Source organism: Pleurodeles waltl, chromosome 1_2 (genome assembly GCF_031143425.1).
Source record: "Pleurodeles waltl isolate 20211129_DDA chromosome 1_2, aPleWal1.hap1.20221129, whole genome shotgun sequence".
Taxonomy (NCBI): domain Eukaryota; kingdom Metazoa; phylum Chordata; class Amphibia; order Caudata; family Salamandridae; genus Pleurodeles; species Pleurodeles waltl.
Window position 1 is genome coordinate 296560823 of NC_090437.1, and position 72089 is coordinate 296632911.

Genomic DNA, 72089 nt, shown 5'->3' on the forward strand with positions numbered 1-72089 from the left:
CCTCTCCACTTGTCACCTTGTCCTGCCATGGGCCTCGTTGAAGCGGACTTCACCTGGTGTTCTTGGGTTCTTCAGCGGTGTCGACAACCAGGGATGGTTTGGGATAGGCTGAGTCTCCTGTATGGGATTAGACCGAAGGGACACAATGAGCCATACACTTTATGGTCATACCACCAGACATTAAACATACAGAGTAGTTGCAGATGACACTTACAACTGCAAGCGGACAGAGCCTGGCTTCTTGGTAACATCAGTTGAGAACTGTGCTGCTATGCAGGATGAATGAGTCATAGGCTGAGCCTGGAAACATGGTGCACATGTGGAAAATGTAAAGAGCTGCGATACACCTGTTCTCTGTTATGCGTCAGCACCAATCTAACATGTGTTCCGTCAATGGCTCCAACCACATGTGAGAGACGTGCTAATCCATAAAAGCCATGCTTCACAGTAGGCAAGTCCTCACATCTGGGAAACCTTATGTAGTTGTCAACGTGTCTCATCATTGCAGTTGGCACATCCCTTAATACCATACTGAACATGGTTTGGTACATACCACTGGCAGTAGCCAAGAAGTGCAATACTGCCATGAGTCTACATATAGGTGGTATACAGCATGAATTACTGTTCTATGGCATGAGATCTGGCTCCGAATGACGGCAGAATTCACAGATAGTTTAAAGGTCCAATTTATATCTCCTGATGACATCACATTCAACCATGGTCTTCAGGTCTGGATGTGGACGGTAGACTGGTGGATCTCGTAATCTCTCTCTCCCAGGGAACATACATGTGGACGTAAAACATACATAGTTAGACACACAGTGGCTCTAAAGACATGCCTGAGGTGTGTCACCAAAGACAGCATCTCAACAAATTACTGTCATAAGACACACTACGGCCATTGCACATCACAACATAATACTGCTTGAGGCCCAAATAAACATTCCTTTGTCATTCTACACGTGTCCATGATATGTTTCTCTTTTACGCGTAGTTCATGTCCTGAATTGAAAATATTTATGTATGTGTCTGCCGATTAAAACGCCATTGGCGGACAATGCTGCATGGCAGTCACATAGCATTTATGGCTAGAAATACAGTTCAAGCCAATTTCTCTGGGCTTTTTCACAGTCGAATGAGGCCCAAGCAATGTAGGGCGTATGTACACCCAGTTCCAAGTTGTGATGCATCAAATCATGTAAATTTTAACTGCATAGCCAAGACTCATAATGGTGGATGCCTGACCTCCTAAATGGACATTTGCCAATGTCCACCACCGAGGAAGTCGACCGCACAGTGGGCGGTTACAACTGCGGCATGCAAAGCCATAGGCTTACATTTTTTATTGTGATGGTCATGGGCCAATGGCAGAGTCCATCCGCAGTGGTGTATGCATATGCCACGTACATGTACGCCAAATTCTGGAAAAAACCTCACTTGCCTCTTTACACTGCTGCCATCTATGACTGCCTGCTTGTGTATTCCACGTCTGGGTCAGACTGACAGTTGGGCTGTTGTGAATTCCCTCTAGAAAGTGACACAAAGGGAGCTGGCGTGTAGTCTGCATATCCTCATGGGCCATCTGGTCTAGAATGGAGGGAGGAGTGGTCACTTACACCTGAAATGGCTGTGCCTGCCCTCACACAATGCAGTCTCTGACACCCTGGTCAGTATCTGGGACCAGGTCTGGGCAAGGCAGGATCTTTTGAACAACAGACACTTTCCTTTAAAGTTTGCCTACTTCAAAAGCAGGAAGGGGTATAAGTAGTGGACCCCAAATCCCAGACTTTTAGAATCTTTTTGGATCAAGAGGAACCTCTGCCAAGGAGAGGAGCTAAAGAGCTGGAGGAGGAGTAAGGCCCCTTTGCTGTGTTGCTTTGCTGGGTTGGTCTGCAGTTGCTGCTTCTGCCTCAAAATAGAGCAAAGGTTGAACTTTGCTGTGTATCCTGCTTGAGAAAGTTCTGCAAGGGTTTGGAGTAGAGCTTGCCTCCTGTTGAAAGTCTCAGGGACACCAAAGACTTCAGTTTCATCTGCCTACAGCACTGGGAACTGTGTGTTTTGTGCTGTTCAGGAAGAAAGACCACTGCGACGCCGCAAATGACGCCGCTGGCCTGCACTGTGACCTTCCAACTCCACATGGAGCTGCACTGTCTCATTTCGCACCGCAACCCTGGTCTCACCGACGCCACCATCTGCTTCTGCTACTGAGCCGCTGCTTGCACTGTGACCTGTGGGCCCCGTCTTCCGGCATTGTCTTGCTCACACCGCAACCTGGGCATCCCTGATGCCACCACTCATGCTGACACCGGCGCCGCTGCCTGCACCGTGGCCCGTGGCCCGTGGACATCGCTCCTGAGGTACACAAAGCCCCGTCCTGCACCGCAGCCCCGGTACAATGATGCCAGCACCACCTACTCTGGTGTCGTCACCAGACGTACTTCCCTGCACCGCGACCCATGGATGCCGCACGGAGCCCATTCCACGCCGCACTGCCGACTTGGGCCTACCGATAACAGGGATTCAGCAATGACGCCCCCGCTGCCTGCACCGTGACCTGGTGACACTGCACATCACACTGCCCCATTTCACACCACACCCCTGGTCTCACTGACACCGCTGAACACCGTCACCGAGCCGCTGCCTGCACCGTGACCTGTGGGCACCACAAGTCGTATCGTCCCACATCACAATGCAGCCTCAACGCCATCCATGCCAGTGCTCCTGACTTCATCAGCCCGTAGTTCGATCCGCAACGCGTGTGACTTCAAGGGCCCAACGACCCCCACACTGACCTCCGGAACCGATGCCTGTGACACCGCTCTCTGGATCTCATCATGAGGATCACAACGCCCTACAATTCCAGGGTACTGTTTGCGGGTCTTCCTGACACCGTAGCTGGGTCACAATTCCCCGGCTGGCCTGAACCATTGGATTTGTTGTTCACAATGTTACTGTATGTTGGATTTTTCTCGTTTTAGTCTTGCTTTACACGTATAAATATTGGCTATTTTTCTAAAACTGGTGTGGTGTCATTTTGTAGTGTAATGTGCGAATGCTTTACACATTGCTTCTGAGATAGGCCTGACTGCTAGTGCCAAGCTACCAAGGGGGTGAGCAGGAGTTATCTGAGCGGGTATCTCCCTTATCCTGACTAAGGTCCCTAGTTGGGCAGGGTGCAAGCCGACTGCTAGAAATAGGGTCTCTAACAGGCAGTGGTACATCTTTCTCTGTTCAAGCAGCCAAACTATGGAATTCATCACCCCCAAGTATAAGATCCACAGATAACTATCTTGTCTTCAGAAGACTACTAAAGAGTTGGCTCTTTGCTTCATAACCACCATATCCAAACAGTAATGGACTGCATATGCCTGTGTTGAGAAATATTTATAATCTGATTGTGTATATTCTAGATATGAATAGTTCCTTACAAAATATGTATAGTTACTATTTCATAATAATAAATTATACACAGCCTTTTTAACAAATACATATTTACTCATGGATATATATGTGCATGTGTGTGTATGTATATATGTGTGTGTGTATATATATATGTGTTTATTATTCTATGCTTAACATGTTTATAGGTAATTTCATAGTTCCTAGATAGGTTGTTATATTAGATACTTATGAATCCCTGCTTTCTTTTTTATATCACAATGAGCAAATGTTCTCTGAACAATTTAACAGCAAGCATTTTGCTATTGAAAAATTGAGGAAAGATAAATGAATGTTAGAAAAGTACAATTGATTAACATCAAATATTACAAATCTTGAAAGTGTGTGTTTACACAATACTACTTTTCTTCTCATATTATTATACCCATTATTATATTCCTTGGACATATATTCCCTTACTATGTATTTACATATCTATTTATTTATTACTCTAGTCCTACTGTCCTAGAGAAAAAATAAATCAATAAAATTAAATCTATAAATAAATCAATAAAATTCAAAATGTAAACAATTAAATAAAATAAAATAAATAAAAAATAATATATATATATAGATATAAATATAAATAAAATAATACATAAATAAAAAATAATAGAAATGTTACTCTCTCGTAAGCTTTACTCTGTCTCCCCATCCCAAACCCATTCTACTACTTTCATCTCCAAAATAACCCTTCCTAAGCTCTTCCCTCCTCTATCGCATCTAGCTCACCCCAAACCTCAGTTTACTATCATGGTCTCCCAAGCAACCCTACTAAATTCTCCCTCCTTTATCTCACTTTTGACTCATCCAAAACCCACCCTCCTACTATGATCTCCCTAACCCCTTTCCACAGACTCATGCCTCCTCCATCTCTCCTTTACTCATCCCAAGCCTCATCCTATTACTATAAACTCCCAATTAACACTTCTGGATTCTTCAATCCTCTATCCCTCCATTGCTCTAGTCGAGCCAACTAACAAATTCACATATCCTCTGCTTGAGTTCACTCATAATAATACTATTACTGTACTCATATTTCCCTATATTAATCCACCACTAATTCCTCTTGGGTTCCGGAGTAGCGTGCTACTCGCAGGAAAGCGTTTTGATGCCTCATCAGGGGTAGTAAGCGCTATATAAATACAATTACAATTGCAATGATATAACGGACAGGGAATGAGCAGGATGCTGGCTTTGGCCACGGTTATTTCACACAACTCCTGGTTGAAATATATACAATACAACATTTTAAACATGACATATCTCACCCCGCACAGATTGTGAATCATATACAGAGGAGAAACCTGGAGTTGTCCAAGATTCCGGTCACTGGATGCGGATTTTTGCCACATGATGTTGAGTTGCCGGTGTTGCAGGCCTTTTGGACTACAGCCCTGCTGAGGCTCTGCACAACCATTGAGCGTGCTATGCCACACATGGTAGAGGTTTGCCTGCTAAGTGGCTTTGCACGACCCCCAACACGTAAAATAGGCATGCAATTTCTAGATATAACCCTGGCACTGGACCGGTGTAGAATCGCACTGATGTGGAAATCACAGACAGGCCCAACTATTATGACATGGGAGCGGGATGTGGCTACCAGGGCCAGAGATGAGGAAATCATACTTCGCAGGGAAGATGCCAGGGGTGTCCAGACATGCCCAGTGGTCAAGATGTGGGCCTAGTTTCTGGGGAACTGGGAACACCTGGATGGGGACTCCAATTTAAGCCTGACAGACATAGAAGAGGGAGAAGGAGATGGGGACATGACTGCTAGGGCGCGCTGGAGCTGAGGGTATTCTACGGGCCCAAGACTGACCAGGAGGTGGGACAACTGAACACACTGACTGCTTCACACTGGCTCCGGCTGATGGGTACTTCGGCACAAATGCCTGAATCCTTACTATCCCCATAGAAACCTACTATATATAAAATTGTGCCGGACCCAAAGTAACTTGGCTGCCCCCCTTAATGAGAAGCACTAAATATGCCCCACACCCAGGGACTAATTAGTTGTTTGTTTGAATTGTTTATTTTTACTATCACATATCTGACTGTAACTTTCCTGGGGTCGATCCAACACTTGGAATGCATTTGAAATACTATGCACCTATCGTATATGCTTCCCTAGTCAGGCCCGGTTTACTCTATATTGTGTAACCTCTGGAAGTTGAACTTAGCTTGTGATATATACACCTACCCAAACTGCTGGACCCCTTGTACATATAATCAATGAATATCCTGAAATGTGAGCTGTAGAGATGGGAGTAACCCACCCCTTAATAACACTTATGTATACCTGGGCCCAAACAGAAAACAGAATTTGTATAGGAGTACCTCAGAGTTGTATGAAAAACTGTGAATGTTTTGAGATCCTATAACATTGTTTGCTACTTGCTACAAAAAATCAATAAAGATATGTATTTAAAAAAGAGCATTGTAGTGCAGCACTGTATGCAGGAGGTAGACAGCAGTTGCAGTCAGGACAATTGACCTCCATTGGCAAAAGATATTCCTTGTACTATGGTCAGGTTTTAGATATGTCCCAGACATGTTGGCAGATACTCTCTGGCTTAAGTTTCTGTGTATTTGAGGTATATGGCAGTGTGATGTCACTGCAACTCACAAAAGAGAGACACAACATGGGAAATTATATGCATTTGTCAGTGGTGTTTTGGCACAGTGTGACATGATGGTTAATATTAAACCATCTTCAAGCTGCAGTACAGCATACTACATCATAGATGGCTATTTTGCCGATCATCTCTTCATGAATTGCGATACATTCATAGGTGTCTTTGGTGATTATAATTCCCTGTGTGTAACTTTGAGGGTGTTTTTGGCAATGTCATTGGATATGCTGTTAACATGTAAATCGGTTGCTTAACCGAGGCACTTGGATGTGACCAGTTATCCATCATGCTCAATATGTCTAGTGTATGGCCCAGTCCAGTCACATTGTGTATGTGTTCTATGATGCATAGATTCATTTGTGTTACTGTTGACAAACCATGTATCAAGCATGCTTGAGATGTTCCACTTTTTTAGGCAGAGCAGGGTCTGTTGTCAGAGGGACGCTGTATTTGTTTCATGATTGTTGTACATGGACTGATCCCATTTGTATTTGTCATTTCAGCATCCTTGCAGACCAGCAGAGGAGACAAGGTGCCGCAAAGTGGGGAAGCAGCTGGCCACGGGACCTCAAGCCATGAGACATCTGACACTGAGGGACCCAGTGGCCTGGAGGGTGAGGGGAGTGCCACAGAGGAGACTAATTCAGTAACATCATCTGCAGAGTAAACCTCCTGTGGCCACTCCCTAGAGGTGGCAGACCCATGTGGACCAGCATCCACTCCATCCGTACCCAACACCCCCAGTTCCATGTCCACCCTCCCTGTTGCTCCCCACCAAGTTGGCAGTGCCCGCTCTCCCACGAGGGGAGCTGTCACCTAACCCCCAGCCCCAGTTGCCCCTGTTGCCCTCAGTGAGGAGGCTATTGACCTCCCAAGGAGTATCTGTGTGGACCAGACCGCTATTCTGAATGCCATCCAGATACAGAGCAGCCAAATACAACAAATGCTTGCGTACCTGGATGGCATTCGTAGTGCAATGTCTGGGCTACAGAGATCTTTTTAGGCTCTGGTCTCCTCCCTGACAGCAGTCTTCCACCTCCCTCAATCCTCCACCCCACCACCTTCCTTTTCCCACTCCCAAACCCATCCCCCAGACCCATTCAAAGCACACTCACACCCTGTATTCACACACCTCATCAGGCACAAGCCCCACACACAGACACAAGCAACACAAGGCACACAAACATGCAAGCACGCAACAGCCACTCACCACAGTTCCACCCACAAGCACATTCACCACACTTGCAGACATCACAGCAGCATCCAAAGGGACTGGCACTACACCACACATTCACCCATCCACCACCCCACCACCCACAGATGTGAGCACCCCACCCAGCATACCTGCAGACACCCACAAAACATCCACAGACACAACCATAAGTCCAGACACACCCACAGACTCTACCCCAACATCAAAGAACACATGCAGCACACACAGCACACACGCAGACAGCACAACATCCACAACCAATACTGCCACAGTCACACGTGCCAATCATGAGACATCAGTGTCACCCAAAAAATGCCAAACCCTGCTTTCACACACCCAACACTCACCAGACATACATGCAGACATTCCAGACACCCAGGCAACAACAGACACAACATCCACACACACAATCCACTCCGTCAACCTCCAAACACCTCCCCCCTCCCAAACCCCCTACCCATTTTCCCAAAGAGGATGTCCACTTTGCCCTTGCCCTTGCCCATGAAGGTCCCACCCCCCTACATAAGCCAAGAAGCCCCCACCCCCTTCCAAATCCCTCCCTTCTACCTCCAATACCTTACCTATTAAACTCACCCTTGATCAAGCCTTACCCCTTCCCAAACCTACTGTAACCGAACCACTAGCCAAGGGAAGCTCCCACCTCAAACTCACTGAGCCCAAGACCATTACTACCAAACCTTCTCAGGCCTGAATCAGAGACCCCCCCACCAAACCTAAAACTACCCCTCCCAAGCCTGAATCCAAGACCCCCCCTCACAAACGGAAACCACCATCCCCGACCCAAGCCCCACATGGCTGTCCCAAGAGGGGCCTGGCTTTCCCCAGATGCCCCTGTCCATGGAGGTACCTGCAGCAGTGTTTTTTTGAGCCAAGTTGCTTGACACAGTACTGTGTTTGGACTGTTATGACTTTGGACTGCCATGTGCCTTTACAGCATATTCTGCTTTTTTTTAAATAAATATTTTCAGATTCTCTGTTGACCCACTGGTCTTTCCCTCCTTTTGCAGAATTCTGATGTATCTGAGTAGCATCTGATGTGTAACATAAGTTGTGTTTATTCCAACTTGATTGCTGCTTCATATGGTTATTGAGATGTGACTTTGGTACCAATGCTGTTTCATACAAGACAAGGATGAGATGTTTTGGGTATTTAAATATGTGTCTTCACCTGTTTGACATTGCATTGGGTTTTGGTCCATGTGGTAAGTATTTCATCTTGCCTTGCCCAATATACACATCTTTTTCTTTATGTGTCTGCCAATGCAGGTATTTTGACAATTTGTTTCTGTGTGCCAACTTGTGGTTTGTTTGTCCACACATGGCTGATATTAATGGTGCTACCTACTTGTCCATTTTTGTGGACATGTGACCCATATTATATGTATCCCTTACACGTACCTGTTCAATATGTGTGTCCTATGGTTTTACTGGTGTCTGTACTTTCTGGTCTGGCACTTACACATAGACCACATAGACTAGTTCATTGATATAGCGTAGGTTGCCCCTGATACTCCTGAGGCCATGTTTTCTGTGGTGGTATCATTTGTTCATGCATCTGTGAGGTGAGGTGTGACCCAGTGTCGAAGGCTATATGGGATACCCCTGATGTCCCTATGGGTATCCTGCTGGAGTTGTTCACAATATGTGTACTGACTGTTTGTCAGACACATTACTCTTCATCCAAATTGACTGGCATTCTCTAACAATATGGGTGATGTATGCATCCATTTCATGGACTTCTGGGAGATTTATATTATGTAAACACACAAGTCTATACGTGTTTGTGAATGTAACGTCACACCAGTACTTTGTATTTGGCGGTCCTATGTAAGTATTTGTCTTACCGTCTGTTGCGTCCACAATAGTGTCTATTTTGGTGTGAATTCAACAGCAGTGGCATGATGTGTAGTAACGGCTCCATGTCGGCACGGGGTATGTGAAGCTGCCTACAGGTGTGTTTGTGCCTTTATGCCTTCCTTTTCCGCCTGACAATATGTGGTGGTTGAACCGCCACAAACACATCAGCGGAAGGCATCATCCTAATATGCCTGGAAGAAAACCTTGGCGGACCACCCTCAAACAGGCGCTTTTGCCATTGTTTGTACTGTCACGGTCTTGCTTTTCCTGGAGGTGACTATCTCCTATGCAAGTAATAGCATCATAATGTGGTAGTCTGAAAGTCAGGGCCACAGCAGTTAGAACTCAGTTGCGGCCATGGCGGTCAAGGGACCGCCAAACATGTAACAAGGCCCAAAGTAACTTTCATAAACAATATATTAATTATATTCCCGGATCAGAAATGATTGTAGTAGGAAAAGTATACAAACGGAAAATGTAGCTGACCATGGTCTGGACCATGGTTTAGCAGATGAAATAGTCTGAAAAGGAGGAAAATAAGAAATTCTGTAGAGGGTATCAGCAATGATCATAATGACATGGTAACCATTGGCTAGTAGTGCTGGGACTTAACTCATTAGATATCTGAGGAACAAAACATAATGACTGACCTGCTGAATGGGCTAATTGCTTATTTCACTTTGCCAGCTGGTTTCTCACTGAGTTATTTTTCTTTTTTTCGGACAGGATAAACTTTTCCAAATAGTGCTACTGCACCTTGCTCCTTTGGAATAGCACTACCAAATTCCCTTTTTGGAGGCAAAGAGAACTAGTAGATTTTACAAATATGTCAGGTAGTCAAGACCTAGATCCTTCTGGCTGATCTTCAAAAGGAGCCCAATAACTTAATAATGAACAATAGTAATATTGATTCTTCACTGTCCAATAATTATGAATATACATGACTAGGACTTGACTGTATAAAAAAGCTCATACATGTATGGTATTTCCATCCTTGAATCTAATAGTGACTTGTGTCTAGACCTGGAGTCTTTAGAAGATGAACCAACATATGGGAGCCATTGACAATCTCTTTCTCCCTTACAAAAAACATGAATCTCTTTTTTTGAAATCTTAGCTGGACAATCCTGGCACATGTGTAGATCAGCACCACAGTGTAAGCACAAACCAGCCTTAGATCTACAATCCTTCTCTGCCTCAGATAAAGCACACCTTGCAGATCTTATCAGCATAAGCTTGTCCAGCAATGAAGAGGCATCAGTAGTGTTAGCCTCAGTCTTTCTGGGAATGTGTGTCAGAGGCAAAGGAAGAAAGCCAGAAGTATGACTCTTTCTTCTCTAATTTGAACACTTCTGCAGACAAGGCTCAATAGGATGCACCAATGCTGTTAATTCAGAAAGGGATGTGAAACAAGAGAAACATACCAAATTATCCGGAATTTCCTCTTACAGGCCTTATTTGAATTTGGTGTTTTTTGTCAACCCAGGCTTTTTTCAGCAGCCAACTGGCTGAAACATATAACATAAGACAGCACATTATTGCCCTGCTGGATGCTCACAAGGCTCTTCTGCAGAAAATTCTCTAACAGGTCTTTCAAACAACCTCTTAAAAAGAGAATTGAGAATCCTTATTGTCATCCACACAGGTATTAGATTCATCCACCAAAGGAGTTGTCCAAGTCAAAGCTGCTTCTGATAGACTGCAGATTAGATAGACCACTTTAGAGCAATCAGAAACAAACGTGGGTTGAACACCAAAATAAACTAACCAGGTATCCAGAATTTCCTTTTGCTTGGTTAGGTCTTGTGAATTCCCCTCAGATAGAATCCAGACCCCGATGTACATGAGGGCCTGTTATTAAACAAGACCACATGGGCTTCCTGCTCAAGTAACCTGTAAAGGAAGAAGAGCCTTGTCTTCTGATAGGTGCTACAGGCAAGGCACAGCACATCTTAGAACCCATATACAATAGAACCATATCAGAGAGGACATGCTCTGAGATCCTTGGTTCGTTAGTGGACACACTAACTATGCAGATCAACAACTGCCTCCACTGAAGTGGTGAATCTGCAGCTCAGCAATGGCAAAGAACATGTTAACTTGGTGACACAATCAGCATGCCATTAACAATGCATTCTTTGCAATCTCCTCCAGGAACAGACAGTGTTATTTTTGATTGATGCCTCCACCTCATCACTAAGAGCCTGCATAGCTTGACAGCATTATGGAGAGTCTGCCAAGATTGTGTCTCACTGAAGAAGGACTAGTGTTGCATTGGTGTAAGTTAATGATACTTCAAAAGTGTCAGTGCAGATTTTTTAATCTGACTCACCAAGGTCATCTGGCGATGACTAAGAAGGCACATTGTGAGAGAAAGTGTGGTTTCTCAGCATGGTGGACTTTGGAGAATGCACTTTTGGTAAATGTCAACTGCACCAAATGACCGGTGGTGGTGATCACCCAGCTCCTGTGATTACCACTGAAGCATGCCTAGTCTCACTATCTAAAGTTTAATGCTAACTTTTGAACACTCAAAAATGGGTGATACTTATCAGTTATTGATGCATGCACAAATACACTGTTGCTGAAGTCATACAATCACCAGCTTTTGACAACATGCAACTGAAGTTAACTCATTACTACAAAGGAAGATGCAAAGGAACTCAAGATGGACAATGTTCCCTCTTTTCAGGGAGGTGAATTCCAATCCTACCTAAAGGTTGTGGGGATTTTACACCATAAAACCACCCCACAGGGGCCCCAAGACACTGGGGAAGTGGAGAGATTAATGGGGAAGTTCAGGAAGACTCTACTGATCAGTGTGTAATGAAACAATGACATTATATGAACAATTTATAACTTGTGCATCTACTGTAATACTCTGCACTGAACAACTCAATATGTCCCACTACCCCTCATGTTTGACCAACCACTCAAAGACAACATTCAGCAGTGTCTCAGTGGGTATCAGCTACCCAGTATATACTGGTCAGACATAAAGGAAGAGAAAATAACAATCAGTTAAGTTAGAAGCTTAGGGCTCGGCCCACACCTAGCCATGTTGGGAACCAGAGACTTATCTGGATAGACACCCTGGAGCACTATTCAGAATACCTTTTTAAAGAGGACTATGGATAGTCACACCATTAAGTGTATGATATCCACTCCAACATAGGCCAACAGATGAGCACTCACAGTGTATCCCTGTTTAAAAGATTGCAAGGTCACCTCCTGTCAGATGATACTTTATCATTGGATGAACACCAATCAGCATCTAGAGATGTATTACCCAAGTGGGAGTGGCAATACAGATCCCCAACACCCTAGTGACACCAGAAATGCTGGAAGCAGCTATATCAAAAGTATTTCCCGAAGTGAGTCAGTCATCCAGTAAAGAAGAGTCTTGATCTCCATGGTGAGGCCGATGATATACCTAAGGTTTCTGTTTTACATTTAAAACCAATTGTAACTGATAAAACACCACTGAAGGGAAAATTCGATGTCAGAACCCTGGTCAGAGAGCCAGAGGACAAGAAGGAGCTTCTGGGCCCAATCAAGGGGATTGAGCTCTTTTACTCCTGATGTGCTGGGGCCCAGCCTACTATGGATCCTGAGCAATTGAGCCAAGAACCCCTTAAGCAATTTACTCTCAGTGGTATCGCAGGTCGAGTAATCCAGTGCTTCTTGGTGTGAGGTAGATACAGGGGGTGAACACAGGCTCACAACTAGAGGTGGGCAGTGAGCTCCACTCCGCTGGCAGAGCTAACTGAGTTTTTGGCACTCCGTGTTCTGCTAGGGTTTGACCAAAAACTCCGCTAGCCCCACAAGTAGAGCGGAGCTCACCATGCGCGCACTGTAGCCCAGTTATGGGCCACACAGTTCAAGCACAGACAGTCTGCGCTTGAGCTGTGTGGCCCATAACTGGTCTGCATTGCGTACTCTCAGCCGGCATGGAGCTGCTGCCGGCACCAGCTCTGGATCCAGGCCTGCCTCTGCCAGCAGCCTGGGAGCAGGGGTCAGAGGGAGGCAGATAGCCAGGCCTCTGGGAACAAGGACCTCCTGGAGGACCAAGATAAGTCCTTGATTTGCTTTTCTTTTTGAGCACACTGGTGCACAAGAGGCTATAAATGACAACTTTCACCGCCTACGACCCTGTCCTGAATGCACCCGATCTCAGAAGCACTAAGCAGGGTTGGGCCTGGCTAACCAATCCTGACCCTGCATAGCGATTCCGAGATCAGCACATTCAGGACAGGGTGCTACTATGGTAGGAGGCAGTGGCACTCCGCCACTCATGAAACTCTGCCTCCACGGAATTCCAATGAGTTTTAAATCAACTCTGTGGAATTCCGCGGAGTGGAACTCCGTGAGCTCCGCTGAGGCGTACTCACAACTCAAAATATGTTCAATAGCTGCAATAAATGATTGTCCAGTCAAATACTTTTTATATACCAACACAAAGTAAAAAACAGCTTTACAAATAATACACAGAGTCCTCCAAGGTCAGGGCTTCAGTATTTCAATAGACGAGTTCCTGAGTCCCACTCCCCTCTTGCTAGTAGTAGTGGTATTCTCCATTTACTATATGCAACATTTAAATTAAACCCCACGAGTCTGTGTCGCAGGAGTCCCACTCAGACTCCAATTCAAATCAAGAGCATTCCAGCACCTGAGGCCTTCCGGAATGTCACTCAGTATTGCCCACACCAGCAGGACTGGTATAACCAGAAAATCTGTGAGCACCCCTCTTGCGGGTGCAGAGGCTGCTGCAGCTGTCTCTGGTGAGTATTGCACATGTGATCTTGCAGGGTCATTGATCTGGTGTTCTTGAGTTTCTCACATACCACATGTTGGGATAGCCCCTGGGTGTCCTCAACACTCCTCTGAGGCCAGTAAGTTTCGTTGGATCCTCCCCACGGGTACGATGGTGCAGATCATCAGTTGAGGCTTGGGCCTGCATGGGTTACCATGGTAGCCTCTTCCTCTCAACAATAGTCTCCCCCAACCCATACTCCTTTCCTTTTTCCCTGTAGCTCATCCTTATTCCCCACACAGGCTAAAGAATCAGCACGGCATGAATCTTCACGGTGGCCCCACCTGGAATACAGGATTGCTGACTTCACTCATCACATGGGTTATGGTCCGATCAGCACAGCAGCAATCTTCACAGCGGCCCCACCTCGCATATGGGCTCGCTGACCTCCCTATGCCCAAGCGACATGACCAGATAGTGCAAAAGCCGTCTCCTCACACTTCACTTCAGAGTTCCAATCTCTATGATTTCCCACTGGAATTCACTTCCTCCAGCGCTCGTCTCTTCCTCACAGGGCAGGCTGGTCTTGACAAGCATACAGGCACTGGTGCTCCTGGCTCCACCAGTAGGTGGTCTGTGATACCCTGGGTCATTTCCCCTCACCCATCTGAGAGACTCACAGGCCTTAGCCTTCAGCCCTGGTCACTGGCAGAAGTCTTGAAGAACTTGTCCTCCTCGCGCAACCTGACTGGCTGCTTGACAGTTGGCAATTTTAGGGGGCTTTAGCTCAGCTTCTTATAGTCCCTTTTCAGGCATCAAATGTGATTTAGGGTCAGAGAATTTGAAGTTTATTTTGTCAGTCTGCTTCCTTTCAATGTACTCTGTCCTCTATCCCACGGTTCTTCCAGAAAGCAGTCTGTCATAGAAAGAGACTCCAAATATGATTGCCCCACAATACAGGCCCAGGGAGTGACTAAAGATTCACACCTGGCTGTCAACTGCAGTGATATGTGTATCAAAATGTTACTCCAGGGTCTGAGCGCTACACTTTATGATTCTCCTATAGGCCCTATGGGATATACCCAGGACCCTTTCCAGTGACCTCTCTCTGAATCAAAGTGCACCCTTTGAAGAATACTGAAGAGCCTGGCTCTCTCTTTCTCCAGTGTTTCCCACCCAGCTCACAGGCATGTAGCAAGCCACGAATCTCTCTGGTTAATTCACCTACCTCCTCATGCTCATCAAGTCAGCCCTGAGTTTCCCAAAATGGAATCCAGAAACATATATATGTATCATTCCATTCACAGGCACTCATTCACCCAGTAGATGCATATAACACACATGCACTGCACATCACTGCATCTTCAATGTATTGTACCATTTACAGTCACACATACACCCGACACATGCACGTATTGCACAAGCACTACACAGCACTGCATACTAAGCTGAAGTAGGCCAAAAGTAAGTTAAACACACAGCAGAGGAACTTTACATGGGCGAGTCTGTAGGCCTCACTCCAGTTACACAGGTAAAAAGGCCTGTTCACTTTTATTGATCACTACATGGTATGCTGCCACCACCTTGCTCATGCTACTTAACTCCTGGCAAAGGCAGCAGCCTTTCACAACTATGAGGGTAGTACTTTGTGTGCCCCTCCTAGTCCATAAACACTGCAATCCACGAGACAGGCCTTTGTCATGGTGCACACGTGTGATCCGTGTTTATCCATGACAACAAAAATGTGCACCAGGGATCCAGACATCACTGCAGTTGATGACATTTAAGGCAGGGTTATAAGTCCATCACCATGTAAGGGACTTTTCCATCCCAATATTTAGGCCCTCATTTTGACCCTGGTGGTCTTTTGACCTCAGGGTTAATGTGGCGGTATCACCGCCAACAGGCTGGTGGTGTATACCGCCACATTATGAGTGTGGCGGGTTGGCTGCTGCCAACCCGCCACATCACCACTTATACCGCCATGGCGGTATGAACCACCGGGCGGGAGATGTTCATCTCCGACCAGGCGGTCCACACAAGACCGCCGGCGGCATTATGAGCCGGCCTACTACCATGGTTTCCGCAACGGTAGCACCGCCACAAAACCATGGTGGTAGGACTACCGGTGACAGGAATTTCCTTCATTTTCACCGGTAGACAGCTCCCCCCTTGCAATCACAGCGCCACGCGTCCCTCATCTCCCTCTCCGCATACATGCACACACACACCCACCCGCACCATGCAGACACCCATTCACCCCCACTTCCAGACACGCATCCACTCATCCACATCCATACACACATTCACTCACACATACTCACACGCATTCAGGCACGCATCCACACCAACATGCTCACACGCATACACACTGACATACAGACACACACACACTGCAGCATTCATACATGCATTCACTCACATGCATACACCACAACACTCACAGACACATTCACACATGCACATACACATTCATATACACACGCAGACACCACACACTCAACACCCCCCACCCTCCCACCCCACTCCCCTGTCAGACACCCGACTTACCTTGGCCGGCGAGGAACGGGAAGGGGCGCTGCTACCACCAGCAGCTCCCCGCCAGCAGGACACCGCCAGGCCATATTAATGGTCACATTACAGCTGGTGGCATCCTTCTTGCGGGACAGTGTGGGTGGTAGCACCGCCCAGGTGCCTCTGACCGCCAGTATGGATACTGCCGGATTTCCACTCAAAGTGTGGCAGAAATCCAGCAGTACCCATATTATGGCAGGGGGAAGACCACCAGCACTGGGGGTCTCCTGGTGCCGTGGCTTCGGCAGTCTGAACGAAAGACCGCCAAAGTCATAATGAGGGCCTTAATTTCCAATAGAAACTGGAAAACCCAAAATCTGCACTTTTACTGCTTCGATGCACTCTTGTGGTAAAATAGTATAGCCTCTACTTCCAAGCCATTTAAAATGCTCTTTTGACCATATGCAAGGTCCCTGGAACCTCTGTATTACCTATAACTAATTTCACTCCCCTTTTGAGAGAATAAGCTCACCTCGTGTGGCTGCAGCACACTGTCCACTGCACATTGCTGTTTAGTTGCCAGCACGGTTGCATCTGAACTATGAAAAGGGTCCCCTTCCATAGCAAGATACACCACTATAAAGTCATCCTCCTTCACTGAGAGCAGGATGTACCTTTACTTTCTGAAAACTCACGTATCAAGACAACAAAGATCACTACAAAGGCCTTTAGAATCAATGTCGTCCCATGAAGTCATGTACGCAGCACTCCGGTTCTTATTTTAACATTGTGAGTGTCTGAAAAGCATGCCAATCACTGCTGCATCTCCCATGCAGAAGGACAAGGACCACATCACAACCTGTTCAGCAAACATCCACAGGCCCAGAAGGGGTCCATGTGTTGCTTTTCCTGAAACAACACTGTATTCAGCACATACGTTATGAAAATCTGTTAGTTAATGTACAATCTGCAGAGAGTGGCAGCCAATGCTCTGTGTTTCCTAGTATGTGCCGCAGATAGTTCAACTATAAAAAAAAAAAAAACAGGTGCATGGACCCGTTCTGAGGCTGCATACATAAGTAGAACATGTTCTTGGTACAGCTCCAGGATCACCAAGTTCAACTTTCATTCCTTCTGCTTGCATATTTTAAAAAAACATTTGGAACGCACAAACAAGGCCTGACACTTAGCATAATCACCTGTTCAAACTACTGGGACTGTATTAAATGGAAACATATTGAGCTGTGCTCTTTCCAAGGTGGAAAACATACTATAACAGAAAAAAACAGCACAAAACACAAAGTTAAAGTGACTTGGACAACTCTCAGACATGCCTGGCCGTCCATGCACTGCTTAAATAAACTAAATTCAAATGCCTGGTAAAAATCAACGTTTAGCAGTTCTCACACTGACTTCCAGATATACAAATAATCCCACAGGCATACCAGTTTAAACTAACATTTATTCATTATGTGAACTGTACAGGCAAATATCCCAAGATATCCTTCAGATCCTGAAGTTTCTTTACTTCCTCAGCTGTATTTTAGTAAAGAAGCATAGTTTAATGTCACGATGGATCAATAACTAACAGTATGAATTCTTAAGCAGACATCTATAATCAGGAACAGCAGAAATAGGTATAGATCAGACTGTAAAGCGACAATTATTGAGCTAATTCCGAGCCTTTCTTAGGGCATATTTAAGAGCCGCTATCGCAACTGAAGCGTCACTAAAAGTGACGCTCAGGTGCCGCTAGGCCATGCACTGTATTTACAAGGTGGCATTAACCCACTTTTTGTGGCTTAACGCCACCTTGTAAATAAGGCCCTTTCACACACAGCCCTTTGTGTGGAAGGGGCATGCAGCGGGTGTAGCTGTGGGCGTGCCACAGCAACACCCATTACATTTTGTCGCTGCCTCAGATTTAAAAGATTTCGTAAACCTGAGGCAGAGCCAAAGTCTAAAGCCATCCCAGGGGTGGCATTAGCAAGGCGCAACGAAGAGGAATACTTTTATTCCTCCTCGTTTTTTGCTTTTTGGATGTGTGCTGCATTTTATGTATTATATTCTATTTAGCGCCAGTGCAGGGGACAATGCAGGGATTCGCCATATTCAATTAAATAAGGCGCATCCCTACATTATGAAAATGACGGAGAACAGCGCTGCCAATTTTGGGGCAGCGTCGTGCGGCGTCATTTTCCTATAAATAAGGCCTTAGTATCCTGAAACAAAGAACAGGGCGGTGTGATATTGGATTCCAATAACAGAGCATTGAGCACCTCACACTATATACTTCATGTTGTATGATGAAGTTCTTCTTCCAGTCCATCGTTGTCATTTGTCGGAAGAACAGAACAGAAAGAAGGTGTGCTAAATGCTCAGCATTGATCTTTTATCTGCTGCATACAAATCTTAATGAGGTACAAACACAGCCCCACCTATGAACATCCTGGACAAATGCTGGAACTGGACCGATGGATTGAGGAATTTGCATACTTCGAAAAGAGACAGACGGGAAGAGAAGGAAATAAGGGCCAGATGTAGGTAGGCTTTTGCACCTCGCAAACGGCGAAAAACGCCGTTTGCGAGGTGCAAAAGCCCTCAAGCGATGCAGAAACACATTTTGCGAGTCGGAACCGACTCGCAAAATGTGTTTCCGACTCGCAAATAGGAAGGGGTGTTCCCTTCCTATTTGCGACTCGCACCGCGATTTAAGTTGATTTGTGACCGCGAAAGCGGTCGCAAATCAACTCGCAGTTACCATCCACTTGAAGTGGATGGTAACTCATTCGCAAAGGGGAAGGGGTCCCCACGGGACCCCTTCCCCTTTGTGAATGCTCACAAAATTATTTTTTCAGAGCAGGCAATGGTCCTATGGACCACTGCCTACTCTGAAAAAAACCGAAACAAAAGGTTTCGGTATTTTTTTCTATTTGCAGCTCGTTTTCCTTTAAGGAAAACGGGCTGCAAAGAGAAAAAAAAAGAACTGCTTTATTTAAAAGCAGTCACGGACATGGTGGTCTGCTGTCTCCAGCAGGCCACCATCCCCGTGAGTGCCTAGACTCGCTATGGGGTCGCAAACTGCGACCCACTTCATAAATATTTATGAGGTGGGTCTTTGCGACCCCATAGCGAGTCGCAGAAGGTGTCTGAAACACCTTTCTGCATCGCGAATTGCGAGTTGCAATTTGCGAGTCGCTTTGACTCGCAAATTGCAACTTGCAATTTGTGTTCTACCTACATCTGGCCCTAAGTTGCTTATTAGAGCAAATTAAAGGAAAAGGTAAAGAGTAGTGAATTAGAAGCAGGAAAGAAGGAAGAGACAATTGGCTGTGAAAATGAAGGAGGGAAGGAAGGAAATAAAAGCCAAATTCTTCATAAGCACTTGAAATAACACCTTCTCCATGACTTTATGCAGAGCACAAAAGAGCACACATTGATAACCACTGATTTCTTAAAATTTTTGAAAACATTAGAAAACAACTTTCTCAATAACTGGGGGCCACTGCTCGGTGAAATTTCAAGTTGAATGACTATTTTTTCTTTTGACCATGTTAGTCGCAGTTTTGATCTGGGTTGGGTAGGAATGTAATGTGCCTCCCAGCACCTATATGTTCAGACATACATCCTCCCATCCCCTATGCGGGGTCCGTTAGAATGGATAAATAAAATGGAATCTGGCCGCTCGAGGTCAGTTCCGATATCGCACAACAGCGTGCATGTTCTGAGTTGAGATCCAGGGGGTGGCACGGATTGAGTCTGAGAATCCTCCCTTCACCCACCACAGCCAACCGGGTATTTAAAACAAGAGAGAATGAACTAGTAAGTGGGGAAAGAAATCGGTGGAGAAAACAATGTTGCCGAGATCCGTCTGTCTCAACCTGCAGTGGGGGTCTGTGACACCTAACCTAAGGGTCAATGACTGTTAAAAAAATAAATAATGTTAGCAGATTAATACAGTAAATGTATAGAAAAAGCATTTTTAAAATGTCCTGAAAATGTGAAGTAACTTAAAATCGGATATTGAAAATGAAAGTGGTATCCTTGGCTTGATTGGTGGTAGCAGCTCAAATACAGCAAATTGAATTTAGATTGTAGCCTCAAATGAAGCACTGGTAATCACTGACAAAAAGAGAGCATCCAGTATGCGCAAAAAGACAAAGTGACATGCTTGACTCAAAGCAAATCGCTTTCTTTTTCAGAAATAAAACTAACTTATGAAAAGCTACAACCTTTGCATTCAAATTTCAACTTTTGTATATCTTTTATTTACAAATAAAATGTCATAATTAGTATATTTGTTTGATGTATACCCGAGTCTGTCTTTCTATAATCCAAAGGATCTAATACCGAGGACCAGACACTCAGAGAACTCGTGCAAGTCAGCCAAGAGAGGAACGCCCTGGAATGTTGGACCCATGCTTGTGGGGAGCCATGTATGCTCTTTCCCACCCTGCTGATCAACCCTTCTCTTGAGACATGGCGTGGCGGCACCTCCAGCTAAGACATTGTATTTGGCATCAGGGAAAGCCTCCTACAGTATCCTACCGAGTCATTTCCACCCAAGTGAACAGGCACAGATATGGATCTGGGAGCAACCCCAACATTTGTAGTAGTCATGGGGTAGGTGGCTGTACACCCATTCCAGTGGCTGCAGGGTGCTGTGGGGTGCCCTCAGTGGTCAGGGTAATGGTGCGGGAAGCAGTGCTCCCGAGGCTGTTGAGAGGTTTCCCTGCTAAGCCCTGATCCATATCACATGTGTGACGGGAAATAACTGAAAGGAAACTGATATACTATTAAGGCATCAATTGGGAAAGTCAGGGGAACAGTAAAATGGTAAGATTTGTCCTTGATGAACGCTTATCCCAGAGATGGTACGTATGCATGGTGACTCTAGAACTTGAAGGATTGAAAGAATAAAAAAGTAGCCATCACATAACTTCTCAGAGTAGAATAGTATCTTCCCAAGGGGAAATAACCCTCTCTCAGCAAGAGAGATCATGGTATTAAGGAAAAGGATAAAGGATCACTGTTGTAAGGGTGGTAGGGGCAAGTTTAAGAAGATATTGAGAAATACAGAGATATCTATTGCCATCTGAGATGCCTGGAGGTAGAAAGAAGCAAGCAAGACCTCCCTTCCCTAAAAGGAGAAAGACCAAAAACCAAGTGCAAAGAGAGCATTATCGAGGGAAGGGGAGGTGATGATTCCCTTAGTAAGGTGGGGGGTTAGAGAATCTTTAAAATCATTAGTGGTATCAGTAGGTCCCCGTCCAGAGGCCCTAAATTCACTTCCAACTCAATTGATCTCCTCAATAAAAATATACAACAATAAATGTTTGAATTGCCTCACCCAGGAAGCAAATAAGAAGGTAATCTTCACTCTCAGACTCTCTAGAGGTGCAGGACTGCATAATCACCCCGCTGTAAAAATGAAGGCCCATATTTATACTTTTTTAGCGCCGCGTTTACGTCATTTTTTGACGCAAAAATGGCGCAAACTTGCAAAATACAATTGCATTTTGTAAGTTTGCGCAGGTTTTGGGTCAAAAAGCAGCGCAAATGCAGCGCTAAAAAAGTATAAATATGAGCCTAAGTCAATTAGTGATTGGTGGGCGCAATCGTTTACTCTAGCTGTCAAAAGAATGCAAAAAGAGGATATAATAAAACACATTTTTAAGAAGGGTAATATATCAGATCCAAAGTTTAGGCTTAAATGTTATATGTAGATAGTTTAATTTGACCAGATGGAGCTGCGTGGAAATGGCTAACGTTTGCAGAGCCAGCCTGGCCTCCCTCCAATCTGCCTCATCAGACTCCCCAGCCCAGCCCTCCCAGCGGAATTTGAGTGTATTAAAACCATGTGGGGCGTCTACAATGAGCAATCAATAGACCTGGTAGACTGCGCCTTTACCACTGCGACCCATCACCAGCTTGGCGTCCAGGGGACTAACTTCTGGGATCTCAGTGTCAGGTGGGATGTTTGCCATAAGTGTGTGGCACAGTTGCAGATATTTATGAAATTGCGTTCTATTAAGATTGTAGCAGTCTTGCAGATCTTGTAAGGGCAAAATGTGTTTCCCCACCCAAACATCCCCCAGGACTGTGATGCTGATTGTGTCCCATTTGTGGAAGCCCTTTAAGCTGGCTGAGTGGTGGAGCTAGCGTCCCCTCCACAGGGGGGCCATCCCAGGTAGATTAACATTCCAGCCTAGAAATCGCAACTGAGATTGCCAGGAAAGGAAGATCATGTGAGCGATGTCAAGCAGGCTGCAAGGTACTGAAGCACTATATCGCATATCCAGAATGCCGTTAAAGCCCAAAGGGAAAAGTTCTCCTCTGTATGTTGGATCATCCCCCCCACTTATTGACCAAAATTAGTTGGGAGGCCAGACAATAACATTGGAGGTCCACCAACCCCAGCCCATCATCATACGGAGATTGTTGACTGTTGAGGAACACTATTTGGGAGCGACCGCCCGACCAAAGAAAGGAGCGGGGAGGGTGGAGGGGAGAGCCTGAAACCAATGGGGGGATTGGGAGTGGAAATTGTTGGAATGTGTATAGAAAGTGAGTAAGAATCATCATTTTGAAGAAGGCGATACGACCCATCACATGCAGGAGAAGTTGCGACCACTTCTGGATGTTGCTTTTCATTTTGGACACTAGTGGGGTCAAGCTGAAGTGCCTTGTGAGGTCAGTGAGTAGGGAGATGTGAAACCCGAGGCATCTAAAGGAGAGACGTCTCACCAGGATATTGGACTACCACTGGTGGAAGCTATCTGGATGTATAATATAAGGATTTCAAGGCAGCAGGCCCTGAAATCTGGGGGTCAGTCAAGAACAAAAGAACTTCATCAGCATAGAGAGTAATCTTCTCCTCCATTCCTCCATCCCACAACCATATTTTGAGTTAAGCATTGTAGTGGATGAGTTGCTCTAGGGGCTCAATTGCAAGGCAAAAAATAATGGAGACAGGGTGCAGCCCTGACACGTGCCCCTCTGGGTAGGGAAGTGTTGCGACAGTGAGCCGTTGACCCAGACCTGTTTATGGGGCTGATTGAAAAGGGCCAATAAGGGAACCAATAAGGCACCTCATGTATGTCCCCAGGCTGGCACATTCGAGGACAGTCTCCAGAAAGGACCAGTCTACCATGTTGAACGCCTTCTCGAAGTCTAGAAGAAGCAGTGCTGCTGGGGGATGGGATGCGCCTAAACTAGGGAGTGCCACCTTTACTGTTCTATCGCAGTGTCTTATACTGTGCCAGGGCATGAACACAAAAGGATTATGCATGGAGTGGTGAAACTTTTCAACCACTCACCCCAGTCACAGATCTGGGTTTAATCCATCGTTCTTTTGCTCACCATGCCACCCCAGTTCGCACCCAACCATATGCAAATCAGTCTTGACCCTGTTCCCCATGGGAACAGTCCAGCCTGAACTGCCAAGCCAGGTCCTCCCTGGACCGGAAACAAGCATGAAGCCACACTGGTCATGGTCAATTAATTATGATGAAAAAGGGCTGTAGCTGGTTGGCTAGGATTTTAACGTATAGCTTAATTTTTGTGCTAATCAGGGAAATAGGTCTATATAAGGAGTATTTCTCAGGGGATGTGTCCTTATTTGGGGATAACTACTATTTGAGTGAGGTCCAATCCAGGGGGGAAGGCACCCCATTTAGCCACTTCAGTGTAAACTTTGAGCAGGAAGAGGTTCAGCTCCACAGGGTACCACCAGTAGTACTCGATGGGGAAGCCGATGGGTCGAGGTGTCTTGTCGGATGGCATATAAGCTAGGGAAGAGATAATCTCAACTTCAGTGATGGGGGTCTGCAATGTTTCCCTGGTTAGTTTCAAAACAGGCCTGGATATCAGGTGCAGGGGAAGCCTCATATTCTGGGTTGTGAGCTACCAGGTGTTAAGATGCCAGAAGGGCCTCTGAGGTTTGGTCAGTGTCGCCAAACGTCAAGGTAATGGGGGAATGGCCTGATATTGCCCTCGGGAGAACAGCCAAACAGTTCACCTGGCATATGTCTGTGGCCATCAGCAGGAAGAGATCAATTCAAGAATTAGTTTTATGTGCTGCCGAGGTGTGGGTATACACCCGGTCTTGAGGTTGCCAGACTCTCCAAACGTTGCAGAGCCCCAGCGCATGCATCCAGGCTGAAATTTGACCTGCACAGGAGACACGCCTCTGAGTAGGGCAGCCGTAGGCATCGAGGTCATGGTTGGCACTGTATTAAAGTCACCACCAAGGATAGAGATGCCCATTGGCAGACCTCAGAGCAAGGTGGTCAGTGAGAAACTTTTTCCAAGTTTAACCCCTTCGCTGCCAGGCCTTTTCCCCCTTAGGTGCCAAGCCTTCTTTTGGCTATTTGGAGCAGTTTGCTCTTAGGCCCTCATAACTTTTTGTCCACATAAGCTACCCATGCCAAATTTGCATCCTTTTTTTTCCAACATCCTACGGATTCTAGACATACCCAGACTTTGTGGGTTACCCTGAAGGAGACCAAGAAATTAGCCAAAATACAGCAAACATTTTGTGTTTTTTTTTTTTTCCTGAAAATGGCATTCACAAAGGGTTTGCAGTGCTAACATCACCAACTTCCCAGCTTTCAGGAACAGGCAGACTTCAATCAGAAAACCCCATTTTTCAACATAATTTTGGCATTTTACTGGGACATACCCCATTTTTACTATTTTATGTGCTTTCAGCCTCCTTCCAGTTAGTGGTAGAAATGGGTATGAAACCAATGCTGGATCCCGGAAAGCTAAACATTTTCGAAAGGTAGACAAAATTCTGAGTTTAGCAAGGGGTAACTTGTGTAGATCCTACAAGGTTTTCCTACAGAAAATAACAACTGAATTAAAAGAATATTGAAATTGAGGTAAAAAAATAACCTGCCATTTTCTCCACGGTTTACTCTAACTTTTTCCTGCTGTATCACATTTTTGAAAGCAATATACTGTTACGTCTGCTGGACTCTTCTGGTTGCTGGGTACATAGGGCTTGTAGGTTCATCAAGAAAATGTGAATTACAGGGCAAAAGATGTCTTTTTTACACACTGTCTTACATTTGGAAGGAAACAAATTAGAGAAAGACAAGGGGGAATAACACTTGTTTTGCTATTCTGTGTTCCCCCAAGTCTCCCAATAAAAATGGTACCTCAATTGTGTGGGTAGGCCTAATGCTCGCGATAGGAAACGCAACATGGACACATCACATTTCTACATTGAAATCTGACGTCTTTTTTGCAAAGTCCCTAGCTGTAGATTTTGGCCTCTAACTCAGCCGGCACCTAGGGAAACCTACCAAACCTGTGCATTTTTTTAAACTAGACACCTACGGCAATCGAGGATGGGGTGGCTTGCGGGGCTCTCACCAGGTTCTGCTACCTACAATCCTTTGCAAACCTCAAAATTTGGCCAAAAACACTTTTTCCTCACATTTATGTGACAGAAAGTTCTGGAATCTGAGCGGAGCCAAAAAATTCCTTCCACTCAACGTTCCCTCAAGTCTCCCAACACAAATGGAACTTCACTTGTGTGGGTAGGCCTAGCGCCAGTGGCAGGAAAGGGCCCAAAACATAATGTGGACACATCCCATTTTCCCAAAGAAAACAGAGCTGTTTTTTGCAAAGTGCCTAGTTGTGGATTTTGGCCTCTAGCTCAGCCGGCACCTAGGGAAACCTACCAAACCTGTGCATTTTTTAAAAGTAGACACCTAGGGGAATCCAAGATGGGGTGACTTGTGGGGCTCTCACCAGGTTCTGTTACCAGAATCCTGTGCAAACCTCATAATTTGGCTAATAAAACACATTTTCCTCACATTTTGGTGACAGAAAGTTCTGGAATCTGAGGAGAGCCACAAATGTCCTTCCACCCAGCATTCCCTCAAGTCTCCCGATAAAAATGGTACCTCACTTGTGTGGGTGGCCAAGGTGCCTGCAAGAGAAAAAGTCCGGAAACCTGTAGAGATTGAGGGGATAGCACAGTAAGTTGATAAGCACATATTTTACTTTTATACAACTTTAAGCTGACTCTGCTTTGGGCACCCACACAAGTGAGGCATCATTTTACGTGGAAGACTAAGGGGAATGCTGTGTGGTAGGAAATTGGTGCCGGAGCGGTGATCCTACAAAGAAAAGTGAGGAAATTTTGAGGTTTGCAGAGGAGAATTGGTAAGAAAATGTTGGGGGATCCACGCAAGCCACACCTCCTTGGACTACTTGGGGTATCTAGTTTTGAAAAACGTCTGGGTTTGGTAGGTTTTCCTAGATGAGGGCCGCACCCAGGACCAAAAGCATAGGTGCCCCCCTAAACACAGGTAGTTTTGTCATAGATCATTTTGATGTGTACACGTACATCTGCGATGTTCCAAACACTAAAATTGTGAAAAGAAACGCACTTAGGTTATGTTAAAAAGACCCCTCACCCACCAACCAAGTTGGTGGCATGCTTCATCATCGGGGTCCCACCCTAGACACCTAGGGTGTGCTGCGACGCCTGATTACAGCAGAGCAGGTTTTGTCATTTTAACCACACATACTGGTTGGATTTGGCACGAGGGTGAGTGATGGTTCAGTAGATCAAATTTTATTAACAAGAGATTTCACAAAAGTGAAATGCACTGTTAATAACTGAAAGGCCAAAAAACGGAACCAATGACTCACAGCTCATGAGCTGTAAAGTCGCTTCAAGGCACCAACCGCTTTACAGTCCATTCACAGACCTTCCCTATATGACATGCACAAGACCATCCACGCCACCTGCTGTGGGCCCAGCACATTACAACACTCGCATCAACAGACAGCGCCATTCACGGGCCCATCACTTTCATACGCCCACATGCCTGATACAGCCATCACACCAGCTGATGGGAGTGTGTGGACTGGCGTTTGGCTGGCACCACCAGCCAAGTGCCACTCCATGCACACCGCCAGCCAAGTGCCACCCCACACACACTGGCAGCCAAGCACCACCCCACACACACCACCAGCCAAGCGCCACCCTACACACACCTCCAGCAAAGCGCCACCCCGCACATACCGCCAGCCAAGCACCACTCCACGCACACCACCAGCCAAGCGCCACTCCACACACACCGCCAGCCAAAGCGCCATTCCATACACACCACCAGCCAAGCGCCAGTCCATGCACACCGCCATCACTTTTTTCTGTTTTTAAACAACAAAAGCTCTAGCTGAATACATGACAGTAATGCCAAGCATGAAACTGAACATATGAAAATATAAAACAGCAGTTTACGCTCACGGTATTTCCCAATAATTCTTCTGTGTGTGGCAGCTCCTGAAGCAGCCACCCACACACAGCCCAGGCTTTGAAGGACAATCGGGGCAGTACATCCTAGTCTCCTTCTTGATACCTCTTTGAGCACAGACTCTACATCTCTTAGCAGGAAAGTATTTTTTAGGCATGGGACGAATGTGCTCAGCAAAGTGAAGATCTTTCAATCTAGCCACATCCTCTACCACTGCTTCTCTAGGAACTCTTGCCTGTTCCAGCACAACAAGGCTCCCTATGATAGACTCCTGAAATTTAACAAATGTCATCCTTGACTCTGGAGAACAATCCTTGAACACAACAAAAGAATTAAAAGTTGCCAAGTGGAACAGGTGAACCGCTAATTTCTTATACCAACCGTAAGCCTTACGAGCAGCAGTGTAAGGTTCCAACCTTTGATCTACTCTATCAACACCACCCATGTGCTTATTGTAGTCTAAAATGCACACAGGTTTGCACACTTCAGCAACGTGACCCCAAACAGCCACAGGTGAAGTACTCTCATCATGGATGGTAGTTAGAATGTACATATCCCTCCTGTCCACAAATTTCAGAGCTAGCAGCTCATCATTCCACAAGGCACTGCACTGTTCCTTCTCAAGTTTTTTACAGACAAGCTCTCTTGGATAGCCTTTCTGATTAGAGTGGATTGTGCCACAAGCAACAGTGCCCACTCTGAACAATTCCTTGAATAACTGAACTCCAGTGTTGAAGTTATCTACATATAAATGGTGACCTTTGTTAAACAGTTGTCTACCAAGTTCCCACACAATTTTATCACTTACTCCATAAGTGGGCGGACAACCAGAGGGGGTCAATACTGGAATCCCTACCCGTGTAGACCCGGAAATTATAAACATGTCCTGTACTTCTTTCAGACAGCAAGTACAATTTAATTCCATACCATGCCCTCTTGCTAGGAATGTACTGCCTAAAAACCAAACGACCCTTGAACAGGACCAAAGACTCATCTACAGATATTTCTTTGCCTGGAACATAGATCTCTGAAAAATGATCTACAAAATGATCAAGGACAGGTCTAATCATAAAAAGACAGTCAGAATCAGGGTGATTTCGTGGCAAGGCTAAAGCATTATCTACAAAATGCAACATTTGAAGAAGAAGCTCATACCGGTTACGACTCATGATTGCAGGAAATATAGCAGTTGCCATCAAGGGACTAGTAGACCAATATGAAGACAGTGATGGCTTTCTTATCATCCCCAACAAAAAGTTAAACTCAGTAACTTTTTCAACTCTTCCAGATTTGTGGGAATCCACTGCCTAGCTCTAAAGTGTAGCCTAGGTCTGGCAGCGTTGTCCCTCAAATACTACTCTGCATACAAATTAGTCGGCTCAACAATCTCTTTCAAAAATATATCGTCAATAAACAACTCAAAGAAGTTGACATGCAAAAAGTTTTCCGTATTTACTCTACACCCTGAGAAACCAGTAAAGGCAGGCAACTGTGGCTGCTCCATGTTAGGTGCAACCAAGGTGTCAGGTCTTCCAATGGGAAACCTTTCAGCCGCTGGCTGCTGCACCATTGGCACATCAGTGTCCTCCTCTAAAACAGGCCCTTCATCAGCACTGAGAGTGGCTTCATCATCAGATGATTCCTCTCTGACAGAAAATTCACTTCCAGAATCTTTCACTTCCGCCTCTGCCTCAGATGCAGAGTCAGTCTCATATTCATGGTCAGAAGATGACTCAAAAAGCACACTAACAGCCTGATGAGCGGTCATTCTACGGCTAGCCATGATCCTTCCTACAAAAATTAACTGGAAAAATACACCACCAACAACCAGCACTGTGTAAGATGAGTCACAAAGTGTAGCTTTATCACTAAGAGTATAAACTCAAAAACTATACTGCTCACTTGCCTGAAAAAGCTTGACTCACCAGCAACTACTCTGCACAGCCACAGCAATCACCAATGATATCCCACTAAAAAGAGAAAAAAAAAGCAAATTAGACATAAGACAACACAAATATCATTGTGCATAAATCTAAGGACAATTTCACACACAATCCTGCAATTAGTACACCACCTACAAACATGTCATTCATGCATGGGAACAATACTCCTTTGGAGTAAATGTATTTACTTACCATAAACATGCAACTACGCAAACCGCAGGACAGCCACTGCCAAAACCGCAACAAGCCACAGCAAAGGAAGCAAAAGCTTTGAACTAGAACAAAAAGGAGAAATAAACTGTTATAATCACCACTGCAAATACTTCGCCAGTTGACAAACACCCCGCCACCAAACATTTATATATTTTCCCTGGTGTTTAGTGTTCTGGGACAGACGGGCCTAAAGAAAATAGGCCGATCTGCCCCCAAGGGGGGAAGAAATGGCATAGGATATATTGCCCCCTTTGGGGGGCGACCCTTGCCCAAGGAGCCACCCCCCCCACACAAAGCACACACACATGATCCCTGGCTCTAAGTGGATTCTGCCCCACTTGGGGGCAGATGGGCCTAAAAAAAAGGTGATCTTCCTCCAAGGGGGGTAGAACTACCTAACAGTGCTTTGCCCCCTTTGGGGAGGGCGACCCTTGCCAAAGAGGACGCCCCCAACACACAAAAAAGGAAATAAAAAAAAAATCCTTGGAGTCTTTATGGCTTCTGTGGGCCTCAAAAAGTAGTGGGAGCAGAAATGCCATGGAATTTATTTCCCCCTTTGGAGGGCGACCCGTGCCCAAGGGGCCACCCCCCCACACAAAGCACACACACACGATCCCTGGCACTAAGTGGATTCTGCCCCCCTTGGGGGCAGATGGGACTAAAATAAATAGGCAGATCTGCCCCCAAGGGAGGCAGAACTACCCCACAGTGCTTTGTCTCCTTTGGGGGGCTGCCCTTGCCAAAGTGGGCACCCCACCACAAAAAAAACAAAGGAAAGAAAAAAAGATCCCTGGTGTCTTTATGGCTTCTGAGGGCCTAAAAAAATAGGCCAATCTGCCCCCAAGGGGGTGGGGTGGTACAAATGGCATAGAATATATTGCCCCTTTTAGGGGGTGACCCTTGCCCAAGGGCCCACCCCCTCACACAAAGCACACACACATGACCCCTGGCACTAATTGGATTTGGGCCTAAAAGAAAATAGGCCGATCTGCCCAATAGTGCTTTGTGCTTCTTGGGGGCGACCCTTGCCCAAGGGGTTGTTCCCCCACACCATAAATACACAGATACACAAATCCCCGGTGTCTAATAGGCATTCTCTTTTTTAGTAATCCCCCCGGAGGAAAAACTCACCTCCTTCTCTGAAGAGGCGCTGGAAGCAAATGGCTTCCAGCACGTCTGGCACCCTCTGATGATGTCAGCGCGCAATCGTGCGCTGATGTCATGGGGGGGGTCGGGGTGGAAGCGATTCCCCTTCCAACCCTGACCTGGTGGGGTGAGGGGGTGACCCTTGGGGGAAGTGCTAGCGCTTCCCCCGAGAGACGGTCCCAGGATGTAATGGTTACGTCCGTGGCACCTCAGCACCACAGCCACGGACGTAACCATCACATCCTTGGCAGGGAAGGGGTTAATGAACGCTTTCAAGTTTAACTGTACTTTACCACAAGGAGATCTGCTGCTGGGGCAACTCTTTTTGAGGGGGTGAAGATGTGTAAGTACACCATTTTGAGTAACTTTACACTCATCTAGCACAGGCACAAACAAGCAAACAAACCTAATTGGCACATTAAGGGCATTACATGTGCTGATTTTATAACTTTAGAGCCTTATTTATTGGTATTTTGCTGATTTTTCTCACCATACGCTCTCCGGTTTACCACAATTTCACACTGATTGAGCGAAGAGAGTGCTAACTTCTGCCCCACTTCCTGGTTGACAGCTGAAATTTCCATTTTGGGTTGGTTAGCAGCCTAGTTGTTTTTGCCCAATTCCAAAGGACAACTATTTAGGGCTGATGTGAGCTCTGACGCACAGCAGATGCGCTTAGTGGGCATGCCACTGGCATGCCAAAGACACACCAAAGGCAAGCACATATGCACCCGTCTGTGCCTGAACGTCTCCATGACCCTTGCCTCTCCTACCATTGAGGTCAGACCCCCCGCAAGAAGGTGCTACTCTTACAGCTTTACGCCAACTCAGAGATAGGTTTATGTCTCTTGATTTACAGGCCAAGTGTTGCATCAGCCGCTTTCTGCTTTGTCTAGATGGCCCAGTCTTTTTCAGTTGAAGTTTTCCAGTACCCATGCCACCTCTAGGGCAAGGGTTAATGAAGCTGGGTCAACACATGCTATTACATGCCCACCAAGAGACAAGGATCTTCTGACTCCTATGATTGCTTATAATCCTTCTCCCTCCAGCACCTCTCAGAGGCTAACAGCCTCTATTGCAATGTAAGATCTTTACTTAAACATGAAACTGAACTTTGGGATATAATTTCCTCTCTATCACCTGAGTTCTGTTTCTTTACGGAGACTTGGTTAAACACCACAGCCCTCTCACTCATTATGCAAGCACTCCCTGACAACTATCAAATGATTATACTTGACAGAGAAGTCAGAACTGGGTTTTTTGTTGCTATTGCTTTTCGAAACACAGCCAATGTTTCACTTATTGATACACTATTAGCTGAGTGGATTGAATCGTGTATTTTTAAAATTGAATTTTCAAAGGATGTCCACTGGAAAGGGCACTCATCTATTGCACACCAGCACCTAAGACAGAGTTCAGTCACTGGTTAGCTGAATATATTGCTCCCTAGGTACAGTCATCGAACAATTTCCTTTTACTGGATGACTTCAGATTTTTCAAGTCAAGGGGTAGCCAAGCTTTTAACTCACATGGAAATGCTGGGCCTCCATCAGATAGTGGTGGGTCCCACTCACATGGCAGGCCACACTTCAGATCTAATTTTACTAACTCTATATAGGTGACTCCCCACAACCCTTTACATGGACTGATCAACATGTGATCCGCTTTCAGATACCTAAGATAGATGGACAGAAAAGATAAGGAAAGTTGATAGGAGAGGTTCGAGGCAATGGAAGCTAGTCTCATTAGAGTCCTTCTCCAAAACCTTGAACTTTTCAGAGCCCATGCAGGGCAGTAGTGTTAACTAAGTTTTGGCGGAGTTTCACCACTCTCTTAACTCAGTATTTGATAGTATTGCTCCTCTTAAATGGGCATCAAGGACCCAGAGTAGATCACACGTGCCATGGCACACTGTGGATCTGAGATTGGAGAAATCATCTTGTAAGAAGCTTGAAAGAATATAGCTTCAGACTAAAAATCCCACGGACAAAGGAGCATATAAATCAATGCTTACCAACTACCACAAGTTAATTAAACTAGCTCGTAAAACTCACACCACTAAACAAATCGATCAAGAAGGCAATTCAACCAAAGAATAATTTAAACAGCTTAACAAATTTGTTAAGCCACATGCCTGCTCTCATGCCATCGTGGCATCACAAGAACTATGTGACTCTCTCAAGGACTTCTTTGAGAAAAAATTAAATCTTATATATCAGGTCATCAGGCTGTCTGGGAGGACCAGGAAAGTTCTATCTAGCTATCACTCTTGCCCACTGAATAGCACCTTTAGTTTGGACAGGTTTTAACCTTTCAACCTTGATCAAATATGGGTATAGTAAAAGCCAAATCTGGCTCTCCATCTGACCCATGCCCTCTGAGGATTGCAGCCAGTTTATCAACCTTGATTGCACCTGCCATTAGATGACTTTTCAAACTGTCAGTAGACACTTGGAATGTTCATCTAATCTGGAAAGCCGCACAGGTTTTTCCAATACAAAAAAGATCTAATGTTGAACATAAGAATTTATCTATCGCACTATTTCGGTTCTTCTACTCTTGGGGAAGATTGTGGAAGGCTTATATAATCAACAACTCTGTGCTTACTTGGAGGAGCATACAATTTTGGATCTGGATTAAGAGCTTTCAACAACACTGAGGCTGTACTGGTGGCGATCACGGATTCCACTAGACTTTCCCCGGATACAGGTATTCCATCCATGCTGGTGCTCCTTGACTCCTTGAGCAGTTTTTTACGCTGTCTCCCATCCTTTGCAGATTTACAGGCTGCATACAATAGGCATCTTTGGGAAAGCTCTTCAATGCTTTATAGACTTCTTGGAAAATCGAACACAGATGATCTCACTTGGCTCCTTCAAGTCACATTTAATGCAGATCAATAAGGGGGTCCCTCAGGGCTCCTCCTTAAACCCTACATTATTTAACATCTATGTGGTTCCCCCTTGCTCAGATTGTCGAAGTATGCAGCTTTGAGACATTATTGTACGTGGATGACACCCAGCTAGTCATCTCATTTGGACACAATCTGGATGCAGTTAAAGTTTGCTTCTCTGATTCTATGTTAGAGATAGCTGTATGGATGACAGAGAATTGCTTGCATTTTAACAGCGAGAAAAATGGGATTATGTTGTTCGGTAAAGCCCAACAGCTATGGTCTCCTGGGTGGTGGCCCCCAGAACTAGCACAGACTCAATCTTTCTGGCAGATGGTAAACAATCTTGGTATTAAACTTGATCAGTTTCTGTCAATGAAAGAGCATGTCTCATCCATCCGTGGCACTTCTTTGCTATGATGCGTTTGCTTAAGAAAGCGTTTTCATTTCTTCGCTCCTCTGCTAGGAAAACGTTAGTACAATCATTAATTATTAGCAGGCTGGACTGTGGAAATGCTTTATTAGAATCAGCTAATGAGACTCTGAAGTGCAAAATGCAAGTAGTACAGAATACCGCTGCACAGCTAGTTATCAATCTTTCTTCAGGTGCTGCCTCCACCCCATTGTTGAGAGCCTTACATTGGCTGTAGGTCGGGAAAAGATCAGTTTTCAAGCTCTGTTGCCTCACTCACAAGCTCATATGGAAAAGGGCTTGAGCTGCCTGCAGAAGAAGCTGAGCTACTTTTCTCTGGTTGGAAATCTTAGTTCTAAGGACTAGGCTTTGCTTAATGTCTCCTGTATCCATTTGGCTAGATACGGTAGTAGGTCCTTTTCCTATCTTGCTCCCTCACTATTTTTCCATAACACACTAGTTCCTGTATAGATCATGTCAAATTTTTAAGGCTTCTGAAGACAAGATTATTTTAAGTCAGCTGATGTCCCTCTGTCTATCGATGCGCCAAGATATTCCCATGGGTGTGAGTCATAGTGCTCTAGCAAGTGTAGTTAACATAACACAACTTTTTTACATTGGGATAGTCACAATATCAAAGTCTGTCAAAAGTGTAAGAGAAAATTACAAGTGCAAATTGCGCATTACCTTCGTGAAAAGCGACCAATGTCATGAAGCGTTTTATGAATAGCCTACCTAAAGTTTTCAGAAATTTCGAGAATCATACTCCAATAAGTGTAAGGGTGGAAGGAGCATTTGGGGCTAAAGCATGAATGTGTAAAGATAAAATGAATATAGAGTCCAATAGAGTTTCCTATTCAATTGTAGGACCTTTTCAGGATTCCTATGCAGTCAAGTCTCAGTGTGTGTGTTAATCAGAGCCACTGATTTCCTGGGGCTTAACCCTGCTATGGGACCCAAACTTTAGCACTTGACCCTCAAGGTAGCAAAGGTGATCAGTCCAAGACTTACTCTGGCAGGTGATACGGGGTTAGAGAATCAGAACTAAACAAGCATCCAGTAGGAGCTAAAATATCCCCGTACTTTGGTTTATAAAAAGAAAACACTTCAATGCTATTCACACAACTAATAAAATACTAGCATAATTCACAGACCACAATTCTTATGGGTACTAACGGGAACAGTACCCACAGTAAAAGTACATTAATTGGCCCGTAGCCTGGGTGGTGGGGAATCTGTGGGGTACTATGGGTAGTTCCTGTAGCTTAATTGCACTTTACAGCCACTCATTAGTCTGCCTTCGCTGCTGCCCCCTCCTTCCTGAGCTGAATGCCACAGTACCTGTCTTTACAGCCAAAGCTCATGTGGCTCAGTGGAGGCAGGGTAGGCTTGCCTGTGTTGATGTCAGCAGAGGCATGCCACTCTGGCGGTGGTAGTGTGCATCTGGCACAGATCACGAGTGGAGAGGATGCTGACTCTGCCCCAGTCCAGCTGGGGTGTTCCGATTCTTACACCCAGAGCGCTGGTGTTTGCCAATCAGGTTAGTAAGGGCAGTGCCAGCACCAGTGAAGATGACGCTGTGTCAGCATTGTGTGATAGGCTTGGCGGTCTTGCGGTTTCGGTTCCTTCGGAAGTCACAACCCACCACCAAAAACAGCTAGCTAGGTGGCTACCCTGAATCACAGTGGTAATCCATTTGTTCTTGCACAGTCTGTTCACGGTACTTGTAAGTTTTTCTTGTGTGTTTCAACTATAACAGTAGCAGCATTTTTTTGATTCAGGTGTCAGTACAGCACAGTCGCCTGTGCTAGAGACAAGTCTTGGGCTCCCAACTTCACCCACACTGGTTCGGGTCTCTTCCTTTACCCAGCTCCTTCACAGCCCCTCGACTTCAGAGCCGAGTCTTCTTCATGAAAGGACATCTTCAGTACTACTACTAATAGTTTTTTCAGCTCTTACCTTGAAGCACGGTCCAGGCAGCTTCTCCTACCAGATTTGTTGAGTTCCTCCATGTTAGGCGTCCTGAACTTTGAATTAGGAGTTGACAATCGTCACCCTAAAACTTGCGCTGTAAGGATTGTTCTGACCTCCACTAGCGTGGAACCCCAAGCTTCTGGTCAATAATTCTGGCACATTCACTGTACGTTTCTGCCCCATCTTTACACCTAAGTTACAGAGAGACTTTTCCATCAATTCAGTTATGTGACTGGCTCTGGGCAGTTCTGAACTTTTCTGATTTCTAAACAGACTAGTCGACTTGTGACCTTTATCTATCATGTGAGAAGTGAAGTAAGGAGGAGCTGGGAGTCCAAACAGACTCAAAACAAGTGTACCAAAGATATATGGTCGTCTTACTCAGCTACGGATATGGGCCATCATGTCTCACACAGATGGACGAAACCCCTGGTTGAAGGGTACTTACAGACAAATTGAAAAGTTGGGAGATGCTGGGAGGCCTGATCTCTACCAGACTACAGATAAAAAAAAACCTTCCCCACTTATTAAAATTAGTATCGCTGTCACCACTGTCTCTTCTAAAGCCCAACAGGGTGACAGTCACAATCATTTAATGGAGGATGCACGTTGCGTATCTCTTTGACCTCAAATCCCCATTCTGGGCCTCGCCCTTGTCATGAAAAGGCCTCAGTGCAAAGAAATGACTGTCATGTGTGGTGATGTGGGGGTCAAAACGCTCTGGGCATGATTCTCAAACTGACCTTTTTAGTAGGTTTTGTAGTACTACAAAACATACCACAAAGTGTAAGTTTTGCCTATCGTATGTGTGTGGAGTTTTCTACCTCTGACTGTGGAGTCTTCACACATGTAAGTATCGATTTTCGTAGTAAATGTAGGATGGACACATACAGGGGTATGGGTGGGAAAGGGGCAGACATCTACTAAAGGGGATGGGATTAGCAGGATTAGGAGGTGTAAAGGAAGGGCCAGGAAGGGTTTAGGGAGGGATGTCACTCACTCACACAAGAGTAAGTGAATTGCTTTATACTGGGTGTGGAGACATGTGACTTACTCTTTTATAGTAAGTTTACACTAGGAATTTGTAAATATCTAAAGTAGTAAACTTACTACAAAGTGTAAATTTGATTAAAAGTGTAACTTACCATTATGAACCAGGACCTATATCTTGCTAGGGTGAACTTGTTGTGGAGAGCATTTTCTCCAGAGCCATGCAGGCATACCTTTCCCCATTCCAACAGTGTCCCTTGGTGGAGGATGCGCTGCACCTCATGTCTACTCCCAGCCACTGCCAGTGGAGAGTTCCATTATTCAACTGTAAACATTTCACCAATGCATGAGAAGTAGCCATAACATTCTAATAGCCGACAGCAGTTGGGAGAAACACACATATAAGGGACCTAAAGGAACCCAGGACACAACACATCTTCTTTTTTTAAACACAGCAAATACAAAATAATGGGCAAGGACACAAAAGGAAAGGCCAATTTACAACCATAAAAGTGGGCACATGCTAAAATACAGATGGCCAAGAAGATGAAGAGCAGAAAGCAACTGTGGATCACACAAAATATTTCCACCACAATAGTCGTTTAGTAACTGTTGAAGAATTCTGTGTGCACCTATATTTGGCGTAATTCCATTCTGTAGGCCCAATGACCATACCATTATCCAGTATTATTCGTGTTTCACCATTCTTATTCTCAGTTTTTCCTTTTACCTTAACCAGTGTTAGATCTTTACCTTTCTGCAGGATCACCCCAAATTTTTGCCTGAACCTGTTTTTGTTGGCTTTAAGAACTCTGTGCACTTTTTCCCTGCTAGCCAGTGGTAGAGTGTTTGAGGTCTTTCTTGAAAACATGGTACAATGGCCGACATCCTATTGGAGTATTTGATTTATTTAGAAGTCCCCAGGATAAGCTACTTCATGTACACAGGGCCTGTAAATTAAATGCTACTAGTGGGATGCAGCACTGATTGTGCCCCTCTCCCCACTGTAAAACATGCCTCAGGTCTACCACAACAGCCTGTAGCTCAGTTTTAAATGGTTATTACCACCTGGCAAAATAAACCTTTTGCCAGGCCCAGTCTTCCTTTTTAATACTTAAGGCACCCCTAAGGTAGGCCCTATAGCCTTATAGTTCAGGGTGCATGGTATTTAAAAAGTAGGACATGTCTACTTACGTTTTACATGTTCTGGCAATGAAAAGCTCCTAAAGTTGTTTTTTCGCTGTTGAAAGGCTATCTCTGTAATAAGCTAATACTGGGTTATCTTATTACACTTAATAAGTAATAACTGCAGTTTGGGACCAGATAGAGATTTCGTCCACTCAAAGGAATTGTAATTTTAAACCTTATTAAATGGTAATGTCAGATTTTAATTTACAATTCTACAGTCTCTTTTAGAAAGTTGTATTTTTTATGCTCAAACCAATTGTTCCTTTCTGCCAGTGTCCAGTGTCAAATGACTTGGAATGGCTCTCCTGTTCTAGATCGGGTATTCCTTCCAGACAAAAGAGGCCTAGGTACAGCTCCTCCCCTGACAGGATAGCAGGGGAGGAGCTGTACCCTGCCCTGATTGTGCTCCAAAGGGCCCTGCCTGCAACACACAAAAAGGAACCTGACACCAGGCCTGCCCTTACCTTTCTCACCCTCAACAGTTTGGAGCCAAGAAAGTGGAAGATCTGACCAGAACCAATTTTAGGTGTAGGCCAGGGAATTACCCCACACAAAGGCTGGCACCAGGTATAAATGTGGCACCTTCAGAACCTCTGATCAGAACACTCCTGGACCAGTAGAGGATTCAGAAGAAGGACTGCTGTGCTGTCTGAAGAAGGAAGAAAAGACCCGCTTGCCTTGAACCCAGGCTCCCCAGAAGTGACTTGAAAGGTCAGTTACCTGACCTCCTGTTTGAACAGCAAGGACAGTACAAGCTTCCAGAGCCCTGCCCTGCAACTGCCCAGCTGGCCCGCACTGACTGGACCTGCCTAGGTCTGACTGAGCCCTGCTGCTAGCCACTGCTGGAGTGACTCCTGATATCAAAGATGTGCCCCCCCCAGGTCCTGGATCCTTAGCAAGCTGACATCACAGGGTACTCCTCCAGCCTCACAATTACAAGTACTAAGCTCCAGGTGAAAATCAAAAGGTTTTTGGGCTCTTTGCAACGGCAAGCGAACTCCTCACATCACCCGACAACCATCTGCAATGCCCGCCAATGCAGATCTCAAGCAACAACCTTCTCTTTGCATCAGCCCTGTGATCCAGGGCCAACAGCAACAGTCCACAACAACCGCCGGTGTGACACTCCAGCAACTACTGACTCTTTGTGCCAAACAGCGACTATCCATGACACCCAACATGCTCCTCACAAAGACAATGGTCTCCTTGCATTGACCATCAACAAAAGCTCTGCTGCAGCTCTCCACAAGGGCTTGGACTCAGAGAAGGAAAAATCCTCAGCAGAACAAACATGGTCCTTGTACCCAACTACACCCCATTCCAGCCAGCCTGAACTTCTGACTTTGACCCAGGCCAGCACGACCAGTTAACCACAATTGGAGCTTTGTGCTTCTTGGCGCTATTTTCACTAGAAGTTTTAAAATTGCTTAACCCCAGTTCTACTGATGAATTTTTGTTGTTTGGTGTCATTTTGTTTAATAACATTATTTCTATTGTTATAAATTGTTTATTTTATTTAATTGGTGTTTTGTTTTCACTTCATAACTGTTTGAGTGCTTCATAAAAGCTTTACACATTACCTCTAAGTTAAGCCTGACTGTTTTTGTGCCAAGCCACAGAGTGTTAAGCACAGGTTCATTTAGTGACTTTTGGGGTATACTTGACGGGGATTGTGTTTGTTAGTTGAATGGGTCTTCAACCCCTCTCTACTAATAATGCCAAACCTCAGCCTACCTTTGCAAGCATCCTAACCATGTCATTACTGTACAATCCTTTTAGTTTGCCCAATTCTTACTATCATACATGAGTTTGTTCCCCTTTCTCTCATATCCTTGTCTGAGCATTATTAGCACAAATTCAGTACCACAATTGTCCTCCTCGTTACAGCTTCAAAGGGGGACATCCCTATAATAGTACATAGAATGTTTCAATGGGCTCATGGCATTTCTGTGTTGTTTTTTTATACTTTCAGCCAGCCAGAGAAGCACATCTATTGGAGCTTGACTCCTATCTATTGGTCTTCTCCACTAGTGCATTCTCCAGAGGATGATACAAGCTACTTGATTTGTGTGTAACAATGGTCTTTACCAGGAATTCCTTCAAGGTACTTGACATGAAGCGGACACCATTATGTGAGATCAAACCTTTGGGCAACACTTTTCTGCAAAATACTGCAGTCAGAAATGCACTCACAGCTCAGGTGTCTCGGTTTCGAACAAACTGCACTGTATTCCGTGTGAATAACAATCAACCAACATGGTCGCAATTGTAGTGTGTGCCTGGAACTGCATCCTCCTGTATCGAGTTTTTAACTGGCATATTTTCTGAGTTTTTGTTCTCAATTTTATTTTCTATTGCTTTTGATAACCAATCAAAAATGTTGTTAACAACAACATGGTTGCAAATTTGACATCATGATTAAAGCTCTTAAAAGGCCCAAGAGGATCTGTTTCTACCATCTCCCATCGCCCCTCAACAACTGTACCAACACCATCAGTAGCCATCTTGCAGTATTACACTCCACACACCTAGCAGGCTACTTTAAAGTATGGTCACATCACACCCCACTGTTGTCGCCAATGAGGAGCAGTATTAGTTCTCAGTTGTCAACTTTCCACCAATGCATGAGAAGTAGTCATAAGTTTCTAAAAGCTGACAGAAATGGGAAGAAGCACACATACACATAACCAATTAAACACAGGGCACAGCGATGGGGTGACAAGTATCAGTAAGGAATAGACCATTTGACTAGGGGACAGTCACTAGTGGACAAGTCTGCTCTGGAATAGCACACATAAATAAATCAAGAGGTAAAGAGATTTTGACCAAGGTCCATCCAATTCTCTTGAGACCAGAATGAGGATAAAAAACCCAGTGTGAGAGTGCTACCTCAAATGAAGACCTAACCTTTATCATAGTAAGAAGTAGGCAATCCTGTATGAGTACAATTAAGATGGAGTAAATGAACAGAGCACCCATGTTGATGATGCACCACAAAGGTGAGGGCGTCTGTATGTGAAAAGTTTTTTTTTTTTAAATAACCCAAAGCAATAGCGTCCACCCAGAGCATTGTGGGTGGCTATTTTTCAATCAAATAATGGCTTACAGGGATGTGAGAAGGAGTAAATTAAATTCGCACCTCCTGGCCCAAGCGTATATAATAGTGCAGTGAATGCATTTCAGAATGAATGGATGGAAGGGAGGTAAAAAGAGACAATGGGTCACCAGGATGTCCGATAAAGGCGAGGTAGCAGCTCCTGAAAGGTCAGTACTTGGTATTCAGTCACACTGACACTATTACACAGTGTTCAGAATGTAAAAAATCAAGTGGCTGATGGCCACCATGGTGGAAAATTGAAAACCCCTCTCCTGTTTCGTTTCTACACTGCTTCCTTCTAGACTAAGACAAAGAGTAAGGCCCATATTTATACTTCTTTTTCACCGCATTTGCGTCACTTTTTGACACAAAAGAGGCGCAAATTTACAAAATACAATTATGGCCCATATTTATACTTTTTTAGCACCGCATTTGCGTCGTTTTGTTACGCAAAAGCGGCGCAAACTTACAAAATACAATTGTATTTACCGCTTTTGTGTCAAAAAATTACGCAAATGTGGCGCTAAAAAAGTATAAAAATTGGCCTAAGAATCCCCAAAGGCTCACAGATAACCAGTGGTGCGAGAACAGCAGTACATTTGACACAAATCATTGCATTACAGGGAACATTTTTATTGTGAAGGAAAATGTTTGGTGCTGTCCATAGAACAGTACTATGAACGTGTTTTCAGGCTGGAACGAGGATAGGCTGAGAGGGTCTTTCTAATGGGACAATGCCGGGATGATTTAAAATTTGAGACACAGAGATATAAAGGGGTTTGTCCAGAATCACAATATTTTGGTCAATTGCAGAAGGTGGGATTAGATCCCACGCTTACTTGATCAAACGTAATCTACTAGGGTTGGGAGCAATATAAATGAAGCAACCCACACTAAGAAGACAAAGCCCCAAAAAATTGGCAGATTCGCAAAAAAATTCCCTGATCCTGAAATGCCCCATTTCCAAAGAATCATTCCAAAGATCATAACAAAGAATCACAAATTATGTAAATGTCAAGAAATTAAATTAACAAAAATAATTGAAGAAAGAAAGACGATGTGTAAATAAAATGAATCATTTTACTTAGTGGTTTTGACAAGGATAGTAAATGGCACATACCAATCTATTTCATGTTCAATGCATCCTTTGCGTCTTTCACTTGCACATATGTCACACGTTTTTATTGTCCCCAATAGTCTTTGGAAACGTATGACTAAGGGCAAAATTTAAATGGATCCCAACTTACCCGATGGCATTTTCATCATGGTAGTAATGCAAACACTCAACCAGTCTTCACCAAGGTGACTTTTACTAATTTTCTCAAGAGCATAATAGCCAATATCAAGTTCTCAAAAGGCATCTTGACTTTGAGCAGCATGCTTAATGCCATATTGCTCATGCACAAAAGGCACATTTTGCTGATTTATAAATAGTTTGAATACATGTTAGAAATGGGGTCTCTAGTTGGCAGTGGTTTGCACCCTGTCCAAATAGAGACCTTCACTCTAGTAAGGGCAAGGGAGTCACACACCTAAGATTATCCCTGCTCACCCCCTTGGTGGCCTGGCTCAAGCAGTCAAGCTTATCTTAAGGGCAATGTGTAAAATATTTGTACACACACGCAGTAACACAATGAAAACACCACAAAAGTACTCCACACCAGTATTTATTTGAATAAAACAAGACAAAAATTAAAAAAATCTAATGTACACAAGTAATGATATTAATTTTCAAAGTTTAAATCTTAGTATAGCCTTAGAGACAATAGCTCCAACCAGGGCTATCACAACGTCTTGACGGAGTCGCTTCAAACAGTCGTACACCACTCACAAGGGAGTTCGGGACAATCATGGAGTAGCACTGACCCTGTGTACAGTACCTTGGAAAACATGAAGGAAACAAAGACGTTGCATGGAGTTGGTGAGGTGAGGCGCTGCTGGAGCCGGTGCGGCGTTAGTTTGTTACTTATACTGAGAAGGTGAGGCATTGGTTCTTTACTGCTAGACAGGGGAGGTGAGGCATCAGTTCCTTACGGTTGCAGGGGAGGTGATGCGCCATCAGTGGTGAGGTATCGGTTCTTACGACAAGGTGGGGTTGATTAATCCAGCAGGTCAAGATGCAAGGCGTCAATTTTGAGGTGTGCAATCACACCACGGGGCCACTCGGTGTCGGGTGTCATGAACATAGGTGACACTGCGCTCGGGACTCAGGCTGTGGCGGGACTTCAAAGGCGCTGCGTCAGCATCAGGCCTGTGTTGTATGTCGTGGTCATTGCACTCAGCGGGGACCATGGCTTCGGAGCAGGTAGCGGGGGCAGAGTCAGAAAGCAGTGCCAGTTCCGAAGTCGCTCTGAAGTTGATGTGATTAGTTTCTTCTTGTTTGCACCAGAGCTTACTTCCAAGGGCCCGGGAACGAGATTTGGCACTATTTGGCAAGTCAGGACTCTCGGTAGGAGAGCCCAGGTGCTGGCAGGTGAAGTCTTTGATGGCCCTGAGACTTCTTAAAAGGAGGTAAGCTCAATTCAAGCCTTTGGAGAAACTTGGAAAGCAGAATGTAGAAAGCAAACTCCAATCCTTTCTATCCCAGTACAGAAGCAGAAAGCAACAGGCCAGCACAGCAAAGCAGCGGGCAACGTGACAATCCCTCCTACAGTATCTTCTTCCAGGCAGAATGTTCTCAGTCCAGAAGTGTTCTAACTGTGTTGTGTCAGAGGTCCAGTACTTATATCCATTTCTGTCTTTGAAGTGGGCAAACGTCAAATAGAAGTCTTTGTAGTGTAAAAGACTCTGCCTTTCCCTGCCTTGCCCCCAGACACACTACAGGGGATTTAAGACTCCTTTGTGTGAGGACAGACACAGCCCTATTCAGGTGCAAGTGTCAGCTCCCTCCACCACTTTAGCTCAGGAAGACCCACAAGCCTGGTGATGGGCCACCAGGATATGTAGGACACACCTCAGTCCCCCTTGTGTGGCTGTTCAGAGTGAATACACAAACAGCCCAAATGTCATCCTGACCCAGACATGTATTCAGCAGGCAGACAGAGGTACAGAATGATTAAGCAAGAAAATTCCCAGTTTCTAAAAGTGGCATTTTCAAACTTACACTTCAAAAACCAACTTCACCAAAAGATGTATTTTTAAACCGTGAGTTCAGAGACCCCAAACTTCATTTCTCAATCTGCTCCCAATAGGAAATTACACTTAAAAGATATTTCAAGGGAATCCCCATGTTAACCTATTGGAGACATAGGCCTTGCAATAGTGAAAACTGAATGTAGCGGTATTTCACTATCAGGACATGTAAAACACACCAGTACATTTCCTACTTTTTAAATACACTGCATCCTGCCCATGGGGCTGCCTTGGGACTACTTTAGGGCTGACTAACATTTAGTAAAAGAGAAGGTTTGGGCCTGGCAAGTGGGTGCACTTCCCAAGTCGAAATGGCAGTTAAAAACTGCACACACAGACACTGCAGTGACAGGTCTGAGACGTTTACAGGGCTACTCATGTGGATGGCACAATCAGTGCTACAGGCCCACTAGAAGCATTTGATTTACAGGCCATGAGTACACATAGGCCCATATTTATACTTTTTTAGCACCGCATTTGTGTCGCTTTTTGATGCAAAAGCGGCACAAACTCACAAAATACAATAGTATTTTGTACGTTTGTGCCGCTTTTGCATAAAAAAATTACGCAAATGCGGCACAAAAAAAGTATAATTATGGGCCCTAGTGCACTTTACTAGGGACTTACTAGTAAATCAAATATGCCAATCATGGGGAAACCAATCACCAATAAATTTTAGACATGGAGCATATGCACTTTGCACTGCCCAGAGTCCTAAAGTTTGCAAAAATGAAATGCAGCAGACAGTCAAAAACAGGAGGTCAAAAGCATTACATTTGGACATATCCCTGCAAAAAAGGCCATTTCCAACAATGCATCTTGCGTTATACTAGTTTTTTGCATAATGGATGGATGAAGAGTAATAAAATAGTTATAGATTTGGTTTTTCATGAAAGCTAAAATTAGTGCTAGTTTCAATTTGCTGTTTTAAGGTATGGAGTTAGCTAAGACCTTTTGATTTTACTAAAAATATGTGTGAGATATACTCAGAGGGACTTCAGCCGGGCACTCTTCATCCATTGGTCTATTGCTGTGCTTTCACATTTTTCATCCAGCCACTGCACGATCCTTCAGGGGCCAATGGGTGAGCCAAGTTCTGCCATTCGAGAACTTCAGTGAGTGACAGTGTTCTGTTATTTCATTAGTTCTACATCTGCACATTAAGAAGTTCCCTTCGGTGTCTGGGAGAACTGTGGCAATGTGTGCTCTTTGTGACCAAAAAGATATGTTTTTTGCTTTTAATCGATATTTTTTGCGTTTAGTCAATGTGTTTTTCTTTCATTGACTGGGGCCAAGCAGCTTCCATCGCAATAACGTTCTGCAAAAATCATGACAAAACAAAACAAGCATTAACAAAACCAAGTGCTGACAGCCAAAGCTAGACCTATTGGTTTTGCCACTGCTTCTTTAAAAAACAAATTGTGAATCAAGCCTCGTCTCTTTTGGTTACTACATCAAGTATAGAGCATTGTAAACTAAGAATTGTTAACCTATGCTCAATTATGCCCTATTTAGTTAGAGATTTATGGATGGTTACTGAAGGCATTCGATTCCAGGTAGCACAGAAGTTAGAATTGCAAGACTGAGCCATGGACATGAGAGTGAGAATGTATGCCCAAGGGGTTGAGATAGAATGCACAAAGTAATCCATCTTCACTTGATCAAGTGGTACTCATGAACATTCTGGTCAAAACAAGCATTAACAAAACCAAGTGCTGACAGCCAAAGCTAGACCTATTGGTTTTGCCACTGCTTCTTTAAAAAAAAAATTGTGAATCAAGCCCCGTCTCTTTTGGTTACTACATCAAGTATAGAGCATTGTAAACTAAGAATTGTTAACCTATGCTCAATTATGCCCTATTTAGTTAGAGATTTATGGATGGTTACTGAAGGCATTCGATTCCAGGTAGCACAGAAGTTAGAATTGCAAGACTGAGCCATGGACATGAGAGTGAGAATGTATGCCCAAGGGGTTGAGATAGAATGCACAAAGTAATCCATCTTCACTTGATCAAGTGGTACTCATGAACATTCTGGTCCTTTCATCATCTCTTGATGTCATTACGGACCAGTGGTCCTGTGGCAAGCACAGCAGTCACATCATGGGAGGAAGATGTCAATTTTTAGTTCCTTCTGGAGTTGAGATATTCTCTTTTCTCTCTCTGACGATAGACTGGGTCCTCTTTCCCACAGTCATACACACTCATACACACTCACACACACAAGCACGCCTTTGGGAGACACACCCATACCTTGTATATACACCCCCTAAACCTAAAGTGCCAAAATGAAGTCTTATTCATTACCATAGTCGCCTGCCTCCCCCGGCACGAATATGTAAATTAGCTCTACAGCAGGGACTCCCAAGAAGTGCTACACCTAGCCTTCTGCAAGTGGGCATTGACTGACAAGCAATACAGTACAGCCAAGTGATAATGAGCACATCAGCCAGAAAACTTGCACTACATTTTATGTAATGCGTCTTTTGGTCTGTTGCTTTTGATGGAAGTGACTTCAAGGGATAGTTTAGCTGGTCTCCAGTTCTGGGCCACAGGGACATAATAGGCTCCCACCATCCTAAATCTGTACCTGGACCCCGTCTGAGTGAGTCTTGCACCCCCAAGAGGTCGCCATTCACCTCAGGACCATTGGTTGTGGTACTAAAGTTGCCCAGGTGGCCATTTTCTAAAAATGAGGACTTGCTATTTTGAACCTTAAACTTAAAAAAAAAATCATAACTCCAGTTTAACTAATTTGATTTTGCTGGTTTTGGTGTCAAATAATTTATTAATTTGTCTAAATTGGTCTGGGAGTTTTATTGTGTGGTGTTTTTGCTGTGTTACTGTTTGTGTACCTCATAGATTCTTAACACATTGCCTCTAAGTTTAGCATGGCTGCTTTTTGTGCCAATCTACCCAGGTTTAAGCACAGGTTAAATTAGTGACATTTTGTGGTTCACCCTGCAAGGGATTGTGGCTGTTGCTTGACCAGGGCTCACTCCCCAGTCAACCAATAACCCTGTTTCTCACAGCCAGTAATGCAACTTTTAGACACAATCGAAAGTGCCTTCTGACAAGTGCTGCTAATGAATCCCACAGTGGAATGCATGAAACCTGTCCCCTCATGTTCAGTCGTCCCTCTCTGAAAAATGGGAAAAGTGATTACATTTACTGAAATTTTCTAGAACAGATGGTGAAAAGCTAGAACTGCTCAGGTAAATCCAGGATTTCTGATCACCCTAGCAATGAACCATAATGTAAGCAAGAAAGGTAGGCCTTCTACCACTGTGATTGGATGTAAAAAACGGCAGGCCTAATTTGATTGTTGAGAGCCCTAATGCCAGGGCACCTTCCACATTTGTGATATCTATGTCAGCCACTACCTTTTGCCATTGCTAGAAGGGCTGGAGAACTGAAATCATAAGATCATAGCAACTGAAAAAGGAACAAGCATTGGCAGAGCCAATAGGTCTCGCCTTTGTGACCTATTAACTTTGCCAATTGTTTTTAGTCATGCTGCACAGCATCCGCTATCCTGCGCAGCATTGCAAAAGCATTGATAAAGTTAAAAAAAAAACATTGACACAGCTGCTCATGTAATTTTGTAGGCGTACACATCATGCATGCCCCTGCTTACAAAATGGCGCAGGTTCTATTTTTCTTTTTAGTTATCGATCCAGTTTGATCTGTAACCAGCAAGAAAGTATAAGATGCAAAAGTGTTTTTCATTTTAAAGCAACACAGGGGAAAGTTAGGGGTAATGGCGAAGCAACCCGGTGGAGCACAGGGAGTGAAGATAAAGCAACACAGAGGGAGGGTGGGGGTGAACTCCTAAGCAACACCGGAAGGGTGGGATTGAAATGCTGAACCTACATGGGATGGGACGCGAAAGCCATGGAAAGGACAGTTGGAATGTACATGAAAGCAATGGGGGAAAGGCAGGAGCAAAAGCAACACAGTGGTTGGGAGAAAGCAACTAGGAAGTCGTGAGTGAGGTAAATAATGGTGAGAAGCAAATGGGCAAGTGCAAGAGGGAGGAGCCTGGGGAGAAGTAGTTAGGCAACAGAGCAACACAAAGTGCAGGGGGAGAAACATACATGAGCGAGACTCTAATGGAGTGCTTCACACAAAAGAAAAAAAGTAGTAGCTGAAAAGTAACCAGTGAAAGCAGCAATCTGAGTCAATCAAAGAGACTGAAAAGAGGCAATGCTCCATGGGAGGGACAAGCACAAGAATGACAAGCTGAGACACAAATATGAAGCAGGCAATGCAATTGACAAGGAAAGCCAACCAATCGTATGCAATGGGCAAGCTCCATGCCCCTCTATGTTCTTGGTAAGCCACAAGATGCCTCACAGCAGACAGCGCATGCACTATCTGATAGGCTTGCCCTAAAATTCCCCGTACGGTAGGCACCACAAGATGCAGCTATCTTCTTTCCTCTAATATACCCCATTCACACATGTTCTCCGCATTCATAGGCTAACACCATCCAAGCCAAGAGTTCTGTTTCTCTAACATTTTGCTTAAGTATATGCCAAAGCACAGCGGGAAAAATGCGTAAGAGCACAAATCTGCCCCTCACTCATTGACACACTACCTATGATATTGCATTCTAATTGCATAACTGCTGTTTATACATCAGTGACTCATACTCCTCCATTCAAGCATACATATGGAGTTACTTGTTACTCGTTCGCAAATGTACTGTGGTGTAGGGTGACCACCTGTCCGTAAATTACACGATCGGTCTGTAATTTCAGTCTGATGTCTGTTGTCCATTAATGATCAGGCTATGAACAGCATTTGTCTGTAATTTCGACACTGTAACTTTTTACAGCTTTCTGGTTCGTTATGCAGCTGACAGTTACATTATGCAGGCACCAGAACTGGCTATCAGTGCAGCGTCAAACGTCAATGAGCTTTGGATGGGACAGTGGTATATTTCAACAGAACATAACATTGTAAGGCATTTGAAAAGCTCCAACTCGTTGCTTATACTGTGTTTTTCTGGCTTTTATTATGGTTTTGCATTTTATTTTTTAGATATTTTTCTATCATATAATATGGCACTACGATTTTTACTTAAACATAGATTTTCATCTAACTTGAGCAGTTTCAATTAGTATTGTTTGGGGTGGATAGATGTTGAATTGATGAATGGATGGGTTAACAGAGGGACAGAAAAATGAGTAGGTGGATGAATTGATGAATGGATGGGGAGTTGGGGCATGAATGGAGAATGTGCACCTGGGAGGATGGCTGAATAGATGGTTGCATGGGTCAGGAGGATGGTTTTCTCAATGGATGGATCTTAATAAATAGATGGGTAGACGGATGAATGGATGTACATGGGTGCTTCCATGGATGCTTAGACAGGCAGATGGATGGATGGATGGATTAATGGATTGATGGGACAGGTGATTGGGTGGATGGATGAATGAATATGGGTAAACAGAAGAATCCTTGTGGGTGTATGGATCAATGAATGGATGGGTGGTTCTTGGAAGGTCCTAAGATTGATAAACAGAAAAATGGATTGGTGGATGTATATGGGATCAATGGATGGGTCCTGTAGGGTCCATGGATGGATAGATGGATGGATGATGGGTGCTTGGATGGATTGATGGATGGACGGTTAGATGGGTTCTTGGATGGATGGATCTGTGTAAATGGATGGATCTTTGTCGGCGGATAGCTGGATGGACTGATGGGTGGATCTTGCTGGATGCAAAGATGGATATACAGGAGGAAGGATAAATGGGTGCTGGGATGGATGGATAGATCTGGGTGAGTGAATGGATCTTTTGGTGGGTGGAAGTGTGAATCTTGCTAGATACATGGATAGATAGATCAATGAATAGATGGACGATGGGTGCTTGGATGGATGGATGGATGGTTGGATGGATGGACCAATAGTTGCATGGATACATCTTGAGAGTGCATAGATGGATGATGGATAGATCAGGGTGGATGGATAGATCCTAGTAAGTGGATGGATGGATCCTGCTGGGTGTCTGGTTGGATAGATAGATGGGTGATGCGTGCTTGGATGGATTGATGGATGGATGGCTCAATCGGTGTTTGAATCTGTTTAAATGGATCGATCTTGGTGGATGGATAGCTGGATGGACTGAGATGGGTTGATGGATATAAAGAAGGATGGATGGATGGGTGGGTGCTTGAATGGATGAGTATATGGGTGGATGGATCTTGGTGGGTGCATGGATGGATAGGTGGATGACTGGACAGATGTGAACGAACTCTGTATGAATACTGTCCACATGCTGAACAATATATTAATATATTGTTCAGCAATATATTGTGAATATATTAACCCCTTGGCAGCCAAGGGCGTAACGGTTACGTCCTTGGCTACGGCGCTGAAGCACCAAGGACGTAACCGTTATGTCCTTGGGCTGGCTCACTCTCCCCCCATGAGCCTCGCCTCGGCGCCCCCACTGCAGGGATGGAAGGGGAATCGCTTCCCCTTACACCCCGCCTCCCCCGTAGAGTCTGATGACGTCAGCTCGCGATTGCGCGCTGACCTCATCAAAGCCCTGCCTCTCCACGCTGGAAGCTGAGCTTCTAGCACGGATCGGAGGAGAAATGCTTTTGCATTTCTCCTCAAATCACGTGGAGTAGCCGAGAAAGGCATCAAAGGAAAGGAAAGGCCTTTCCTTTCCTTTGATGTCCATCTCAGCATTTCTGCGATGCGTTCGGGCAGCAGAAATGCCCACTAGACACAAGGGAGTTTATTTTTTTTATGTTATTGACATAAGGGGAGCGGCCCCTTGGGCAAGGGCCACTCCCCAGGGGGTCACATCATTTTTAGGCCATTTCTGTCCCCAATGGGGGTGGATCGGCCTAATATGATTAGGCAGATCTGCCCCGCGGGGGGACAGAAACCCCCTAGACACCAGTGATAATTGTTTTGTTTGTTTTTTTATATATGGGGAGCGACCCCTTAGGCAAGGATCGTTCTACGTGGGCCAAAATTACTTTTAGTCCACTTCTGCCACCCTTGGGGGGGCCCCTTGGGGCAGATCGGCCTATTTTTATTAGGCCAAAATGTCCCAAGGGGGCAGAAACCACTAGACCCCAGGATTTTTTTTTCCATATTATTGAACGAGGGGAGCGGCCCCTTAGGCAAGGGCTGCTCCCCAGGGGGACAGAATATTTTTAGGCCTTTTCTGTCCCCCTGGGGGCAGATCGGCCTATTAGAAATAGGCCGATTTGCCACCAGGGTGGGCAGAAACCCCTAGACACCAGAGATTTTTTTTTGTTTATATTTGTTTTTATATGTGGGGAGCGACCCCTTAGGCAAGGGTCACTCCCCTGGGGGGCAAATTGTCCTTAGGCCATTTGGCCTATTTTTGTTAGGCCAATTTGCTCCCAAGGGGGGCAGAAACCACTTAGGCACTAGGGATTGGTGTGTTTGTTTGGGCAAGGGCCCCTCCCCATGGGGGCACATTACTGTTGGCCATATCGTCCCACCTTGGGGGCAGATCGGGCTATTTTTGGAAGGTCCATCTGCCCCCAAGGTGGGCAGAAAGCCCACCAGAGACCAGGGAAGATTTATTTTTCTAAAATAAGAGGGTGGGGGGTATGGCCATTTCCCCGCCCCAAATAAATGTGGCCAAAGTTGTTCTGCCAGGGAATTTAATAAAAAACAAAAATAGTGGGGTGGTGGCTACCAACCAGTATGGGCTTGGTTATACCCCCACCCCAACTGAAGGGCGTAACAGTCTTTCTGCTCTCCCTCTGCACACTAAAACATCTTATCCCACGGCAAGTAAGAGGACATTTGATTATTTTGGGTTTTACATTTGGGCCATGAGAGCTTGGCTAACTCTCAAAATCGTCCCACATGGAATGGTGAGGGCTGCACTTTTTGGATTTTGGGATGCTGCCATGTAGAAAAATCCACAAGACCTAGTCACTTCTGTAAACTAAACATCTGGGTGATTCCAGGGTGGTGTGCTTCACATGCACCCTGCACCATTTTCTTACCTACAATGCCCTGCAAATCTCCAACATTTTTGTGATGGAACCTTCCGGAATCTGCAGTAATCCCCAAAATTCCTACCACCCAGCATCTATACCAATAATAATTCGGCTGCACTTGTCAACCTAAAAATGTGTTTTTCCAAACTTCCCTTTTAGACCCGCTTTGGTTCCCGCTCAATTTTGACATGTTTTTGGCTCTTCCCTGTCACAGGCACTTGGCCCACCTACACAAGTGAGGTATCATTTTTACCAGGAGACTTAGGGGAACGTTGGGTGGTAGGAAATTTGTCCCGGTGCAGTGATCCCACACAGAAATGTGGGAAAAAATTGTTTTTTTTAGCTGAATTTGAGGTTTACTGAGGATTCTGGGTAAGAAAACATTGGGGGATCCACGCAAGTCACACATCCCTGGACTCCCTCAGGTGTCTAGTTTTCAGAAATGTCTGGGTTTGGAAGGTTTCCCTAGATGGCTGCTGAGCCGAGGACCAAAAACCCAGGTGCCCCCCGTAAAAACAGGTAGTTTTGTATTTGGTAATTTTGATGTGTCCAGATAGTGTTTTGGGGCCTTTCCTTTTGTGGGCACTAGGCCTACCCACACAAGTGAGGTACCATTTTATCTGGAGACTTGGGGGAACGATGAGTGAAAGGAAATGTGTGGCTCCTCTCGGATTCCAGAACCTTCTGTGGCACCAAAATGTGAAGAAAAAATATTTTTGGGGACAAATTTTGAGGTTTGCAAAGGATTCTGGGTAACAGAATCTGGTGAGAGCCCCACAAGTCACCCCATTTTGGATTCCCTTAGGTTTCTACTTTTAAAAAATGCACAGGTTTGGTAGGTTTCCCTAGGTGCTGGCTGAGCTAAAGGCCAAAATCCACAGCTAGACACTCTCCAAAAAATAGGTCTGTTTTCTTTAGGAAAATGTGATGTGTCACTGTTGTGTTTTGGGGCATTTCCTGTCACGGGCGCTAGGCCTACCCACACAAGTGAGGTACCATTTTTATCGGGAGACTTGGGGGAACGCTGGGTGGAAGGAAATTTGTGGCTCCTCTCAGATTCCAGAACTTTCTGTCACCGAAATGTGAGGAAATAGTGTTTTTTGGCCACATTTTGAGGTTTGCAAAGGATTCTGGGTAACAGAACCTGGTGAGAGCCCCATCTTGGATTCCCTTAGGTTTCTAGTTTTTACAAGTACACAGGTTTTGCAGGTTTCTTTAGGTTACGGCTGGGCTAGAGGCCAAAATCCACAGCTAGGCACTTTCTAAAAAACAGCTCTGTTTTCTTTGGGAAAATGTGATGTGTCCACGTTGTGTTTTGGGGCATTTCCTGTCACGGGCGCAAGGCCTACCCACACAAGTGAGGTACAATTTGTTATCGGGAGACTTGGGGGAACACTGGATGGAAAGAAATTTGTGACTCCTCTCAGATTCAGAACTTTCTGTCACCGAAATGTGTGGAAAAAGTGTTTTTTTGCCCAAATTTTGAGGTTTGCAAAGGATTCTGGGTAACAAAACCTAGTGAGAGCCCCACAAGTCACCCCATCCTGGATTACCCTAGGTGTTTAGTTTTCAAAAATGCCCAGGTTTGGTAGGTTTCCTTTGGTGCCGGCTGAGCTAGAGGCCAAAATCTAAAGCTAGGCACTTTGCAAAAAACACGGCAGATTTCAATGTAAAAATGTGATGTGTCCATGTTGCGTTTCCTGTCGCGAGCATTAGGCCTACCCACACAAGTGAGGTACCATTTCTATCGGGAGGCTTGGGGGAACACAGAATAGCAAAACAAGTGTTATTGCCTCGTGTCTTTCTCAACATTTTTTCCTTTCAAATGGTAGACAGTGTGTAAAAAAGACATCTATTAGAGACATGCCCTGTAATTCACATGCTAGTATGGGCACCCCGGAGTTCCGAGATATGCAAATAACCACTGCTTCTCAACACCTTATCTTGTGCTCATTTTGGAAATATAAAGGTTTTCTTGATACTTATTTTTCACTCTTTATATTTCAGCAAATTAATTGCTGTATACCCGGTATAGAATGAAAACCCATTGCAAGGTGCAGCTCATTTATTGGCTCTGGGAAACTAGGATTCTTGATGAACCTACAAGCCCTATACATCCCCGCAACCAGAAGCGTCCAGCTGATGTAACGGTATATTGCTTTCAAAAATCTGACATCGCAGGAAAATGTTACAGAGTAAAACGTGGACGAAAATGGCTGTTTGTTCACCTCAATTTCAATATTTCTTTATTTCAGATGTTATCTTCTGTAGGAAACCCTTGTAGGATCTACACAAATTACCCCCTGCTGAATTCAGAATTGTGTCTACTTTTCAGAAATGTTTAGCTTTCTGGGATCCAGCATTGGTTTCACACCCATTTCTGTCACTAAGTGGAAGGAGGCTGAAAGCACAAGAAATAGTAAAAATGGGGTATGTCCCAGTAAAATGTCAAAATTGTGTTGAAAAATTGGGTTTTCTGATTCAAGACTGCCTGTTCCTGAAAGCTGGGAAGATGGTGATTTTAGCACCGCAAACCCTTTGTTGATGCCATTTTCAGGGAAAAAAACCACAAGCCATCTTCGGCAGCTCTTTTTTCCCCATTTGTTTTAAATAAACAGAATTTTCGCTGTATTTTGGCTAATTTCTTGGTCTCCTTTAGGAGAACCCACAAAGTCTGGGTACCTCTAGAATTCCTAACATGTTTGTAAAAAAGGACGCAAATTTGGCGTGGGTAGCTTATGTGGACAAAAAGTTATGAGGGCCTAAGCACGAACTGCCCCAAACAGCCAAAAAAAGGCTTGGCACCTGAGGGGGAAAAGGCCTGGCAGTGAAGGGGTTAATGACCTTTCTGTAAACCATGGTGTTACATGATCTGCAACTTGCTGTAGCAGACAGAGGTTGAGGGCTTCTGGCTTGAACTTCGATTTAAGAAAGCTGCTGATACCTATTGGAAGGTCTGTACACAACACCTGAGGTTGTTTCAGAGCCTTGGAGGCATTCATTCAGGCACACAAACATGCTCTTTAGGCTTCTTGTGATACAATCCAACTGAGCATCCAACAGTGGTAAGGTGAAAGTACAATGCTCCCACATGGATAAAGCATTAAATGAGTTGTTTGGCTAAAGTGTTGGCCACTTCTCCTCCTTGTCAAATGTTCTTGTACCCGGCTCTGCAATTTTTCAGCTGCGTCGAATAGGAAAGTAGACTTTAGCTAAATCCTTATTGCCATTTACCAGCCGGTAAATATTTTATAAAAAAAACAGATTTACAAAGAGGAAACAAATGTCTATGCTAAAAATAGCAGGTCCAGCTTTTGAGTAACATTTTGGCTGCTGGTGTAGCTCTTGAATGCCTTCCTCAGGTAGGGTGGCCACATGTCCACTGTTTACACACTGGGCCTCATTTTGACTTTGGTGGGTGGCCTCCTGTGTTGGGATGACCGACTATGCGGCTGTCCCTCCACAGGCCCTATTACGAGTTTCCCACTGGGCCAGTGACGGAAACAGCGTTTTGTAATCATGCCAGCGGCAATGTTGCAGTGGGTGGGGTGCAACAGTCCCATCGTGCTTTTCACTGCCAGTAATTTGGGCGGTGAAAAGCACATCCGGGGCTGTCCATAGGGGCCCCAATACTCCCTTTCCGCCAGCATTTGCATGGTGGTCAGATGGCCATACAAAGGCTGGAAGAACGGGATTTATAATCTGGAGGGCGGATTAGGACCGCAGTGACCTCCAGGCTGTCGACTTGCGGCAACCTGGCGGGGCTGGCGGTCATAATATGGAGGCCGGACCGCTGCTTTTCCCACGGCCACCAGACTCGTAATGAGGCCAACTGTCTGTAAATTTAGCCTAGTGTCCGACTGTATGTCCTTTGTCTGTTATTTTAATGTTGGTTTTTGATAGCCAATCATGTTGCTCACTACATTCTCCAAACACCACCATCAACAAAGGCCACAAAATGTTTGCTGGCCTTGTATTGGATGATGTTTCGGCCAGCAGATCCTAGTGCAGTCTACACAGTATGCTCTCTGCCCTACGACCTTATACGTGCACACTAGTTGTGCATTACTGGCTTCCTACACTGACTTTGGCCAATTGTTGACCTCTTTTACTGGGATACATTGTACTTGTTTTTGACCTTTGTTCTTCCAAAGAGCCAATCGACCTTTGCAGTGATGACTGGATCTAGGCCCCAAACTAGGCCTTCCCTGGCCAGACCAATGCGCAAGCAGTACAAACGACCCAGCTACTGTCCTCCCTCCACAAGCACCATCACCAATGAACTGCCAGAGTTTGCCAATGTGTGACATTCAGAATTTGGTGCCAAGGGCAGTAGTCTGCATTGTCATGAGAACGCAAGTGCCACCTATTTTGCATGAAATGGACTGGCTGCCAGTTGAGAAGACGATTAATATTAAGGCACTGGCGCTAGAGCACATGCATGCTTGTGAATAGACTTACAGCCCATTCTGCGACGGCAAAACTCCCCATCCGTGCCTGGATTTTAAAAAGTTAGGAAAACATAAATGATGCTGACAGTGACTTTCACTATGTTTGTGACCTCTCCGGTGTGTATAGAGTGTAAAGTCTCCACTGATATGGTAAAGTTGTTTATTAAAGTAAGTGATAAATGCCCTTGAGGGAAATTTCTCAATGAAAACATACTCATAAAATTAATTCATATGCTTAGGGTTCTGCAAAAGTAAAACCTGGATGTAAACTGAGGGTAACTTGGAGAGTGTAGCATCATCAAAAGAGCAATTGTGCTTTTCCAATGTGCATTACTTCAAGTACTATCATTTATAATAAAGGGGTAGTATCATCTGACAACTGTCCCTTTTGCCAGCTGTCAAATTTTGCTTAGCGTGTATATGTTTGCATTTTTTTTAACCTTTAAATAAGTCAAGTCAAATGTGAATTGTTGCTGAGTGCTGCTATGTATTATACAAGCCAAAGACCATATGGCTATTTTGACATTTACTTGTATCAGCTGTCTGTTTATTCACTTTCACATTATTGAACCTAAGCTGACCTGACCTACTCTAATGTGTCCTAAAATTGACCTTCTGTCCTTATTTTTTGTCCTGAATTTTGACCTCTTGTCCTGAATTTTTACAGTCACTGTCCAGAATTTGCCTCAGTGCCAGGTGGTCACCCTACTTTGGTGCCTCGTTTGCAGGATGAAGCGCTACATAACTGCAACTACAACACCATTTTGCAGCAACGATAAGGCACACTCTCGTATACCTTTCTTTGAATGCAACACCGATTTGTCGTCTTGTGTACAATGAACACAGGTACGTGAGTTTTGTGTTTTAATTGGATTTGTTTGGGCCTTGACTTCTTGTAACAGGAAAAGGCTAGTAAACAGGTCAAGAAAGGTTTCGACTTTTATGTCTCTATAAAGCAAAGCCCATACGTCACACAGGGCCGGAATGTGTTTCATGGGGACATGTACACAGGTCAGTTGACAGCGTGTTTCCCTGCAGCACGCAGTGTGCCTGGAGCACATTAGATGACATCGCTACAGTAGCCAATGGCAGCAGCTGCATCAATGGAATGGTTGTAAACGAGGAAGTGAAAACAACATGAAGGAAAATTTTAGAGGGTTGGCCCACACCAAAGTAAATCTGTCTTGGCCTGTTTCTGCGTTTCAAGCATCATCGTCTGTTTATGATTTGCGGGCTGTGTTTGTTGTGTATGCATTTAAAGCGCCTTGCAAAACAATCCTATCTTGGAATCAACAACCTGCTGCATAAGCGAGAAGGCAAGATGCTACGAAATTGTCGATAGGCAAGTTTGTCTTTACGCCATTGAGAGAAGGTCCTTCTGGTTTATGCAGCAATGCAAAATCAAATTATGCTGCTGGGGTGACTGATTTGTGTGGCAAGGAAATTAGGTGGCATATTATGTGATTGGAGGAAATTTCTTCAGCAATTTCTGTGACTCTTTTAGTTAGCAGTTATAATATGTTTCCACATAGGTATTGAAATAAAAAGGATCCAACTGCTTCAGAAAGCGTAGAGTTTTTTTTAAGTAAGAACAAAAAGGCACAATCAGCAAATACTACACAAAATGCTGTTCACCGCCTCTTAACGATGTCATCCAACATGCAAGGAGTATACTGAGTCCCACACGTTCTCTCTCATAAATGTACTGCATACTGAATGCAGTGGCTTTTCAATCGTTTTTAGGTGTGACTTTAGATCGCACTTGTTTGCATCACCTACTGTTACCAATTATTTAACACATGGGCCCTCATTCCAACCCTGGCGGTCGGTGTTAAAGCCGCGACCATACCGCCGACAGGCTGGCGGTCCAAAAAATGGAATTCTGACCCTGGCGGTTCCCGCCAACAGAGACCGCCGCTTCAACACTCCGACCGCCACGGCGGTACAAACAAACAGCCTGGCGGTCACCGCCAACAGCCCGGCGGGAGACAATGTACCGCCTACCCGATAACGACCCACCAATCCGCCACCTTTTCCGGGGCGGGAGCCCCGCCGATAAAAACACGGCGGAAACAGACTACGAACGGGAAAACGCTCACCTCCACATACTCCACGCGAGATTCCGGCAGTATGGAACCCGAGTTACAGGTCATCCCCGCACTCCTATACCTGCTCCTGTACCAGGAGCACGCCCGGCGGCGCGGAAGACATCGGTGAGTACTGCACCTACGACACAGGGGAGGGAAAAGATTACCGGCACACACCCACCCACCCACACCCACTACAACACACACATCAATGCATTCCCACAGATCACTGTCACAACCCACAAACCCTCCCCTCCGAAATAATGCAAAGACCAAAAGAAGAGATCTTAAACGGGCAGATATATTGAAAAATGGACAGCAGTAATCCAAATAAATAAATAAACTAAGTACAAAATATATACATCTACTATATGTAGTCCAACCACTGTCCGTGGAACCACAGGGGTCCTGAGCAAAGGGGCAAGGCCCAGTCCCACGACAAGAACTCCACGGAGAGAACACTGCAGGGGCATCAGAAAGAAAAAAGGACAGGCACCTCAGGGGGAAGGGAAGGGGGGGCACCTCAGCCACTTGAGTACACGACGCCAGATCCACGAGGGGACTCCATGACCACTGGGCCATCCTGGGGAGAGCAAAGCCACAGTCCATACAGTCCATGCAGTGGGTGGCCTGCCCACTGGGCCATCCTGGGGAGTGCAAAGCCACAGTCCATACAGTCCATACAGTGGGTGGCCTGCCCACTGGGCCATCCTGGGGAGAGCAAAGCCACAGTCCATACAGTCCATACAGTGGGTGGCCTGCCCACTGGGCCATCCTGGGGAGTGCAAAGCCACAGTCCATACAGTCCATACAGTGGGTAGCCTGCCCACTGGGCCATCCTGGGGAGTGCAAAGCCACAGTCCATACAGTCCATACAGTGGGTAGCCTGCCCACTGGGCCATCCTGGGGAGTGCAAAGCCACAGTCCATACAGTCCATACAGTGGGTAGCCTGCCCACTGGGCCATCCTGGGGAGTGCAAAGCCACAGTCCAAACAGTCCATAACAGACTCCACTGCCACTGGAGGAGGCATGTTGGCCAGAGGACATCCTGCAGCCCTGCCCGAGACAGATCCTGCCCTGCCACGTCTGCCAAAGGGCCAGCGGTTCTTGCCTTGAAGGGCCCAGTTCAGCGGTTCTTGCCTTGAAGGGCCCAGTTCAGCGGTTCTTGAGACGGCGGTCCCCAGCGGAGCGGTGCTGGGGACGGCGGGGCCCAGTTCAGCGGTTCTTGCCTTGAAGGGCCCAGTTCAGCGGTTCTTGCCTTGAAGGGCCCAGTTCAGCGGTTCTTGCCTTGAAGGGCCCAGTTCAGCGGTTCTTGAGACGGCGGTCCCCAGCGGAGCGGTGCTGGAGACGGCGGGGCCCAGTTCAGCGGTTCTTGCCTTGAAGGGCCCAGTTCAGCGGTTCTTGCCTTGAAGGGCCCAGTTCAGCGGTTCTTGAGACGGCGGTCCCCAGCGGAGCGGTGCTGGAGACGGCGGGGCCCAGTTCAGCGGTTCTTGCCTTGAAGGGCCCAGTTCAGCGGTTCTTGCCTCGAAGGGCCCAGTTCAGCGGTTCTTGAGACGGCGGTCCCCAGTGGAGCGGTGCTGGAGACGGCGGGCCCAGTTCAGCGGTTCTTGCCTTGAAGGGCCCAGTTCAGCGTTTTTTTCCTTGAAGGGCCCAGTTCAGCGGTTCTTGCCTTGAAGGGCCCAGTTCAGCGGTTCTTGAGACGGCGGTCCCCAGCGGAGCGGTGCTGGAGACGGCGGGGCCCAGTTCAGCGGTTCTTGCCTTGAAGGGCCCAGTTCAGCGGTTCTTGCCTTGAAGGGCCCAGTTCAGCGGTTCTTGAGACGGCGGTCCCCAGCGGAGCGGTGCTGGAGACGGCGGGGCCTAGTTCAGCGGTTCTTGCCTTGAAGGGCCCAGTTCAGCGGTTCTTGCCTTGAAGGGCCCAGTTCAGCGGTTCTTGCCTTGAAGGGCCCAGTTCAGCGGTTCTTGAGACGGCGGTCCCCAGCGGAGCGGTGCTGGAGACGGCGGCCATTCTATGGCCAACTGCTCATTGCCTGGTGGTGCCCTCCTGGGCAGCGGGGATGGTGCTCCTTCAATGCCCACCTGGGCTGTGGGTGGTGGGGTCCTCCTGGCCAGCTGGGCTAGGTCCTCCCTGGGCAGCGGCTATGGGGGTGGTGGGCTCTCCCTGGGCAGCTGTGACGGTTCCTCCCTGGGCAGCGGCAATGGGGGTTGTGGGCTCCTCCTGGGCAGCTGTGACGGGTCCTCCATGGGCAGCAGGCCTGCTGCCTGACTTCTCCGCCTTGCTGCCCTTGCCCTCCTTAGTCGGGAGTCTGTGGCCCTTTCCTCCCTTTGGAGCTGTGGCTGTTGACGGTGGCTGGCTAGTGTCCTGGGGGGATATAGAACCCGGGCTCCTGCGGCGGCCCTTCCGCCTTCTGCTCCTCTTCCCAGGGGGTGGGCTGCCTGTCCCCTTGCTGCTGGGCGAAGATCCAGACATGCGGGCTGGTGGGCTCCAATACCCCTGCACCCTTGTCAAGGGGGCTGCAGGGCTGGTGGTGGCTGAGGTGCTCTTCTTACCCCGACGAGAAGGAGGGGGGGGCTCAGGGTCAGGAAAGAAGTTAGCAGTAGCGAGAAAGATTTTCTTGGGACAATGGAGAGTGGTAGGTACAGTGGGAATGGGAGTGGAGGGAGAGGATGTGGTTGTAGGTGAGTCACGTTTGCTGTCTTTGGGTGCAGGTGCAGGAGGGATAGGCTGTCGTGAGGTGGATGGCTGTTTGCGTTTGTGTGGTGTGGAAGAGGGGGTGACAGACACAGTGGGAGAGGACACAGGGGACGTGTAAATGGCAGTGGGGGTGGTGACTGCACGTGTGCGGACTGTACTGGAGGGTGTGCTGGTGATGGAAACACTGGCTGATGGTGAGGTGAATGAAGGTGTGAGTGTAGACGTCACAGGGAGGGAGGAGGGAGACGAGGAGGTGGGGGTCACAGAGGTGGTAGTGACTGTTGGCATGTCTGCATCGGAATGTTGCTCGTGTGAATGTCTGCGTGATCTGTGGTGCTTATGTTTGGATGAGCTGCTCTTGGGTGTTGAGGTGTGTGCAGGCTGGTCTGATGGTGTGGGTGGCTCAGGCAGAGGAACAGGAGACTGGGAGGAGGGAGTTAGTAGAGGGAGGCAGGAGACAGGGACAATGGCTGCCGTCAGTGCTGAGGCCAGAGCCTGGAACGATCGCTGATGGGCAGCCTGACCCGAATGAATGCCCTCCAGGTACGCATTGCTGCGATGAACCTCCCTCTCCACCCCCTGGATGGCATTCAAAAGGGTAGACTGCCCAACAAAGAGCGTTCGGAGGAGGTCAATGACCTCCTCACTGAGGGCAGCGGGGGTAACAGGGGCAGGGCCTGAGGTGCCTGGGGCGAAGGAGATGCCCGGCTTCCTGGCAGAGCGGGCACGGGGCGATCGCTGAGGGGCTGCTGGGAGGGCGGAGATGGTGCGCTGGGTGGCGGCTGTACCTGTAATGGCGGGGGGCACGGATGGTGCCACCCCCGCAAGGGAGCTCCCTTCCGAGGACGTGTCCGTGTCGCTGCAGGGTCCAGTCGTCCCCGTTGTGGAGCTCCCCTCGCCCTCCGTCTCACTGGTCCAGTCAGACTCTGTGGCATGGCCCTCCTGGGCCATGTGAGATGCAGCTCCCTCCTGCCCCAATGCCACTTCTCCTCCGCCTGATGATGCTGATGCACACAAGCACAGAAAGACAAACAAAAAGGGGGGGGAGAGAGAAATAAAGAGATTTTGAGTACATGGATCACCGGTACAGTTAGCGGACATGACAGACACAGATGCCCCCTGCACTAAGTTGCGCACTTGGGGTCCGCTACGCATTCCATGGAACATGCCCTACACGCCTAGAGTTGACAACTGCACCCTTGGATGACACGGCCCAGGGATGGCTGTACTGGCACACTACTGAGGGTGGTGGCTGGGGACACAGGGGCTTACGGGGGTGCCCAGCCTACAGATATCGCCCTGGCCTAGGGGGACCCACAGCCCTCCTCCCCCACCCAGACACCTCCACTGCGCGACAACAGAGTAGATTATGCTTGTACTCACCCCCTTGTGTCTGCTGTGCTGCCCTCACGCGCCCATCCAAATCAGGGTAGGCCACCGCCAGGATCCGGAACATCAGGGGGGTCAGTTGACGGCAGGCACCCCGCCTACGTTGGGAGGCCATCCCCAGCAGAGACTCGGCGGTCTTCTTGGTCCCGCGGCGGATGTCCTCCCACCTCTTGCGGCAGTGGGTGCCCCGTCGCTGGTGGACCCCCAGGGTCCGGACTTCCTTGGCGATGGCACGCCAAATCCCGATCTTCTCATGGGCGCGGACCTATGTGACATGTACAGGGAGGGAGAAATACCACGTTCAAGTTTGTCTGCATTTTCGTTGCCAGTGGCCCAACGCCCCCCATCCCCGCCAGGCCCCCCGCCAGGCCCAACATGCCCCCCATCCCCGCCATGCCCCCCGCCAGGCCCAACATGCCCCCCATCCCCGCCATGCCCCCCACCATGCCCCCGCCAGGCCCAACATGCCCCCCATCCCCGCCATGCCCCCCGCCAGGCCCCCCGCCAGGCCCAACATGCCCCCCATCCCCGCCATGCCCCCCGCCAGGCCCCCCGCCAGGCCCAACATGCCCCCCATCCCCGCCATGCCCCCCGCCAGGCCCAACATGCCCCCCATCCCCACCATGCCCCCCGCCAGGCCCAACATGCCCCCCATCCCCGCCATGCCCCCCGCCAGGCCCCCCGCCAGGCCCAACATGCCCCCCATCCCCGCCATGCCCCCCGCCATGCCCCCCGCCAGGCCCAACATGCCCCCCATCCCCGCCATGCCCCCCGCCAGGCCCAACATGCCCCCCATCCCCGCCATGCCCCCCCGCCAGCCCCCCCGCCAGGCCCAACATGCCCCCCATCCCCGCCATGCCCCCCGCCATGCCCCCCGCCAGGCCCAACATGCCCCCCATCCCCGCCATGCCCCCCGCCAGGCCCCCAAGCCAGCCAGTGGCCCCAAATCCATATTGAATTAAACTCACTTGTTGGTCTGGAGGACCGTAGAGTAGCGCATACTGGGGGAGGACCCTATCCACAAGTTTCTCCAACTCTTCTCCAGTGAAGGCAGGGGCCCTTTCCCCAGGCGCAGCAGCCATTGTCCCTTCCAGACCGAGGTCACAGCAACACTTGCAGTATAGGTCCTCTCCTGTGAAAGTTCAAGTCACGAGTGAATAAGTAGATAGAAAATGGCGGTCACGCCCGCGGCGGTGCGTACCGCGGCGGTGCGTACCGCCACCGCCGGCGCCCTTCGCCATTGGCTCCTGAAACCCATAGGCTTCAATGTTAACCAATGCGGCTTCGCGCCGCGGTCTTCGACCGCCGACCGCCGCGGTGTGCCACGCCAGCGCATTGACCTCACATCCCATTGTCACACTTCACAGGTCAGGCAGCCGCCATTTCGAGGGTCCACATGGCTCAATTTCAACTGCGTCACACAGGCCTAGGCCTTGCATAGCCACTCATACACGCCATTCACTGCATAGAGAATCGTTTACTGTGCAAGCTGTGAGTACGTACCTGTGGGTTGCTTGACTGTGTGCTCCATGTTGTCCTTCCTAGGCACCGTCCGCTGGGTTTGGCGAGGAGAAGGAGGAATCCTCCCGTGTACAGACCGCTGGTGGACCTGTCGACAATGGAAGCACGCCACATTATCCTGACCTACCGGCTTGACCGTGCCACTATACATGAACTGTGTGCCCAGCTGGAGCCCGACCTGATGTCCCCCATCCGCCAACCCACAGGGATTCCCCCTCTGGTGCAGGTCCTGTCAGTACTCCATTTCTTGGCAAGTGGGTCATTTCAGACAACAGTGGGAATTGCTTCTGGGATGTCTCAGCCCATGTTTTCGAAGGTGTTATCCAGAGTGTTGTCTGCCCTGATGAAATACATGAGGAGCTACATCCTTTTCCCTGAGGTGGGCGAATTGGCTACAGTGAAGGGTGATTTCTATGCCCTTGGACATATTCCCAACGTCATTGGTGCCATTGATGGGACCCATGTGGCTTTGGTTCCCCCAAGAGACAGGGAGCAGGTGTACAGGAACAGAAAAAGTTACCATTCCATGAACATCCAGGTGGTGTGTTTGGCTGACCAGTACATCTCGCATGTAAATGCCAAATTCCCTGGGTCAGTGCATGACGCCTACATCCTAAGGAATAGCAGCATCCCTTACGTGATGGAACAGCTAGAGAGACACCGTGTATGGCTATTGGGGGACTCTGGGTACCCCAACCTGTCGTGGCTACTGACCCCAGTAAGGAATCCCCGGACCAGGGCAGAGGAACGGTACAATGAGGCCCATGGGCGTACTAGGAGGGTGATCGAACGCACCTTCGGCCTCCTAAAGGCCAGGTTTCGGTGCCTGCATATGACAGGTGGATCCCTAATGTACTCACCTAAGAAGGTGTGTCACATCATCGTGGCCTGCTGCATGCTTCACAACCTGGCTTTGCGCCGCCAGGTGCCTTTCCTGCAGGAGGATGGTCGAGACGGTGGTGTTGTGGCAGCTGTGGAACCTGTGGAGAGTGACGAGGAGGAAGACGACGGGGCTGAAACAGACAACAGGGACAGAATCATTGAACAGTACTTCCAATAGGACACAGGTAACAATTCAAACATAATTTAGTAAATGTAAACTACTCTCCTGCATCTCTGCTGCCTGTCTATTTGCCCCAGTGTATGATGACTGAGTTGTGGCTTTTCCCTCCCTATTTCAGATCTGGGGTCCCCACTACGAGTCCTGTGCTTCGTTTCCCCATGGACTACAGCTTTGTGGCAACTGTTTGTTGACTTCACTATGTACAAGGACATATTTGCACTGTCATGTCAATTACAATATTTTGAAATCACAGCCAGACTCCAGATAGTTTTGTGCAAAATAGGTGTTTATTTCAGTGCTCAAAATGGGATGGGTGGTTTCAAGTGGGTGGGGGCTATGGTGAAGGAATATCCATGGCAGAGTCCAGAGTAACAGTCACACAGGTGCATTGTCCATAGGCCTGTGGAGAGATGGAGCATGGGCAGTTCAAGGATGGACAGGGTGACAATGTGGGACAGTGGGATGACATCAGGTGGTATCCTTTGCTGGCGGGGGTCTTGACATCCTACTCTGTCTTCTTGCGAGATCTCAGGGCCCTCTTGCGGGGTGGTTCTTCTCCTGCAGGAGGTGGGGGTCTGGTGGGCTGCTGTTGTGCGGGGGCCTCCTGTCCACTAGCGCCGGCGGAGGTGGTTGGCTGTTCTTGGTCCAGGCTAGTGGCAGGGGCCCTTTGTTGTTGTTGAGTGTCCGTCCTGGTGTTGATGAGTTCCTGCAGCAGCCCTACCATGGTAACCAGGGTGGAGGTGAGGGCTCTGATGTCCTCCCTGTACCCCCGATAGTGTTCCTCCTGCAGTACCTGGATCTCCTGGAACCTGGCCAGTACCGTCGCCATCGTCTCCTGGGAGCGGTTGTATGCTCCCATGATGGTGGTGAGGGCCTCGTGGAGAGTGGGTTCCCTGGGCCCGCCCCCCCCCCGTCGCACAGCTGCCCTCCCAGTTCCCCTGTTTCCCTGGGCCTCTGCCCCCTGGCCGGTGTGCCCACTACCACTGCCCCCAGGTCCCTGTTGTTCTTGGGGTGGTGGGTTATCCTGGGTGCCCTGTAGTGGTAGACACACCGCTGATTGACGCGCCCTGGAGACAGAGGCATGGGCCCGCTGGGTGGGAGCTGTGCTGGTGTTCCCGGAGGGGTTTGGGTCTGTAGTGGCCTGTGGCTGTCTGAGGGGAACCGACTGTCCAGAGGTCCCCGATGGTCCGGGCTGGTCATCAGTGTCCAGGTCGACAGAGCTGCTGTCATCGCTGACGGCCTCTTGGGTGGGGGGTGTGGAGAATTCTGGGCCCTCCGTGGCGGTGTGTTGGCGGTCGGGTCCTGCAGGGGTATAGAGGTATGGTTATAGTTTCAATGTGTGCCATATGGGTGTATCTGTGGGTTCCCGTGTCCCCAAGTGCTGGCATTCGTGTGTGGGGGCTTTGGTGAGGGTGGCTTGTGGGGGGGATGTGTATATGCATTGGGCATGCTTTGGTGATGGGTGTCCATGCTTAGTGGACGCATGCAGGCCTAGGTTTTGGGATGTGTGGGTTGTGATGGTGAGACATTGGCAGGGAATAGGTGTGCTGGGGGTGGGGGTGAGGATGGTGGTGGGGGTGAGGATGGTGGTGGGGGTGAGGGTGGGGGTGAGGATGGGGGTGGGGGTGAGGGTGGGGTTCGAGGATGGGGGTGAGGGTTGGGGTATGATTTGGCATGCAGGTGGGGGGGAAGCAGTATTGAAGCTTCAACTTACCAGAATCCATTCCTCCGCCGACTCCTGCGAGGCCGTCAGGATGCAGGATGTTCAAGACTTCCTCCTCCCATGTTGTAAATTGTGGGGGTTGAGGTGGGGGTCCTCCGCCAGTCTTCTGCACGGCGATGTTGTGCCTAGATACCATGGAACGCACCTTCCCCCGTAGGTCATTCCATCGCTTCCTGATGTCTTCCCGATTTCTGGGGTGCTGTCCCACAGCGTTGACCCTATCGACAATCCTCTGCCATAGCTCCGTCCTCCGGGCAATGCTGGTGTATTGGACCTGTGTGCCGAAGAGCTGGGGCTCTACCCGAACGATTTCCTCCACCATGACCCTGAGTTCTTCGTCTGAGAAGCGGGGGTGTCTTTGGGGTGCCATGGAGTGGTGTGTATGATGTGTTGGGGTGGAGTATGTGTAGTTAAGTGTGTTGAGTGTGGTGGTGTGTGTTGTTTTGTGTGTGGATATTGTGTGGGTGATGGTGTAGTGTGCCTCTGTGTGATGGTGTTCTATGATCGCTGCTGTGTCTCTCAGTGCTTCTTTTTGGATTTTGGTCGAAGGGGTTTGTGGGTGATGTGGGTGTGTGTTTTATATTGTATTGTGTGTGTGGGAGTGGTGTGTGTATGTGTATCAGGTGTGTGGAATTCAAATCGTCCAATGTTGCTGAGTTTTGTTCGTTTGTGTGTATTCTGACCGCGGCGGTGTGTACCGCCAATGGAAAACCGCGATTGAAAGACCGCCGCGTGGATTCGTGGGTCAGAATGGCATGGGCGTATTTCTGTTGGCGTGACGGTGGAGGTTTGGTCACCTCCACTTTTCCGCCGACCGCTGGTCTGGCGGTCTGTTGTGGCTGTCGGATTTTCGGCGGTTTGGCTGCTGTGGGTCAGAATGACCGTGGCGGATTACCGCGACCACGGCGGAATTATGGAGGATTTCTGACCGGCGGTAAGCGCCTTTTACCGCCGAGGTCAGAATGACCACCATAGTGTGTGTTTTAGCTCTGCACAGAGGAGTATTTCTCTATCACCTCACGCTATTGGTTGTTTAGTATTTCTTTGTATCTTATGTGGAGTGACTGCTTTGCAATTAAAGGGGGACTAGTCTCTTATGCCTTCATAGTGATATGCATCATCACACATTAACCTCTTTATTTAACAGATGCACGTATACGTATATTCGCTTTGCCAATGCCTGTCATTGTTTTCCTCTTTACCTCCCACCTATGTTCCCTGTAGACTGTGGACACACCTACCTTTTCCCAGCGCCCAGGGTCAAGCTGGAATCATGTATGATGGCACACATAGAGTAAGACATCACCAGCTGCTTATTTTAAAAGGCCAGACTTGTATTTCAACAGAGTGTTGTTATTTTCTTCTTTGCGTTTGTTAGTTGACACATTAGGCATTCTGGTTGGCACGAATACTTAGGCCTTCATTACGACCCTGGCGGATGGCGTTATTTTGGAGAAAGGTACTGCCAGCAGGCTGGCGGTACCTTTCCCAAAATATGACATTGGTGGTTTGGCACAAGCCAAACTGCCAATGTACCACTCCGTCAGCCAGGGTGGTAACAGCCACCGGGCTGGGGACTTCGGTTTCCAGCCGGGCGGCCATCACAATCCCACCCTCGGGATTATGACCCCGCCTACTGCCATGGTTTTCGTGGCAATCTTACCGCCACGAAAACCATGGCGGTAGGCACTATCGGTGCCAGGGAATTCCTTCCCTGGCACTGACAGGGGTATTCCCTGCCCCCCTCCCCAGAGTCCTCTCACACCCTCCCCCCCCAGATCCCCCTGACATACACACACCTACACGCACAGACATACACACTCATACACACACGCATACCCACATTCACCACGCATGCATACATTCATATACACACAGCAACACACGCTGACTTACATACAAGCAAACACGCATCCACACGACACAACATACACGTACACTCACACCCATTCCTGCACACACGCATTCCACACGCCTCACACCCACATGGACGTATACAAAAACAGTCACACACAGCCCCACAATACCCTCCCACCCCCTCCCCTGTCAGAGAACCCGACTTACCAGCTTGCAGGGGGTCCTCCGGCATGAGACGGGACGCGGCGCTGCTGCCAGCAGCAGCGTCCGTCAGCGGAACACCGCCAGGCCGTATCATGTGTCATGATATGGTCGGCGGCATTCTACTGGCATGGCGCTGCTGCTGGCAGCAGCGCCACCTTACCGCCGTCCGCCGCCATGACCGTAGCCGGAATTCCGCCAGCCTTCTGACGGAATTCCGCCTACGGTCATAATATGGCAGACGATAGGTAGCCACGGCGACGGTCTTTTGGACGCCTTCGCCGTGGTGGTAGGCGGGATTTACCGCCTTAGTTTCTGCTGAAAACAATGATTTTCATCTTTTGTGTGGCACATTGCCAAAACACAAAGTCCAACCTCACTGTACCTCAGATGGGGTGGAGAACCCAGAAAATTTCCAGAACTGTCATCTAGCAGTCCTGTTAGATTAGTAGGAGAGAATTGTTTAATTGAAGTTTACAAGGTGCAGTATGTTTACATATTTTTCTTTAGAGCCTGTCAGTTTTCATTTGTGTTTTGTACTTTTATTTATAGCATATCACATTGTGCTTCTTTATTATTATTAGCTTGGGCAAGGTATGCAGTAGGTGATTGGTCAGTTGTAACAGTTTTTTTACTTTGGTCTTAGGTTAGAAATCATAACATCGAGTATGCATATATCTATCTCCCGCTGCTGTTATTTCATTAAGGGAGCTGTGGTTGGGTGGGGCATGTTTGACGAGTATTCGTATTATCATCCACGTTTAGTTAATTCATCAAGAAATCCCTTAGTACATCAAACACACATTTCTCAGACAGGTACTATGGACCTTTTTTTTTAAACACATTTTATTAGATTTGAAGTATAACAAAACACAAGTCACTGCATACTTTGGGCGCACCATCTTCACGTCTCTGTTATATCATATTGATTTTTCGTATACCCATAGACAGTAGTATCTATAACACAAGTACAATTAGATCAATTGTTCATGTTGCATAGTTCCATATACAGCCGTGTTCTTGGGACTTATATGTCATATCACGGAGCAGAACACCACTTTTGTTTAAGATTTGTAAGCAGTGTACATAATGTTTTCCGTATTTTCTTGTAAAGGCAGGTCACTGGTTTGTAGGTGCCAGTGGCAGAGATCAGATATTGACGCATCTCAGAAAGGGAGGGCTCAGTGTTCCCAACTTGCCAGTGCACCCCAATCGCCTCGGTGACCGCTCTATGAAGTAAAAAGTGGCCTGGGGGGAGATCGTAATGACTACGGAAGTCTTCAAACGGTCGAAGGATATTAGCTTCGTACAGGGTGCCAATGGATGTCGCCCCGGCCGCCTCCCAGCTCGCGAGTCTCCTCCAATGCCCCCCATGCAGTAGCATCAGTAAACATTGCAACGGGATGTCTGGTGCGTGAGGTTTGTCACCCTTAAAGCGATGAAGATAGTGCGCCCAGCATTTAAGCAGGACCTTCAGCACATTGGAGCCAATGGCAGCTGGGGGGCCGAGCTGTAGTATCAACCTAGCCAGCAATGGGAGGTCCGGGTAAAAGGGGTGGGTTCCCTGTTGGGCACTATGCGGCAAGCCATCCAGCGGGTCAACCACTGCAAATGCCTTGCCAAGGAGAAGGACTCAAAATCGGGAACGGCTAGTCTGCCCTCTGAAAGTGGTCTTTGCAGCACAGTGGGGGCCAGACTCCGTCTGCCAGTCCCCCACAAGAAGCCGATCACCATTGAGTTTAGTTCCTTAAAAATAAGTTCTTGGTATCCACAACAGGAGGGTGGAGAAGAAGTATAGCAAGCTGGGTAATGCTATCATTTTCAGGAGTGCGACCTGCCCTGCTACTGCCAGTGGGAGGGATGCCCAGAAGGTGATAGTGCTGCAAAGCCCTCGTATTGCATGCTCTATGTTCCCCTTTAATAAGTCCATCCAGTTATGATAAACATGGACTCCTATGTAGGTCAAGCATTGTGGTTCCCAGGTCAGATCATTAAGGTCCGGAGGGGCTACTCTGCCTTCCATGACTGGGAACAGACTAGACTTTAGCCAGTTCACTCAGAGCTCAGATATGGAGCCAAACATCTCCAAGAGGTGTCGTGCCCCACGCAGTGCTTCTCCTGTGTTTCCTAAAAAGAGAAGAAGGTCGTCAGCATAGAGTGCAATGTAATGGGTATGGCCCGCCACTACAAGTCCTCTATAAGCGTTCCCCTTTCTAGCTATGCAGGCTAATGGCTCGATTGCAAGAGCGAAAAGCAAGGGGGAGAGTGGGCAACCTTGCCTGATCCCCCTCTCTACCTAATAGTTCTCTGATATGGTGGCCCCTGTGCGAGCCCTGGCCGTCCACCAGCATAGAGCAGTCGGGTCCATGCTACAAACTGATCCCCGAGACCAAACTTAC